This window comes from Lolium perenne, chromosome 1 (assembly GCF_019359855.2).
Source record: "Lolium perenne isolate Kyuss_39 chromosome 1, Kyuss_2.0, whole genome shotgun sequence".
Lineage (NCBI taxonomy): Eukaryota > Viridiplantae > Streptophyta > Magnoliopsida > Poales > Poaceae > Lolium > Lolium perenne.
This window is the reverse complement of record NC_067244.2, coordinates 67562957-67633344: the sequence shown is the minus strand read 5'-3', so window position 1 is coordinate 67633344 and position 70388 is coordinate 67562957. Positions and strand designations below refer to the sequence as shown.

General features: G+C 45.2%; 6 protein-coding genes and 1 long non-coding RNA gene across 10 annotated transcripts in view; 4 read left to right on the top strand and 3 right to left on the bottom strand.

Annotated features, from left to right (window-relative positions):
* Positions 1 to 11577: 11577 nt before the first annotated feature.
* Positions 11578 to 33856, bottom strand: LOC127296056 (signaling peptide TAXIMIN 1-like). Its single transcript, XM_051326087.2, has 2 exons — positions 33664 to 33856; positions 11578 to 12007 (listed from the first exon to the last, which is right to left on the bottom strand). Exons 1-2 carry the CDS (start codon positions 33780 to 33782, stop codon positions 11884 to 11886), a joined length of 243 nt encoding a protein of 80 aa, XP_051182047.1. The 5' UTR covers positions 33783 to 33856; the 3' UTR covers positions 11578 to 11883.
* A 157-nt stretch (positions 33857 to 34013) lies between these two features.
* On the top strand, positions 34014 to 35397 carry LOC139839063 (uncharacterized). The gene is made up of 3 exons (XR_011756786.1): positions 34014 to 34263; positions 34507 to 34581; positions 35152 to 35397. It is a non-coding gene; the product is annotated as an uncharacterized lncRNA (long non-coding RNA).
* An 881-nt stretch (positions 35398 to 36278) lies between these two features.
* On the top strand, positions 36279 to 39087 carry LOC127331984 (uncharacterized). The gene is made up of 9 exons (XM_071829090.1): positions 36279 to 36330; positions 36725 to 37370; positions 37455 to 37562; positions 37635 to 37757; positions 37947 to 38151; positions 38269 to 38458; positions 38546 to 38644; positions 38746 to 38880; positions 38965 to 39087. The coding sequence occupies exons 2-9, from the start codon at positions 36824 to 36826 to the stop codon at positions 39067 to 39069; spliced, it is 1512 nt and encodes a 503-aa protein (XP_071685191.1). The 5' UTR covers positions 36279 to 36330; positions 36725 to 36823; the 3' UTR covers positions 39070 to 39087.
* Positions 39088 to 44296: 5209 nt separating this feature from the next.
* Positions 44297 to 47091, bottom strand: LOC127296047 (nudix hydrolase 15, mitochondrial). The gene is made up of 4 exons (XM_051326078.2): positions 46674 to 47091; positions 46448 to 46590; positions 44921 to 45040; positions 44297 to 44808 (listed from the first exon to the last, which is right to left on the bottom strand). Exons 1-4 carry the CDS (start codon positions 46972 to 46974, stop codon positions 44599 to 44601), a joined length of 774 nt encoding a protein of 257 aa, XP_051182038.1. The 5' UTR covers positions 46975 to 47091; the 3' UTR covers positions 44297 to 44598.
* A 1090-nt stretch (positions 47092 to 48181) lies between these two features.
* LOC127343257 (uncharacterized) lies at positions 48182 to 49217 on the top strand. Its single transcript, XM_051369396.2, has one exon. It carries the CDS (start codon positions 48185 to 48187, stop codon positions 48950 to 48952), a length of 768 nt encoding a protein of 255 aa, XP_051225356.1. The 5' UTR covers positions 48182 to 48184; the 3' UTR covers positions 48953 to 49217.
* A 788-nt stretch (positions 49218 to 50005) lies between these two features.
* LOC127296025 (disease resistance protein RPS2-like) lies at positions 50006 to 55653 on the bottom strand. Of its 4 annotated transcripts, none has more exons than XR_007848222.2 (3): positions 53931 to 55653; positions 50477 to 53458; positions 50006 to 50386 (listed from the first exon to the last, which is right to left on the bottom strand). XR_007848222.2 is itself a non-coding variant. In XM_051326058.2 (3 exons), the coding sequence occupies exon 3, from the start codon at positions 53452 to 53454 to the stop codon at positions 50650 to 50652; it is 2805 nt and encodes a 934-aa protein (XP_051182018.1). In that variant the 5' UTR covers positions 53455 to 53458; positions 53931 to 54051; positions 54994 to 55653; the 3' UTR covers positions 50006 to 50649. The 4 variants fall into 4 exon arrangements, 3 of the variants coding, with proteins under 3 accessions (XP_051182018.1, XP_051182026.1, XP_051182013.1); XM_051326058.2 differs by having other exon boundaries at positions 50006 to 53458; positions 53931 to 54051; positions 54994 to 55653; XM_051326066.2 differs by having other exon boundaries at positions 50006 to 53458; positions 53931 to 54013; positions 54994 to 55653.
* A 13486-nt stretch (positions 55654 to 69139) lies between these two features.
* Positions 69140 to 70388, top strand: part of LOC127296019 (mannosyl-oligosaccharide 1,2-alpha-mannosidase MNS3) — a 4618-nt gene continuing 3369 nt past the window's right edge. The window contains exon 1 of the mRNA XM_051326037.1: positions 69140 to 69405. Within this exon, the coding sequence (XP_051181997.1) occupies positions 69310 to 69405 (96 nt within the window). The 5' untranslated portion in view covers positions 69140 to 69309. The remainder of the gene's footprint in view (positions 69406 to 70388) is intronic.

Sequence of the window (70388 nt, the reverse complement as noted above, 5' to 3'; positions counted from 1 at the left end):
CAAGATTCTCGACATAAAGAGGGGAAACTTAATATTATTAAGATGCATACAACCATATTTCCCTCTCTCATAATAACTTTCAGTAGCATCATTGATGAAATCCACAATATACCCATCACTTAAAACATTCTTATCATGGTTCATATGCATAGAAGTATCATTAAATTTGGCATAAGAAGAGTTATTCTCATTAATAGTAATTGGAGCAAGATTATTATCAAGAATTTGAACATGGTAAACAAGTTGCATACTAAGGGAATTGTTCTTGGTAATCCAATCATGACTATGACAAGTTTCATAAGGATAGTTATAACCTATATCATAGCATTCTTTATAATAATCATCAAAGGTCGGAGGCACAGTGTCATCATAAGAAATAGAATAGTTATCTTTCACAGTTGGTTTATCCGTGTCCATACCATCATTGTTATTAGAAGGAGATGTATCAAGCACATAATGATCAGTAGCAAAAGGATTTTCAAACACCTCTTCCCCAAGCTTAGAGCTTTCTATATCATTATGGGAGGAAGCATGGATAGCACTGACACTATGGCAATTATTATCATCATCATTTTCAGAATTAGTTTCCCAGAGATTTGCAATATCAAAAGTAGTGTGCTCATTCAAATCATGATCTCTAATGTATGTAAAGGGCATAGGAAGATCATCATATTTAGATTCATTATCACAATAATCATTAGGAGCAACATACTTACGGTTACTTAGCGTTATCTCATTCACGCGGGGATACGCCGTTACCTCTTTCTTTTTATTCTCCTTCTTCTTCTTCTTCTTCTTCTTCGTTCCCTTCTTCTTCTTCTTCTTCTTCTTCTTCTCTTCCTTCTCCTCATTTCCTTCTTTAGGAGGAAGAGGCTTGAAGGGTGGCTTGTCCGCATAACCTGATTTACTTTTAGAAACAATAGAAGAAAATTGGGAGGATTCCTCCTTTTCATTAATTAGTTCAAAACACATGGCGGTCCTATCATATTTTGGCAAGGTGTCATCTTCTAAAATATTTTGTATGTAAGTATTTGTATGGCTATTATCAATGCAATAAGAAAAACGCCCATGCAGGACATCATCAATATCAAGATCACTCATATGTAACAAAGAGATTTTTCTCGACAGTTCTTCACACCCCAAAAATAAAGTAAGTTCATCATGCTGATTAGGAGTAATTTCATCATCACAATACAAATTTGCAGCACTCATTGGGTTCAAATTATCATTGGAGGAGCATTGAAAATTAAAATGACCCACTTCATGGCAAACTTCACAAATAAAAGGATAGAGGGCACAAACTTTTTTACCAAGATCATCTAGAGCCCTGAGCCACTTTCTAGTTTTTTCAGTAGTATGATGGATACAATATTCATCTTTGATTTGATTAATTCCACAAGGTCTATGTATTCCACAAAAATTAACATGCTTATAGGAAATAGCATTCTTAGGAGTTTGAGCATGCTTATTGCAATAATTAACAACAATTTCATTCTTCATGCAAGCCTCTTTAAAAGGTTCATGATACTTATCAAAATTCTTTTTAGGCAATTCAAAATGAGAAGCAAAGGCTTTATAAAGATTTACAGCAACTTGAGAGTCAAGACCATAAGTAGCACTCATATTTCGAAATTTATCGGTATCCATAAAAGCTTCAATGCATTCATAATCATAATTTATACCTGACTCTTTACCTTTGTCGTTCTCCCATCCTTCAGCGTTGTCCTCAATCCGATCAAGAAGATCCCACCTAGCTTCAACCTCCTTGCTTGTGAAAGATCCCTCCGAACACGCGTCCAGATAGTCCTTGTGTTGTCCTGAAAGCCTCGCATAAAAATTGTTAACAATAACATTACGGGGGAGCTCATGAATGGGACATTTGAGCATTAGTGACTTCAATCTCCCCCACGCTTGAGAAATACTCTCCCCATCACGAGGATAAAAGTTATAAATATAATTCCTATCAATATGCACTTCATGAGGAGGATAAAATTTAGAATAAAAGAGAGATGCAATTTCCTCCCAACCAAGAGAATGACTATTCTCCAACAATTTATACCAATGCGCCGCTTTACCAGACATCGAAACAGAGAATAGCTTCTTCCTCACTTCATCCATAGAGATACCTGCACACTTGAATAACCCGCATAATTCGTGCAAAAACAGTAAATGATCTCTAGGATGGACAGTTCCATCCCCTTTATAGTGGTTGTCCATAACACGTTCAATAATTTTCATAGGTATTTTATATGGAATACTTTCAGCAGGTGGATTTAAAATATCAGAAGCATCATTAGAGTTATCGCATATGGGAGATAAAGCATTATCAGAGCAAAATATTTCTTCCAAAGCTGAGGAGCAAAAAAGATTATTTTTATATAAACTAGCTTCCCCAAGCTTAGACTTTTCCATAGTATTAGCAGTAATTGCATTCATACTAATAACATCGCTACTAGCATGCAAATAAGGTTCCATAGGTTTTTTAATTTTCGCATCAAACAATTCTAAATCAGGAAAAAGATTAAAAAGCTCACCAATTTTTTTGTTGTTTTCCATTATGCCTAACTAGTGTAAACAAGAAACAAAAAGATGCAATTGCAGAATCTAAAGGAAATAGCTTCGAGTACTTACAACGGCGGAAAATAGCTTGGTAGCCGAGGTCCGGAGTGTGAGTACCTTTTACCTTTCCTCCCCGGCAACGGCGCCAGAAAATAGCTTGATGTCTACGCCCTCCCTCCTTTTCCTGTAGACAGTGTTGGGCCTCCAAGAGCAGAGGTTTGTAGAACAGCAGCAAGTTTTCCCTTAAGTGGATCACCGAAGGTTTATCAAACTCAGGGAGGAAGAGGTCAAAGATATCCCTCTCATGCAACCCTGCAACCACAAAGCAAGAAGTCTCTTGTGTCCCCAACACACCTAATAGGTGCACTAGTTCGGCAAAGAGATAGTGAAATACAGGTGGTATGAATAAGTATGAGCAGTAGCAACGGTGCCAGAAAATAGCTTGCTGGCGTGCAGTTGATGGTGGTAGTATTGCAGCAGTAGTAACGCAGTAAAACAGCAAACAAGCAGCGATAGCAGTATTTAGGAACAAGGCCTAGGGATTACACTTTCACTAGTGGACACTCTCAACATTGATCACATAACAGAATAGATAAATGCATACTCTACACTCTTGTTGGATGATGAACACATTGCGTAGGATTACACGAACCCTCAATGCCGGAGTTAACAAGCTCCACAATTCAATGTTCATATTTAAATAACCTTAGAGTGCATGAAAGATCAATTCGACTAAACCAAGTACTAGCATAGCATGCACACTGTCACCTTCATGCTATGTAGGAGGAATAATACACATCAATACTATCATAGCAATAGTTAACTTCATAATCTACAAGAGATCATAATCATAGCCTACGCCAAGTACTAACACGGATGCACACACTGTCACCATTGCACCGTGCAGGAGGAATAAAACTACTTTAATAACATCACTAGAGTAGCACATAGATGAATAGTGATACAAAACTCATATGAATCTCAATCATGTAAAGCAGCTCATGAGATTATTGTATTGAGGTACATGGGAGAGAGATGAACCACATAGCTACAGCGGAGCCGTCAGCCTCGGGGGTGGATTACTCCCTCCTCATCATGGAGGCAGCGATGGCGGTGAAGATGGCGGTGAAGACGGCGGTGGAGATGGCTCCGGGGGCAATTCCCCGTCCCGGCAGGGTGCCGGAACAGCGACTTCTGTCCCCCGAATTGGACTTTCGCGATGGCGGCGGCTCTGGATGGTTTTCTCTGTTTCCGTCGAACTTGTCGATGTTTTTAGGTCAGGGACGAATATATAGGCGGAGAGGCGGTGCAAGGAGGCGGCTGGGGCCCCCACACCATAGGCTGGCGCGGCCAGGGGGCCACCCGCGCCGCCTTATGGTGTGGGCCCCCTGCTGCCCGCCTCCGACTCTCCTTCGGTGTTCCGGAAGCTTCCGGGAATTCTAAGACTTTCGGTGTTGATTTCGTCCGATTCCGAAAATATTTCCTTCCTAGGATTTCTGAAACCAAAAACAGCAGAAAACAGCAACTGGCCTTTCGGCATCTCGTCAATAGGTTAGTTCCGGAAAACGCATAAATATGACATAAAATGTGAACAAAACATGTCGGTATCATCAATAATGTGGCATGGAACATAAGAAATTATCGATACGTCGGAGACGTATCATTAGGTCATAGGTACATGTGGAAACAAGGATCTCTCCTGCCCTTTTTTACCGCCCACCCTTTCACGCTGCTTCTCTCCCGCCCTTTTTTCCCGCCCACCCTTTCCCGCTCCTTCTCTCCCGCCTTTTTTTCTTGCCCACCCTTTCACGCTGCTTCTCTCCCGCCCTTTTTTCCCGCCCACACTTTCCCGCTCCTTCTCTCCCGCCTTTTTTTTCCCGCCATGATTTCCCGCCAAGTTTTCCCGCCCACCCTTTCCCGCCCATTCCCTCCCGCCAAGTTTTTCCGCCATTTCAGCCCCTTGCCGGCCTATATATAGCCATGTCTTCTCCACTAACAACACCAGCAACATTTCTCCCTTCATCGCTTCTCTCATCCAACAGAACCACAAAATCCTCTGAGCTGAGCTGCCGCTGAGATGGCTCCTCGTCGCCGTAGCAACACGGGCTTCATCGGCGTTCGCCTGCGGCCTGCGGGACATTTCGCGGCTGAAATCACCGCCGGTGGTACGCGTATGTGGCTCAGCACCTTCTACACGAAGGAGGCTGCTGCCCGCGCATACGATGTTGCGGCTTGGAGGTTTGGCCGGCCACGCCACGAAATGAACTTCCCGGAGGTCAGGTCTCTGACGGAAGCTCAGAGTCTCTCTACTGAGCCGCTACTTCGCTCACAGGGTGAAGCGCGTCGGTACAGGTCTGGCCAGCGGCGGATTAATACCACCGAGGCGGACGAGCAGTTCATGGCACAGTGGCGCAGAGACCATCCCGGAGCCGTCGAGGCAGAGCGCGCATTCTGGAAGGAGAAGCAGACGTACAGGAGGGAGAGGAGGGCGGGAAAGCGGTAGAGGAGGGCCGAATATGAAGCAGAGTACGCCAAAGGAGAGGCGTCGACATGGGGGGAGAATGATGAACGGTGGTTGTGGAACCTCTCAAGTACCGCTTCAGAGGACACCCCCAGCGAGGACGAAGATTTCGACTTCTGATTAATATGTGTGTGTGTCGAGTCCGTGTGTCTAGCGGGTCATGTGTCGACCCAGTGTTAAGTGCTTTGTTCGTGTGTGGGTGTAGTTCTTTAAATGTTTTGGTTTGTGTGTGGGTCTAGTTCTTTGGTTCCTGTGTGGGTGTAGTTCTTTAAGTGTTTCGGTTAGTGTGTGGGTCTAGTTCTTTAAGCGCTTTGGTACGTGTGTGGGTCTAGTTATTTAAGTGTTTTGTATCGTGTATGTGTCTTAAGTTATTAAATGTATCACTTTTGTGCATGCCATGTGTACACACACAAGTTTTGGGGCCATTCACCCCATCCGATGCTCGATTTCTGACGAAACCCTAGTTCTGTAGACCGCGCCGTCTACCCCTTTGATTGCATCCCATCGGGGGTCCTCCGGTGGGCGTATGCCTCCATTTGAGCTTGGTTAGGTCATAGGTACATGTGGTAACAAGAATCGTCCCATATGATCTCAAGGTTCTTTCCGGTTCAGCTCCGAGGGAATTCCCCCCTATACATCCAGAATCTGCCTAAGTGTAGAACCCCATGTCCGAGAAGCCGGACACACCTGGGGGGTAGCATTGGATATAAAACCATCTCAAATCACTCTCCGATCCTCGATTTCTGAGAAAACCCTAGACCGGGGTCCCGGCGGGGGATCTATACCGCCCTTATACATATATATAGGTTTCCCGCAAAGGGGTTCGCCAAAATAGCAGTGAGAAAGAAATAAACAAAAAAATGATTGGGATTAATAAATATATGGGTAATAATTATCTCTTTGATGCAAAAAAAATGAAAAAACAAAAAAATGTGCATCTTTGGCTGTGCCGACGGCCGCCGTTGTGCCGTGGGTCACCGTCAAGACAGCGAAGGGACCAATGATCGATCAGCTGTCTGACGGCCGCCGTTGCGCCGTGGGCTACCGTCGGCACAGTGCAGACGGTGTCGTGACAGTTTAACGGCTGGGCCCGCCTGTCAGAGCGTGTACCGACGGTCGCAGATGTGCCGACGGTGACCTTCGGGCTCCACCTAGCTGTGCCGACGGCCGCGGTTGCGCCGAGGGTGACTGTCGGTGTACCGTGCGTTGTGCCGACGGCCATGCTGTGCCGACGGTGAGCTCCGTCGCCGGTAGCTGGAGGCCTCTGTGCCGACGGCCCCGACATTTGGCCGTCGGCACATAGTCTGGCCGTCGGCACACGTCGGTTCTCCCGTAGTGAGCTGTCGCTGTCGCCAAATTAAACCGCCGAACTTCCGCACACACAGGTTGATAATTAGCTAGGTAGAGACAACAAGAAATGGGACACGGCCAAGAAGATGAGTGTGCCAACGCACAATCGTACAGAGCAGGAGGAAGCTACGTACGTACGTACTCCCCATGCATGCACATGCATGTCCGGTCTGCAACCACCAACTGAGAACGAAAAATCTTGCTCGTCAACATCGGTCATGGACTCATGGCCTTATCGAATCAAATCGACGCCATCACGGCATGCTAGACCCCTACGCAACTCGTCAATCCCAATCCCATAATGGAATTCGCAGCTCCAAGTTGATTCACATAGGAGATCGAGATAGAGAAGCCAAGTTGTACACTGGCATCTCTCGCGGAGCACGTGCATGTGCTACAAGTTTGGAGTTTCCAGTTAATTTTGCAGACTCCACGGCGCCGGCGGCTTCCGCCCGTCGTTGATTCCCCCGTGAGGAAAACGGGAGCGATCACCGTTCTCCGCCCCTGCCTCCGCAGCTGAGGAGGCCGCGGCGGCAGCAGCGTGGCAGGAGCAGCAGTGCGACACCGTTGCGGCGTTCGACGCCTCGACGGGACAAGAGGCGCGACGGCGCCGGTACCGGGAGAAGATGGAGCAGCGATGGGCTGACGAGCGCCGGCGCCAGCGCGATGAGCGGCAGGCGCTGTTCCGTGAACGGCGTGACTCGATCGAGCGCCGGCGGCGTGAGTCGATCGAGCTCCAGCAGCAGGCGACGGCGGAGGAGCGTCGACGGCGGGAGGCGGCGCTACGGCGCTATGGGGAGGCGGGCGGAGCAAGCATGGCGGCCGACGCGTTTGCGGCGGCGATGATGGAGGCGCCAACAGATGTGGAGGAGGAGGCGCCAATGGAGGAGGAGGAGGCCGAGGCGGAGGAGACCGAGGTGGAGGACGACGACGACGACGACGAGTTCGACTGGTCCGACGACGACGCCCCGCACCCGGACGAGACGGCCGATCAGCAACGCGCCCTCGTCGAGTCCTTCGAGTCGGAGAAGAAGCTCCGTGACGACGCCCGTGCCCTCGAAGAGGCGCATATTCGTCGCGCCATCGAGCTCTCCCTCCGAGCGGCGCGCAGCGAGGGACGGCGGAGGACGCGCGGCGGAGCGGCACCGTCTGGCCACCGCCGAACGCAAGGAGAGGAGGCGCGCGCAGGAGGACCTGCGGCGTAGGGGAGGCGACGACGGGGCGGGGCCGTCGAACGCGCCGCCGGGCGGTCAGTAGTCTAGGTTTAGATGAAATCTAGCCGTTTTCATTCAAACTTTGTAATATATAATCAAAATTGAATGAAAACCTTTATTTTCGTGCACAAATATTCATTTGGGGGCGGCGTTTGGGGGACGCGGCTGGGGAGCGACGTCCCCCAAACGCGGCACGAACAAAACACGTCTCCCAAACGCTCGATCCGGCGCGGTTTGGGGGACGGTTTGGGGGACGCGACTGGAGATGCTCTTAGGCGTTGGTAGAGTACGTACTTACAGAAAACAGCTCGATCGGACCTACAGAACAGGCTAGACAGGCAGGAGTCCACAGTGAATTACTGTTAGTTCTGAGACCCTCCATGTTCATGATTCGTACCAATCTGCGTGATCGTGCACATATGGCACAACAATGTCAGTCAATAATGCATTATATGGAGGTCCAATTAAGATGTGATTATTATGATTTCCGGGAAGGATAACGTTCTCTTTCTTTTTAGCTGAATCTATTCGAGTTTCTGTGCAGAGGCGACATGAAAACCAGAAACTAATTAAAGCAGCAGGACATACGATAGAAGCTGTCTGAGTAAACTAGTCCTCTGCAAAAGTAGTGACAAGTGCATCAACATATATAAGAGTCAAAAGCATCAGATAGACAAATCATTTTGAGCTGCATGCACACTGCTCCACAAGTACAGCTCACGCAGATTTAACCGATCGATCTGATAGACACTGATCGACAAGTACTACGATCTTATGGTGGCGGCTAGGATGGCCTTGGCCTTTAGCTAAAGCCGCCTCGAAATCTGACAGAAAAGAAAGCTATGGAAAGGCACACGTGTATCCAACGGAAAGTTACAACGCCCATCTGGAGTACAGCAAATGGGGGAAACGAATAATTTATGAGCTGTGCATGTGGTTGGGTGGCTTGCATAGTTGCATTCTTAATTTTTCCAAAGGCCATTCAAGAAAAGCAGAGATGAGTTCATGGATTGGTTAGATCCTTGGAGGGACGTCATCATAGTGGAAATAATATAGGTAGTAACAGCACACACATCAATAAATTTTGATGACATGACATGTCAATAAGACTAGTCATAGTGGGAAGTAACACATGTTACTACTCTATGTTACTATCTTCATAGTGGTTAGTAACATCAAAGTAGTATCATATATGTCTTCATTAATTAGCTTATAGACTCATTGTATCTTGGGAAGTGTGATGTTACAGTAACTAGCTATGTTACTCCATCCTTCTCTCTCCTCATTAACTCACTGCCACATAAGCAAATTTGCTGAGTTGGACACTTAGTTACTACTGAAGTTACTCCCACTATGAGTAGTCTAAATAAAGAAAGAAAATGAGATGGTAACTAGCTATATTAAAATCACATCACACATTTCAAAACAGGATGAGTCTACAACTTAATAAATATAAATTTGCATGATACTATACATAAGTTACTACCCACTATGAAGCTAGTAACCAGACACTGCAATATGTGTTACTACTCTACATTATTCCCCACTAGGCAAAATCGACTACTCGAATCATCTGGTGGCGTGAGGAACCGGATCAGAACATTGGCAAAAGAGGAAAGAGGAAAAGGCGTCCAAGCATGAAATCATTAAGAATCTCTGAATGCACGGGTTATTGCCTGAAATATGACTAGCATCCACGCACTTTCACAGTCGTTGCTGACTTGCTAAATGTAAGGCTCCCCTCACAGATTCGCATGCAATTTCTCAATATCTGGTGAATATCTGGATACAAATTCGCACAACGTCTCGCTGGCTGAGAAGCGCGTGATCACGAACGGAGGAAGAGAGAAAGGGAATAAACGTAATCTGGAATGTTCAACGATGCCATCTTCCGACTGGCTTGCTAGCATTAGTAGCGGTTGGGCTGCCCAGGCTTCAGAGATGGGCTGTGGCCTTTGGCAGCGAGATGGGCCTCCCGAATATGCCGCCTTTCTTCTATCCTCCTCCTGATTTTGAGTGACTCTGTCAGAGGGAGCGTGACACTAAACACAGGTACTCCATAACCATCAAATGTACGTACTATATGTTGGTCCTCAAACATCTCAAAAAAAAAAAATTTTGGTCCTCAAACCGTGACAGTGCGGAACGTAAGTTTCTCACCACTCTACCACAGTTTAATGTTTCAGTTAGTCGGGCTGCTAAATTTGAACCCCCAAAAGGAAACACACCTTACCCTGTCAACAGAAAATACAACATGATCTACTCTTTCCAGAAGAGTAGATCGAGCAATAAAGAAATGAAAATCAACCCGTCGTAGTATCTCTACTCACCTGTAGGCATTTGTATTTTGCATTGTTGTGTACTCAGCTCAGAGTTTTTGAAGAAATTACTGCAAAATCCAAAAGCAGTGCTAGACGTGAACCGCAAGAAGAATGCAAGCGAGATGGTGGTCTGGCTAGACATGGCCTCGTTACGGGGCTTTCACGGCCTTGTAAACTAGTTCCGTCTGACTTCGAGCTAACCAGCCCAGTTACCCACTGTACTAGGCCTTCTCATCATCTAACGATTTGGCGGCCCACAATTCTAAAATGAGCTGTTGAAATGGTACTAATTTAGTGTTTTTTATGTTCTTGGTAGTTGTTTGTTACGGATTCGAATCTACTTCAACTATAGTTCAAAAAAGATCTACTTCAACTATCAGTGGAATAGGTTGCCCTAGCTTTTATTTCAAAAAACAAAAGGTTCATCCTAGCAACTAGTATGGAGGATCAATAGGAGCTATCTTCACCCTAATACCCATAGTTTAGTGACCATGGTTAATAGAGGACATTTCATTGTTGATTGTTGTTGAAGTGTAAATGTAGATTGACTGAACATTTTCATCAATATGGACTTCTAGTTACGTTACCTAGTGCATGAAGCTTGATATGATATTAATTAGAAGCTAAGGTCTTGCATTCAAGTTTTGATTTTGCAATTTATTGAAAATTGTTATGGACTCCCCACATATATAGACATCTTGAGTCATGTATTTGAGTCTATTCTGTGTCATACATGAGAGGGGTGTTGAACGTATATGCTGTTTGCTTTTAGTAAGTTTGGCCTTTTGATTGTGTTGGCTAGTACAAGTTTGACAATTGCTTGATGTTTATGAGAGGGGATATTCCGCAACTAGTTGCGCCCGCACCCCATTTTTGTTGTGACACTTCCAAGTTTCCAAAAAATGCAAACTAAAATTCTAGACATACATTGTGTTGTGTCTTGTGCATCTGTCAAGTTTCATCCAAAAATATGTCAAAATGTGGCCTACACAAAAAGAACAAATGATCTGTAAATAATACGTGACACTATTTACGTACGTCTTCTCTTTTTTACACAGGTCACATTTTGACATATTTTTGGATGAAACTTTATAGATGCACAAGACACAACACAATGTATGTCTAGAATTTTAGTTTGCATTTTTTGGAAACTTAGAAGTGTCACAACAAAAAATGGGGTGCGGGCGCAACTAGTTGCAAATGAGAGTTTCCCGATGTTTATTTTCAAATATAGCTTGTGCCTAGATATTCACATTGCCGCCTTGACCAAATCAACTCCAAAATAGGTGGTATTATGAATCCAAAATGTTACATCATTCCTCTAACATGGCCATCAACAACCTACTGGGACCATAAACACTGTAACAAAATTGCGCATCAATTTCAAAATTGCAAAAAGTAATCTTTTGATTAAAAATGGGGTTGTAAAATACCGTTTGAAAGAAAAAAAGGGCGACCAAGATAGTTAACTTAAAAAAGCTAAGATCGAACTACACCCTCCTATATAAAAATAATATATCTGATGCATATACAGCAAAATTAATTTGTTTTGCCAGAAATTCATTTAGCTGCAAGAGGAATCAACTAACGCTTTAAATAAATCAACATGGTATATCACCAAACAGATTGGAAGCAAATTGAACTAGAAAATACATAAGCCACCCTACTATCATGTAAACTAAGCAAACCTGGATTTTCTATGGTGCACAGTATCGTGCATGTATCAACCGCAGGCTGGAGCTACAAGATTCATGCGGCACTTGTTTCACAAAGTATGGTCATTTCTCAGATAAACTTCACGAATTTCCGTGCATGATATACGGTGGATCTCTACACGGTAGATACCATAAACGGTAGAAATTCATTTATCGGTAGTAGTACGGTAACACGAATGAGACGAGACAGTCTAGTGGAAAAGCTAGCAGGGTATCTTGGAGGTGAACCAGACCATCACATGAAACGGCGCCTTGATGAGCTCCACCGCCGCCTCCAGCACTAGCGTCACGCACAGGCAGCACGGGCAGATGCAGGAGATCGGCAGCCTAGATCACAACGTCAGATTGTAAATTTTATACAGGTTGACCGGTAAGAAGAACTCTATCGAATCATGTCAAAACTTATTTACAGACCACGGAAAATCTATTTTTCGGTTCTGTTTAAGCTCGCACAAAATAAATCCCGCAAACTGATCCTGTAACAGGATCCCGCAAACTAAATCTGTGCTCCAAACGGAACCGATTCAGATTTACTCATACAGTTTGCTGTCCGCTCAACGCAAGCCCAAATAGAACTGAAAAACAGGTTACACAATTCATCATTTTGCACAGTCAAAATAAATATGCTAGAAACATGGGCTAATATTTATAGATGCTTTAAACATCACATCACATAATAATCATTCAAATTACAATATTCTTCAAATCAAATTACAACAATAGTTCAAATCAAATAATTTAACAAATAAAGAAAGGTTCCGGGTAATAATTGCTCATCTCACACATACATAAATAGGAAATGAATGAATAAAGGAGGGGGATCATTTTTGGCCATGTAGTTGCCCGTGCTGCTCGATGAGATCAAGATTGAGTTGGGTACGCATGGTCGAATCTTAAATTTGATGATACGTCTCAAGCAATGCTTGAATGCGACCGAGATTCCTTTGTGGTTTCACTCGGCTACCAATATTGTCATAGGAGAACTCCAAGCTTAACCCTTTCTCATCATCGATGATCACATTGTGAAGCAGCATGTCGTGATGTTGTTGAGTTTTCTTCTCCCAAAAATGAATGGGACCATGAACAGTGGCAAACCGAGCGTGCAAAACACGATAATCTTTTTCAACATGCTTTCAACACTCTTCTTAGGTCTTAGCAAATTCAGCTTATTTATTTGTTTTGGGGTTTGGATGGTCTTCACAAATGTTTCCCAAGATAGATAGATAGTACCCCATTGTGTACTCGTGCACATCGACTTTGTAGTTGCAAACCGGAGCATCTCCACTAGCTAGTCTAGCAAATAGATGGGGTCTATAGAACACATTGATGTCATTGAGTGATTTCGAAAATCCAAAAAGATGCCAAATCCGGAAGTCCTCCGATGCCACTGCCTCAAGCACTTGGTTTCGTGAGATGAAAATATGGCCGACCATCAATCCGGGACAATTGTTCATATTGGCCCTATCCCTGAGCTCCTTCACGGAAATGATGAGAATCATATGCTCGGCGGGATTGTCTTTGAGCAAATCATCGTTATCCGAATCATCGGAAGAAGACGAGTCTTGCAAAAAAAAACTCCACGCTCAATGTTGAACTCATCTACAACAATCCTATATCAAAACAGAATCAACTTCATTAGATCTAACTTGAAAAACAAGCCGAACAAGATCTTACCGCGGTGGAGTCCATGCAGTCGATTCAGGTGGCTTCTGTGGCGGCAACGGAAGATGCGGAAGAAATAGCTCTGGCGAGGCCAATTCCAACCGCCTAGGTTGAGGGCGCTGCTGAATTAGACATCCGCGGCGCATCCATGGCGGCCGCCATCTCGAAGATTCCCCCCGCCGAAGATTACCCGGTCAGCCCGTGAGATTTCACCTACTGGCGGAGTGGTGTGGCGCGGGGCACTCGGCGGCGGTCGGGCATGGCCAGAGGCGGACGAAAATAATGGCAGGAGGCAGCGGCTATGGGCAGCGGAAGATAGAAGCGCCGAAGCTCGGGCGGAGTGGGAAAATTTAAGTGCGCTAACTACTTCCGAGCGGATAGGGATTGCACTAGGTTTGGCTGCGCAGCCCGCATATGTAGAGGTCGGGCACCCCTAAGGCCAGATTTGGCACTAATGTGTTGTGGAAATTAGTGGGGATAATACTCTAGAATATTGGGTGAAACCTGTTGAAAATATAAGCAAATATCCATATGAAATAATCCGTACAAGTAATTGATAAATCATGACTACGAAAACAACAAACAAACTAATCGTGCAGACTAGTAAGATAGATGAACAGATCACATCTAAACAAGATAAACCAATCGCATCTACGATAGAAACTAGAAGAAGGAACTCTAACAGAAACTGAAAGAGAAACGACAAGATCACATACTTCGCAGCAGCGTCGTTGTCGCCCATGTTGAGGTTGTCGAAGAAGTCGCTGAGGTCCGGGAAGAAGTTGTCGGTGTGGAGGAACTCGTCGTCCGATGACGACGTCGTGATGCCGATGAGTCGCGCCTGAGCGCTCCCCAAAAACCTGATTGCCCCTCACCCGTACAGGTTCACGAGAGGCAGGGTTCCGGAGGCCTACTGTCCCGGCTGTCGGTGCACGCCGACGGACGGGATGAGGAAGACGAAGGCGGCGGCGCAATGAACTGGAAACAGGTAGTCGCATGTGCGTCTCATTCAGACTAGGGTTGGCGTCCGCGCTTATATAGTGCGGTTCGGGAAGGTCGTGGGACGCAGCCCACGTCCGAGTCGGCACAGCCACGATCCAGAAAAACCGGAAGGCAAAACGGCTGAGTAACGCGTCCGTTAATGACTCGAAATTGATTACACAATTAATTTCCCAAACAGCAAAAAGATAAGCTCGGCTCGGCGAGATTCCCGCAACCCGCGGCGCGGCGCGGCGAGGCGAGGCGTGACGAGGCAAGGCGAGGCGGGCGGCGGAGGAGGAGGAGTGCGCGAGGGCTCTCTCTCTTCTCACTCACTTACTAGGACTAGAACAGCCCACCTTATATACCACTCCAACTCTCTCCCAACTAGCAATGTGGGACTAAACTTTAGCTCCCACTAGTGCTGCCACTGATTATTGGAATGGGCCATGTGAGTTTCAGAATTTGATAATGGGCCATGGGCCAAAGGCCAAATGCCCAAAATTCCAGCAATCCCCCACAAACTCTCATTGACACATCTCATCAGTAAGTTTCCAGAACATTGTTTCATATACCGGTATGTCGTGGAGACTGTTAAGTTGAACTTCCACTTAAAGCTTCATATTACACTAGATTGCAACTTGGATAGTGGACTATGCCTTGAACTACAAGTTTTCTGCGCACTAGCTTCATACAAAGCCTAGACCGATACTAGGCTGCCGCGAGGCTTCCTCGCGGTTTGGAGCTTATACGTCATACTCCAGGGCCTTTCATGAGTTTACTAGAGAGGACCCAACTCTCATAGATTGCGACGTTTAACAATCAGACTCATATAGGTGTGTTCTTCAAAAGATGTTCTGCAGGACAACATCTCTGCTAAAATAAGCCACTTAGAACACATTAAGATAATTATCAACCTGCCATGCAGATTAGGAGAGTATTGCATCTTACGGAGTGGTAAAATTGCTATAGGGATATATACTCTTCTCCCAACTGACCAACAGCTTGTCTCCCAGTTCTAATTCACGGGATCTCCGATCACATAGAGTGGGTTACCACCGTGGGCAGCTCATAGTGTGGGTCTCATACTCATCTCCCTCGATGCATTTTCTATCACATTTCGTGATAGTCCCTTTGTGAAGGGGTCTGCCAGGTTTCTAGACGTATGGATATAATCCAACGCTATAACTCCGGAGTTTCTCATTTTCCTGACAGTTTTCAATCTCCTCTTCACATGCCTTGATGACTTCATATTATCCTTAGAACTGTTTACTTTGACGATCACAGTTTGATTATCACAGTTCATAGGAATAGCGGGTATTGGTTTCTCAACCACAGGTAAGTCCATCAAGTGCTCACGAAGCCACTCTGCTTCAACAGTGGCTGTGTCTAATGCGGTGAGTTCTGCTTCCATAGTTGACCTCGTAATGATGGTCTGCTTGCAAGACTTCCAGGAAACAGCGCCACCTCCAAGTGTAAACAAATAACCACTTGTGGCCTTAGTCTCATCAGCATCAGATATCCAATTTGCATCACTATAACCCTCAAGTACCCTTGGATACCCAGTATAGTGAATGCCATAACTCGCAGTGCCTTTCAAATAGCGCAAAACTCTCTCAAGAGCATGCCAATGAATATCTCCAGGTCTAGACACAAAACGGCTGAGTTTACTTACAGCAAAGGAGATGTCAGGCCTCGTGGCGCTGGCTAAATACATAAGCGAGCCAATGATCTGCGAATATCACAGTTGATCTCTAGCAATTCTTTTATTCTTACGAATTATCACACTAGGATCATAAGGCGTTGGAGAAGATTTGCAGTCGCTATACCCGAAGCGACTCAGGATCTTTTCCACATACTGGGACTGAAGCAATGTAATCCCACCATCGTCATCCTTCAGCAGCTTGATGTTTAAGATCACATCAGCTACTCCCAAGTCCTTCATCTCAAAACAACGAGATAGGAACTCCTTGACCTCCTTAATCACAGTAAGGTTGGTCCCAAATATCAATATGTCATCAACATAGAGACAAAGAATAACTCCCTCGCCCCCACCATGGCGATAGTATACACATTTGTCAGCTTCGTTTACAACAAAGCCTTCAGCGGTTAAAGTTCTCTCAAACTTCTCATGCCACTGCTTAGGTGCTTGCTTAAGCCCATACAAAGACTTCAGTAATTTACACACCTTTCCTTCTTGACCATCTACTACAAATCCATCAGGCTGCTCCATATAAATTTCCTCTTCAAGCTCTCCATTTAGGAAAGCAGTCTTAACATCCATTTGATGAACGAGAAGACCATGTGAGGCAGCCAAGGAAAGTAGTACTCGAATAGTGGTCAGTCGAGCTACAGGTGAGTATGTATCAAAGAAGTCTTCGCCTTCTTTCTGAGTATAACCCTTGGCCACAAGTCGTGCCTTGTACTTTTCAATAGTACCATCGGGCCTAAGCTTTTTCTTGAACACCCACTTGCATCCTACAGGTTTGCACCCATAAGGACGATCAGTAACCTCCCAAGTTCCATTGGCTAAGATGGAATCCATCTCGCTACGGACAGCTTCCTTCCAGTAGTCAGCATCCTGAGATGCATAGGCTTCTGAAATAGAAGTGGGAGTATCATCCACGAGGTACACAATGAAATCATGTCCAAAGGACTTTACAGTCCTCTGTCTCTTGCTCCTTCTGGGAGCTTCATTGTCATCCTCCACAGGATTATCAAAGTGTTCTAAAGCCATGGTAGGTTCAGGAAATGATTCCTGAGTAGATGAACTGGGCATCTCCTGAATTGATGAGCTAGCCGTTTCTTTCATAGGAAAGATGTCCTCAAAGAAAGTCGCATCATTCGACTCCATAATTGTACCAACATGCATGTCGGATACCTCAGATTTTACTATCAAAAATCTGTAGCCAATTGACAAGGTATCAACTTGTCAATGCCTATGGATTGTAGGCTAGGGTTTAGTTGGAAGTAGAGGGTAAGTAGATCTCGAAGGTTTCAGCCGAAAAGTACTCGACGATTATGAAAACTAGGGTTTGTAGACAATGATTCGATTTTTTCTTCGTCCCTCGACTCCCCCTTTATATAGGAGGTGGAGCCGAGGGATTCGTGCTATACAAGTTACAGAGTCCGGGACGGTTTCTAACTCATCCCGCCAGATTACAAATAACACTTCCTATTACAACTCTTAACTTTCCTTAATATAGCTTGGGCTCCCGGATCTTCTTATTCTTCGGGTAGTGGGCCTCCAGTAAACCCCGGGTACCATCTTCGGCAGGCCCATTTGGGATGCCTATGTCAGTAGCCCCCGAGATTTTGCTTGAATCGTAGAATCAGGGAAAATCTCCACTGTTTATTTTTATTCGAAAGCTTTAACTTTTTTTTATATTTCCTCACATAAAATTCTATATTGTACAGGGATAATGGTAGTTGGGGCTAGTTCATCTGACGGATCAGGTACTAGTTAACTGCTCTAGTGGCAATCCGCAAAAACCTACTTCAAAATCACGTCCCTGGACATGATCTCGGGATACTGGTGTAAACTTCGACAGGTGCCGCTTAAGGTCTTACCATTCTGTCGAGTCCCAGTCAAATTTATCGGGTACCAAACGCGTCCGTTAGGATTTTTCTTCGTATCTGTTGATACGGATAAAAGTAGCAGAGCGCAGTCTTCGGCGATGCCACGCCCAGCAGAACGGATCTGGGGTCTTACCTTCGCAAATTTGCGGCATTCAGAAATCGATCGCAACTTTGGCGTTCTGAGAATATATTGTCGAGTGCTTTTCCGGCTGTTGGAATGGCACATTTTATCGAGTCAAATATGATTTATATTGCTCTCCCGATGGGAGTATATGTAGAGTTAGTTATAACTCGAAATATACTCTCTTGCTTTTCTATTTTTCCTTTGTCAATTTCATCGGGCACGCGAACAGCGTTCCCGATGGGAGTAGCCCCCGAGGCTACAACCAAGAACTTGTGCTTGGTTGTAGGCTCGACATTTTAGTCCACCTTGTCGCTATATTGTCATTATTTCCCAATATGATCTCTCTCTTCTTTTTTTATCTCTCGGGTGCGCGAACAGCGCTCCCGATGGGAGTAGCCCCCGAGGCTACAACCAAGGACTTGTGCTTGGTTGTAGGCTCCCGCAATTTCTATATTGCCATACTCGAAATTTTACTTTTTATCGAAGTAGCCCCCGAGCGTTTGGGCAAAAACTTGTATTTGATCAAAGGCTCCCGAAGTATTTAATAATTCCTCCTGTCGCCAATCTTCTTTTATTTTTCTTGTCGACATGCTTCCCTTAAACAAAATTGCTTCATCTCTGTTAGTAGTCTTAATTTTTCTGCCTTGTGGGTCCATTGTTTCCACCATGTTGACACGTCGTGCAAGTGGGGGACACACGTCCTCCGCTTTTTCTGGCGCACGTACGGTAACGCCTATCTCAGTAAAAATACCTTTTTACCCTTGTATCTAGAAGATCTTTTTTCACCACACGATTTCTTCATCCAACGGCGCACTGCTTCACCCGATTCTTATATAAACCTTTCTTCAACCTCCGTTCGCTCCCTTGCTTGCGCCGCTCATCTGTTCCTCTTCGCAAAAGCTTCCTCTGCGCCCAACTCTCTCTGATCTTCCGCACTCACGAGCATTGCTCTGCCCATTGCCGTTGATGCCACCACGCACGCGACTCACTCGCCACAGTACTCCGGAATCCAAGATGGCCGCCGAGGATCTTGAGTGGGAGAGATCTAAAATCTCCAACCAGGACACCAACATGCTGAAGAGGCTTGGCCTCATGAAGAAGGAAGACGCCATCCGCTTTCCCAGCGAAGAAAGCTACCCCAAGCCTCCCATGGAGTACCGGGTTAGTTTCGTTGATCACCTCATCCGCGGCCTTTCGGCCCCAATTCATGATTTCCTCCGCGGCCTTCTTTTTGTTTACGGGATTCAACTGCACCAGTTGACCCCCAATTCCATCCTCCACATTTCCATTTTCATCACACTCTGCGAATGCTTCCTCGGAATCCCTCCTAATTGGGCTCTGTGGAAACGCATTTTCTGCCTCCGCCGCAATGGCTCCCACAACGTCACCTATAACATAGGCGGCGTTGTTATCTGTGTCCGAACTGATGTCGATTATTTCGACGTCAAATTTCCTGATTCTGTCCAAGGATGGCGCAAAAAGTGGCTCTACATTCACGAAGAAAGCGCCAACTCTGTTGAACACAACATAATTCCTTTCGATGGAAGTGCTAGAATTCAGCGTCGCCGCTCCTGGGATGCCGAAGCTTCCGAAGAAGAGAAAAAGGCGACAGAGGCACTCATGTCTCGTATTCATCAGCTTCAAAACACTCGAGGCAAAGAGCTGTCTGGTGTTCAAATCACTGCCTACTTCCTTAGGATTAGAGTGCAGCCTCTTCAGGCTCGCAAAAATCCCCTTTGGACATATTCTGGTGAAAACGACGCCAACAGAATCTCCAGTGATCTTTCTGCAAAAGACTTGGAGAAGTTGATTCGAAGAGTTTCTCGCTTGGGTAAGGACCCTATTCCTTCCTCTTGTCGCGTGGAACCATACAGCTCCACCAATCCACTCCCCGAGGTATTTTGTCTTCTCGAGTTTCTGTCTTGTTCCGCACTTTCTCTGCATCTCATTGTATTGGTATCTCTTTAATTTTCCTTTTGTCATTATTTTTTACAGAACCATCCTACTATGACTTCCCTTCCTCCTCTTCCTGAGGATGGAGAAGTCGAAGAACAGGCTATCGTTGCCGAAGATACTCAAGGTTCTTCTATTCCCGAAAGTGAAGTCGCGGGTTCTCACAAATCTGCGGCTTCCGTGAAAAGAAATTGAGTCTGAAGCCAGTGAGTCGACGCAATCCCTTCCTCCTGCTGTTTCTCCAAGGAACAAAAGGAAAAGGAATGATGCCGAGGATTCTGGCACCTCTAAGGCTGAAGAAGTTGTTCCTTCTCATCCGAAGGCAGCTTATGATCCTTATATTGAATCCCTCGTCAGCTCGTAAGTCGTCTTTATTTCTCCCTATTTTTGTACTCGAAATATTTATCTTGCCTTGCTTTTTATGCTGCCGATTTTTTGATCAACAGTGATGACGAGGAAGAAGTACCAACTACTGACGTGGCTCCTCGGACAAGCACGTCACGTACTGTACTTGCCTCAGACACGCTAGTTGAAGGAGAAGAAACCTCGCCTCCTCAACAAAACGTCGTCACCACAACTCCACCAGCAAGCCCCCTTGCTCCTTCACCAAAAAGGTCAAGGGTTGAAAAGATTGTTGAACCTGCCCCTCAGTTGGGCAGTTCGTCGACTCTGCTCTTAGATGATGTAAGCTTGTCGACATCTATATTTTCCTTATTTTGTTTTTTTACGCCTTCACTCTCTTTTTCATGCCGATGTTTCTCTTGCTGTGTTCGTCTTGAATAGCCCATGATGAAAGAGCTTCTCCGCATCGGATCCCAATTTATTGGGTACCGTGAATATGCTAACAGAGCCGAAGGTAACGACTTTTATACTTGCCGTTTTTCCTTGACTTTTTGCTCCTGTTGCTTGTCGCGATTTTTGATCTTTCTTCTCTCTTTTTTTCATATCTCGACAGAGAAACTTGCAGAGGCCAACGAACGTGCCGACGCACTTGCTCAAAAACTTGAGCAAAGTGAAGCGGCTCGCAAGAAAGCCGAACTCGCTGCTAGCGAAGCCAAGGCCGAAGCTGATGAAGCCAAGGCGAAAGCTGCTGGTGTCGAGGATCTGCAGAAAAAACTTGAGGATGCTACATCTGCCTTAGCCGAGCACAAAGCTGCGCAAGCTTCTCGTGAACAAGGGATCCTCAAGCGCCTGAAAACCCAAAGTCGCCGCACTTTCAGTAATATTGCTGACCCCTTCTATTTTTATGAGAATCATTGTTTCTTGTTGCTTGACCAACGCTTTGTTTCCTTGACAGCCCAAACAAACCAAGACTTTGATCTGACAAATCCTGTCGATGACCCTCTCCTTGACGCACTTTCTTATCTGGAGCTTCATGGGTCCGAGATTCGTGAGGGTGTGTCAAATGCTAATGCGGTATTGTCGGCATTGTTCCCCTACTTCTTCCCGAAGAAAGAGGAGCCCGCGACTTTCCTTAACCTTGCCAAGATGTTCAATTCACCGGAAGACCTTGGACTGAAGATGCGCCAAGAAAATATGAAGGTTGCCGTTGAAAACACTGTCGCTTTGGTTGCTGACAGTCAACAGTCTATTGACTGGATGAAAGTTGGCGACACCGAGCAGATAGAGCAATCAAGGTGGAAGTCGCTGATTAAGGCAGCCAAGCCCAATACAAAGAAGATCTTGGCCTATCTCGGGATTAAACCAGCGTCGACTCCTAGCTCATCAAGGCCGGAGGTCTAGTTGCATGCCTTTGTTTTTCTTTCTATGTTTCTTTTGCTCTTGTCGCCAAAGTAGTCATTTGGCGACACGTACTTCCTTAGCTCTTCTGTAATGCCTTTGTAATTATTCCGAGAAATTAATGAAAAACTCTATCTTTGCTTGCTGTTTGATGTTGTCTTGTTTAAATTTCAGTTGATATTTGATAACTATACTCCATCTTCCGCTCCTCCCAATATTTCGCCTTCTTCTTCTCGCTCGAGGAGAGCTTTTGCTGATACTGCACATGTCGACGATACCTTGTTGCAAGAACTGGATGAACTTCGACAGCAACTTCAGTATGCGAAGAAGCAAACACTTGTGATGATGGAGCAATCTCGTAAGTCATCTGAAGCCGAAAAAATTGCTCTTCAGCAAGCTCGCGAGGCCGTGGCTGCTAAGGAAATTGCTGCTTCCGAGGCTGAAAAGGCAACTACTCGAGAAAATTTCATGCTCGAATTAATGAATGAGGCCAGTGCAGATATGTCGGGTATGCTTGTTTCATCCTCCGATATCTTTCATTTTCATGCTATGTCTCTTAAAGGTTTCCACTTCGTTGTTTTGATAGGTTCCTTTACTGATGTCGCCGCCGAGGAAGAGAGGGTAAATGCTAGGACAAACCTCCTTGTTAACCTTTCCCCTGGACCATGGTTCTTTGTTTTGGGCTACCCCGCAGAGGACCCGCCAAATTGTCAGATTTCAAGATCGCACCTCTCAAACTCGCGATTTCCTTGACTTCTGTACCAAGACCTTGTCCATGGTTTACAACTCCATGTTTCCTCGGAACGTCCAACCAAAAACTCTTCCTGAATTGATGGAAAGATTCAAGGATGCTCGCAGTATCCATGATTTTGTCAAAGCTCAACTGGTAGCTGGCGCCAGATTTGCTCTTATCATGCTCCAGATCTGCCACTCAAATCTTGACCTTACCCAAGTTGTCGCGAAAGTTCATCAGAAGGTAAAACGCCGAAGAGTTGGTATTGACCGAATTAACACGAAGGTTTCGCCTGTAGCCGAAGAAATGATTGAAGACCTTCTTCGGATGGACGCCGACTTTTTTGCCGATGGTCACTATGCTGATTTTCTTGGCGCTGCTCCTGAAGAAAACAGAGTTACCCTTGATGACATACTGAATCAAGACTAGTTATTTTCCTCCTGTAGATAATTCTTCTTTGTAACCCATGACTGTGATTATATTGTGAAGCAATCATTATATTTGTATGTTTGTCTAGCCCCCGAGTATTTCGGTGACTCTTTACTGTATTTGTATATTGCGAGGTTTTGAACCAAGGCATTTATGTATTTATGGCGAATATGAGCCCCCGAGCTTCTTTATTGAGTATTATTTTGTATTTTTACTGACTCACGAGGTATTTTAATACCAAGGCAAGGTTTTTTCTTTTTTGATGAACTGTATTGAAATTCGTCGGAGCGAAGACTTTGAATATGTCGATAAAGAGAAAGGTATATTGACACTATCTTTATTATATTGCAGCACCGCGAGCCCGCCTCATTAAAAACCTTTCCCGGCCCCACTCGGTGCCCCGAAAAAGGAAAAGAGTGCGTCTGAAAACTCGCGGGCGTTTCAGTACATTGAAGTTTTACAAGGACTATATTTCGACTCTAGGCATAGAACCGCCTGAGTTGCGCCACGTTCCAGGGGTTTGGCTCCTCCACCCCTGTCTTCTTGTCCTTTATCCTGTATGCTCCTCCTCCGATTACTTCCGTGACAATGTAAGGGCCAAGCCACGGTGACTCGAGTTTTTCATGACTTTTTTGCGTGAGCCGAAGAACTAAGTCTCCCACCTGGAAAGATCTTGGCCGCAAACGTCGACTGTGGTAATTCTTCAAGTCCTGTTGTTATTTGGTTACCTGAGACAGTACTTCATCTCGAGCTTCATCAAGTGCGTCGACATCATCTTCTAGCGCTTTTCTCGACACTTCTTCGTCGTATTCGACGACGCGTGGAGAGTTGTGCTCTATCTCGATTGGTAATACTGCTTCTGCTCCATGAACCAAGAAAAACGGAGTTTCTTGTGTTGCTGTGTTTGGTGTTGTTCGGATGCTCCACAACACACTTGGTAGTTCTTCTGGCCAGGTATGTCGAGCTTTCTCCAGTGGTCCTAACAAGCGTTTCTTGATGCCATTGCAGATGATGCCATTGGCTTTCTCGACTTGCCCATTGGTTTGAGGATGTGCAACTGACGCAAAGTGCAACTTGATACCCACCTCTTCGCAATAATCTTTGAATTCACGGGATGTGAAGTTACTGCCGTTGTCTGTGACGATGCTGTGGGGCACTCCAAATCTGAAGACGAGGCCTTTTATGAATTTTACTGCGGATGCTCCGTCTGGTGAATTTATCGGCTTCGCCTCTATCCACTTTGTAAATTTGTCGACAGCTACTAGCATATACTCCTTTCCTCCTGGCCAGGATTTGTGTAACTTGCCCACCATATCAAGTCCCCATTGAGCAAAGGGCCATGACAATGGTATTGGTGCTAGCTCTGCTGCTGGAGAGTGAGGTTTTGCGGCAAACCTTTGACACGCGTCGCAAGTTCTTACTATGTCCTTGGCGTCCTCGATTGCTGTCAACCAGTAGAATCCTGCCCGAAAAACCTTGGCTGCAATAGCTCGACTACTTGCGTGGTGGCCACATATTCCTTCGTGTACGTCCTTCAGAATTATTCTTCCTTCTTCGGGTGTAACACACCTTTGCAAGACGCCTGAAATACTTCGCTTATACAATTCTCCTTTGACCACCGTGAAAGCTTTGGAGCGTCGAATTATTCGTCTTGCCTCAACTGGATCGTCGGGTATTTCTTTCCTGAGGATGTATGATATGTACGGCTGCATCCACGGTATCTGTATCACCATGACCAGGTCTTGATCTTCTTCTTCCTCTTGCTTTTCCTTGGTAGCCCCCGAGGGTTTCTTCTCCTTCTTTTTTGATTTTGTCTACTTGGTGGATCTCTCTGTTATCTCTTCCCAGAATACACCTGGCGGGACTGCAAGGCATTGCGACCCGATGTTTGCAAGAACGTCGGCTTCGTCGTTGCTCAATCTACTAATATGATTTACTTCGCATCCATCGAACAATTTCTCGAGCTCGTTGTATACCTCCTTGTATGCCATCATGCTATCATTGACTGCGTCACATTGGTTCATAACTTGCTGAGCCACCAACTGTGAGTCGCCAAAGATTTTTAGTCGAGTTGCACCGCAGGCTTTCGCCATCTTCATCCCGTGTATGAGAGCCTCATATTCTGCTTCATTGTTGGATGCGTTAGGGAACGTCATCCGAAGGATGTACTTCAACTTGTCGCCTTCAGGTGATATGAGTACGACTCCTGCGCCAGCTCCTTCTAGTCTTTTGGACCCGTCAAAATTCATGGTCCAGGTTCTCGACAAGTCTGGAGGTCCTGTGTTTTGCAACTCCATCCACTCTGCGATGAAGTCCGGCAGTACTTGCGACTTAATTGCTTTCCTTTTTTCATACGTGATGTCCCGAGGGGAAAGTTCTATTCCCCAAAGGGAGACACGACCCGTAGCTTCTGGATTGTTCAGTATATTTGACAAGGGAGCTTCATTGACCACTATGATCGGGTGTGCCGAAAAATAGTGGCGCAATTTTCGTGCTGTTGTGAACACTCCATATGCTATCTTTTGGTACTGAGGGTACCTTTGTTTTGAAGGTGATAAAACTTCGCTGATGAAGTATACTGGCCTCTGCACGCCATGGAGTTTTCCTTCTTCTTCCCTTTCGACAACTAGCACCGTGCTCACCACTTGGGGCGTGGCTGCGATATACAGCAGGAGGGGTTCCCGTTCTTTTGGCGCCACCAAAATTGGTGGTGTCGAGATTGTGCGCTTCAAATCCTCGAAAGCTCTGTCGGCTTCTTCGTTCCACTGGAATTTATCTCCTTGCTTTATCAGAGCGTAGAATGGTAACGCTTTTTCTCCCAGCCTAGCGACGAATCTGCTCAAAGCTGCGACTCGCCCCGTTAGCTGTTGTATCTCCTTCAACTTTGTTGGCTTCCTCATTGTTACGATAGCTTGTATTTTGTCGGGATTTGCTTCAATCCCTCTTGCTGAGACTAGAAACCCCAGAAGTTCTCCTGGGGACGCCAAAGGAACACTTCGTCGGGTTCAGCTTCAGCGAGAATTTGTCGAGGTTGTCAAAAGTTTCTTTGAGATCCTCGATCAGTGTTGTCCCCTTTTGACGTTAGGACGACATCGTCGTTGTGTACTTGCACGTTTTTTCCGATCTGTGTCGCCAAACACTTCGCATCATTCTCGATATGTTGCTCCCGCATTTTTAGACCGAAGGGCATTGTTCTGTAGCAAAACACGCCGTAAGGTGTAATAAACGCGGTCTTTACTTCATCTTCTTCTTTCAATCTGATCTGGTTATAACCAGAATATGCATCCAGGAAGGAAAGACGTTCACATCCAGCCGTGGAGTCGATAATTTGATCGATCCTCGGGAGGGGAAAGTGATCCTTTGGACAATGTTTATTGAGACACGTAAAGTCGACGCACATGCGAAGGACCTTAGTGTTTTTCTTCGGCACCAGCACTGGGTTTGCTACCCATGTGGCTTCTGTGAATATCTCTTTGATAAAACCAGCTTCTCGTAGTCGATTGATTTCTGACAGCATGGCCTTGCGGTTTGGTTCCGAAAAACGCCGCAAAGGTTGTTTGATTGGTCTCGCTACTGGATCCAAGTTTAGGTGGTGCTCGGCAAGTTCCCTGGGTACTCCTGGCATGTCAGCTGGACACCATGCGACGATTTTCCAGTTCTCACGGAGGAACTCGACGAGCGCGCTTTCCTATGCGATATCCATGTCGTTTGCGATAGATGTCGTCTTTTTCGGGTCTGCCGGGTGAATCTGCACTTCTTTTGAATTTTTCTCGGTACTGAAAGTTGATTCTTTGTTTGGCCTTCCAACGTCTGGCAGTACGTCGTAATCAGTCATGCTTTTTGACGCTAAGTACTCAGCTTGCATCCCGAAAGTTTCTGACAGCCGGTGAAAATCCTTGTCGCACTTATCGGCTAAGGCAAAGCTTCCTTTGACTGTGATTGGTCCCTTTGGTCCGGGCATCCTCCACAACAGGTATGTATAGTGTGGCACCGCCATAAATCTAGCATATGCTGGTCGTCCCAACAGAGCGTGGTATTGCGACGGAAAATCCACGACTTCAAATTCGAGCCTCTCGATTCTATAATTTTCTCGGGTCCCAAATTGAACGTCGAGATTGATCTTCCCCAAAGGATAACTTGGTTTCTCCGGTGTGATGCCGTGGAACCTTGTGTCTGTTGGTTTCAAGTTTGCTAGGGATATGTTCATCTTCCTCAATGTATCTGCATACATAAGGTTTAAGCTGCTGCCGCCGTCTATGAACACTCGAGAGACATCAAATCCCGCGATAACTGCTGGCAGGATAAGTGCTGACTGCCCTGGTCGAGGAACTTGCTGCGGATGATCTGCTATTGTGAAGCCGATATCTTGTCCTGACCAATTAAGGTACTCAACTGTTGGTGGAGGCATTTTTTCTGCCATAAACACCTGTCGTGAGATTACTTTCTGAGCTCTATTGGACGGCCTTCCTTTCTGAATCATCGACACTGCTCCGTTGGAGTTAGGATCAACATAAGGTGGTGGTGGAGGTGCTGCCGCTATTCTGAGCTGATGCCGATTGTCCTCTGTAATCGCGGGAGGAGGCGGCAAGTGAATCTCGCTTCTGGGTTCTCGAGGATTTCTCTGTGCTGCCCGCGCGTTAGCGTTCTCTGCATACCGCAACATTGCCTGAAAATTTCGACAGTCTTTCTGCAAGTGCCCTGACTGTCTTTTACCGTTGCTGTCGAGGAAAAAGTGCATCTGGCACGGTCCATTCATCATCTCTTCAGGGGATACGAAAGGCCTTGGGAACCTAGGCCCGCTATTTTGCCTATTGCGTGAATCATCCCTATTATCACCTCGCTGTTCATTGCTTCTCTGGTAATCATCTCTGTTGCTTCCTCCTGTATTTGTCCAAAAACCTGCCGAAATTTGTCTGGAGCGTCATAGTTCTGCACGCCGAGGAAATCTTCGCCTCGGTTGATAGTTTCGACCACGGTCCTCCTCTCGGCGACTGTGCCGTTTGTTATGGACAGCGTCTTCTCCATCTGCCCATTTATTTGCTATCTCCATTAACGCGGATACTGTCTTTGGATTGGTCCTTCCCAAGTCCTCGACAAAATCTCCACGCCTGACTCCTGCGACAAACGCATCTATTGCTCTCTCATCAGATATATTTTCTGCCGAGTTTTTGATGATATTCCACCTTTGGATGTACTTTCTCATTGGCTCATCCGGCTTTTGTCGACATGCTCTCAACTCTTCTAACGACGCGGGTTTTTTGCACGTGGATCTGAAGTTCTTGACGAACACGTCCTCGAAACTTTCCCAGCTGTCGATGGATCCTGGAGTGAGTTTCTTTATCCAAGATCGTGCGGCTCCACTCAAATGCACCTCGATGCTTTGCATAGCTGTTGCCCTGGTTCCTCCTGTCAGCTTCACCGTCTCCAGATAGTCGACTAGCCAATCCTCTGGATCTTGGAGGCCGTCGAACTTCTTGATATTATCGGGTAACTTGAATCCTGAGGGGACTCGAGTTTTTCGGACTCTCCTCGTGAAGCATGGTAAGCCGCACATATCCTCGTCGTTAAGTTCTGGAGATTGCCGATGATCCCTTCCGCTTTGCCTCGCTCTGTCGACCCTTGCTTGTGCTGCTGTGTCCCTTGCTCCACTTGGTCCTTCAGGTGCTGCCGCTGTTGCTGCTGCAGGTCGTGGACTATTTTGCCTTGCCGCTCCTTCGGGAGGCGTTGATACAAACGCTGTCCCCATAGCTCCAACTCCTGCTACCGCCATATTGTACAGTGTTTCCCTTGGATCACCTGGAGGTGGTTTAGATGCAAGGATAAAAGCATGTGTCGCCATATACCCAGCCTCTGGTGTCATAGGGATGATGTTTCCTCTTGTATCTATCGACATGAAGGACATGTCGAGGTTTTGGACCAAGTGCTCTCTTTCTGCTTCGGGTATGTGTTGCAGCCTTGATCTTGCTCTGTTCCGCGCCTCCCTGTGGCTATCACCCGTAGTTCTAGATTGTCGACTTAGATCTGCCCTTCTCCTGCTGGATGCAGAAGCTGCCTCCTTTCTCCTGTTCAACTCAGCTGTCTGTTTTTCCAATTCCCTGGCAGCTCGTGCGAGCCTATATTGATATGCTTGTAATTCCTCTGGTGTGGCCGTGGTATCCATTGGTTCTGTACCGTTCATAGCTCTCGCGGCTCTGTCCCACGCTGCTTGTGAAAGTTGAACTCTATCTCGCGGCTCTGGCCCGACGTATTTGTTGCCCAGGCCTTGTCGCAGATTGGAGGGATCGACGTATGGATTTCCCAGATCGTCGAAAGCCTCAGATGTTTCCTCTTGATCTTCAATGGCATAAATCTGATGATACTTTGTACTCAGATCTATGTTGGGTTTGGTGACATCATCGTTGAGATTGATGAAGACCTTGCCCACTGTGATAGATTTGTCGATGAAGTCATAGCTGTCGACATCGCTGGAGCCATCGCTTATATATGAGTCCGTAGATGACTCAAACGACATGTCGCTGAAGATCTTGGCGAGTTTCTCTCTTGCTCTGGTGCTGACGTAGCGTGTCGCCGAAGTTTCTTCTTCTCCTGACTCGGTTGACGATGCATAGCTTGAAAAATCAGAATCGACCGCCGACGATCCCGACGAAATCGGAATTTCGACACGATACGATCCCTCCTTCTCGACGCGAAAGTGAAACCTTCCGAACGTCATCTCCATGGGCTCCGTCAGATACGCATATGCATCCAAACGGGAGGGTGGGTGAGGAACAAAATCGACAAGACCAGCAGCGATCTGTTTACCTCGATCCATTGTGTTGCTTGCGGTTGACGATGTCGAAGATCTTGAGCGTGCCATCGAGATCAGATCCTTACGCCTCTAGTTCCCACAGACGGCGCCAATTGACAAGGTATCAACTTGTCAATGCCTATGGATTGTAGGCTAGGGTTTAGTTGGAAGTAGAGGGTAAGTAGATCTCGAAGGTTTCAGCCGAAAAGTACTCGACGATTATGAAAACTAGGGTTTGTAGACAATGATTCGATTTTTTCTTCGTCCCTCGACTCCCCCTTTATATAGGAGGTGGAGCCGAGGGATTCGTGCTATACAAGTTACAGAGTCCGGGACGGTTTCTAACTCATCCCGCCAGATTACAAATAACACTTCCTATTACAACTCTTAACTTTCCTTAATATAGCTTGGGCTCCCGGATCTTCTTATTCTTCGGGTAGTGGGCCTCCAGTAAACCCCGGGTACCATCTTCGGCAGGCCCATTTGGGATGCCTATGTCACCAATGCTATGAAATGCATATCCCAGAAGAACACAATCCACGGTTTTTGGTCCAAGCTTGCGCTTCTTGGGTATTGGCACATTTACTTTCGCCATACAGCCCCAAGTTCGTAGGTAAGAGAGTTTCAACCTTTTCCTTTCCCATTCCTCAAACGGGGTAATGGTTTTGTTCTTTGTGGGGACACGGTTTAGGACATGACATGCAGTCAATATCGCCTCCCCCCACCATGCCTTGGATAGACCCGATGTATCTAACATGGCATTAACCAAATCAGTTAGAGTACGGTTCTTTCTTTCGGCCACCCCATCTGACTGAGGTGAGTAGGGAGGCGTCCTCTCATGGATAATACCATGTTCCGCACAAAAAGAATCAAACTCGTTGGAAAAAATACTCTCCACCACGATCAGACCTTAGCCGCTTGATCTTTCGATCAAGTTGGTTTTCTGCTTCAGCTTTAAAGATTTTGAAGTAATTGAGAGCTTCATCTTTAGATTTCAGGAGGTACACATAACAATATCGAGTAGAGTCATCAATTAAAGTCATGAAGTATCTTTTTCCTCCTTTTGTCAATTCGCCATTCATTTCACAAAGATCCGAATGTATAAGCTCCAGCGGTGCCAAGTCTCTTGCCTCCGCAGTCTTGTGAGACTTACGTGGTTGTTTTGCTTGCACACATACTTGGCACTTGGATTTCTTGACAATAGAAAATTTTGGAATTATATTCATATTCGCTAGCCGCGTCATGCACCCAAAATTAATATGACAAAGTCGTGAATGCCAAATATCGGACTCACTATCATTGCAAACATGATTAATAATTTGAGTACATATGTCTGACAGAGATAAGCGGAACAAGCCTCCGCACACATAACCCTTTCCAACAAATTGTCCACACTTGGAAATTACAACTTTATTGGACTCAAAGACCAACTTAAAACCATCTCGACATAAAAGCGATCCGCTAATGAGATTCTTATTAATGGAGGGAACGTGCTGCACATTCTTCAGCTGGATGGTCTTTCCCGAAGTAAACTTCAGATCCACCGTACCAACACCACGAACAGAAGCACGTGAGCCGTTTCCCATCAGCACGGAGGAAGTCCTTGCAACCTGATAAGAAGAAAACATAGACACATCAGAACATACATGTGTATTGGCTCCGGTGTCTATCCACCAATCAGGAGAATTACATACTGAAAGGACAGTAGGAGAAATACCGTACCCAACGTCCTTCATCTCAGTATCAACGCCAATAACAACATTTGCGGACTTGCCGCTGTTCCCACGCCGATCATGGCGTTCTGGGCAATCAGGAGCCCAATGTCCAGGAGCGCCACAAACATGGCAGTTCCCTTTCTTCTTATAAGGAGTCTTCCTCTTGAAGTTGGTTGAGTTTGAGGCTTTGTTCTTCTCGTCAAACTTGCCTTTTCCATTGTTCTTATTCTTAGACTTGTGGGATTGGAAGTTTTTCTTCTGTACCACATTGGCACTAGAACCTCCCTCAAAACTACGAGCGCGTGTGTCCTTTGCTCTCGCCTTCTCTTCCACATGAAGCGAGCCAATGAGATCCGAAACGGAAAACTCTTGTCTCTTATGTTTCAGAGAAGTAGCAAAGTTCCTCCATGAAGGAGGAAGCTTGGCAATAATGCCACCGGCCACAAATTTGTCCGGTAAGGTACACTTAAACTGCTCGAGTTCTTTGGCAAGGGACTGAATCTCATGAGCCTGCTCAACCACGGAGCGCTCATCAGTCATCCTGTAGTCATAGTATTGCTCCATGACATACAATTCAGTGCCAGCGTCCGAGACCCCAAACTTGGCCTCGAGCGCATCCCACGCATCTTTGCCATGGTCGAAAGCCATGTACGGGTCAACAATGTTGTCCCCAAGAATGCTGAACAAGGCCGCCTTAAACATGGCGTCGACCTTCTCAAACTTTTCCTGTTCCTCTGCAGAGAGAGGCCCCTCAGGTCTTGCATCTGTGGCGCTAAAACAGCCTAGGTTTGTAAACCATAGAACTGCCTTTGTGCGCCACCTCTTGTAATGCATACCATCAAAGAGGGGAGGTCGAGTAGCGGCAGCAACGCTGCTTGAATTGATTTGCCTATTATCAGGTTTTTGGATTGTTGAAAATATAAGCAAATATCCATATGAAATAATCCGTACAAGTAATTGATAAATCATGACTACGAAAACAACAAACAAACTAATCGTGCAGACTAGTAAGATAGATGAACAGATCACATCTAAACAAGATAAACCGATCGCATCTACGATAGAAACTAGAAGAAGGAACTCTAACAGAAACTGAAAGAGAAACGACAAGATCACATATTTCGCAGCAGCGTCGTTGTCGCCCATGTTGAGGTTGTCGAAGAAGTCGCTGAGGTCCGGGAAGAAGTTGTCGGTGTGGAGGAACTCGTCGTCCGATGACGACGTCGTGATGCCAGTAGTCGCGCCTGAGCGCTCCCCAAAAACCTGATTGCCCCTCACCCGTACAGGTTCACGAGAGGCAGGGTTCCGGAGGCCTACTGTCCCGGCTGTCGGTGCACGCCGACGGACGGGATGAGGAAGACGAAGGCGGCGGCGCAATGAACTGGAAACAGGTAGTCGCATGTGCGTCTCATTCAGACTAGGGTTGGCGTCCGCGCTTATATAGTGCGGTTCGGGAAGGTCGTGGGACGCAGCCCACGTCCGAGTCGGCACAGCCACGATCCAGAAAAACCGGAAGGCAAAACGGCTGAGTAACGCGTCCGTTAATGACTCGAAATTGATTACACAATTAATTTCCCAAACAGCAAAAAGATAAGCTCGGCTCGGCGAGATTCCCGCAACCCGCGGCGTGGCGCGGCGCGGCGAGGCGTGACGAGGCGAGGCAGGCGGCGGAGGAGGAGGAGTGCGCGAGGGCTCTCTCTCTTCTCACTCACTTACTAGGACTAGAACAGCCCACCTTATATACCACTCCAACTCTCTCCCAACTAGCAATGTGGGACTAAACTTTAGCTCCCACTAGTGCTGCCACTGATTATTGGAATGGGCCATGTGAGTTTCAGAATTTGATAATGGGCCATGGGCCAAAGGCCAAATGCCCAAAATTCCAGCAAAACCTCTGCCGTCACCTAATCCCCATAAAATTCCATCCTCAATTCACTAGGTAGGGTAAAGTATTGGGGTTTGAGAAAAATACACTAAAATTTAGGAAAAAGTGAGAATAAAAAGATATTAAACTCGCTCATCCTCTTGCACCAAACATGCATTTAGAATAATTAGGAGATTTGAAATTTGGTGGGGATTATCCCAGTAATCTCAGTAAAACTCTAGTGACACGGCCTAAAAGAAATCCAAGTCGCTCGCGTTCATAGGATCTGCGCCGATTAACGAAAACTGAAAACGACCGATTTATTTACAATTTCGATACGTTCACGGGATCTGCTAGAATTTGATCTGTGGATGTAGAGTAGATACGGGAACATGTAAGGTGTGAGAAAGAGAGGGTACCCGATGATCCAGATGACGGCCCCGGCGATGGAGATGAGGACGGCGACCAGGGCGAACGGCAGTCCGAGCAGCCACCCGAGCGGCCGGCAATCGCCGTCGCCGCAACAGCAGCAGCACATTGCCGATCTGTTATGGAATGTACTTTCGTGCTTTGTTGCGGTGAATTCTTGGGATAGGGTCACTAAAAAACTGATTTTATTAGAGTGGTCTCGGTGCGTATCGTGTCTGCTGTACGTATCGTAATGGTACGGTGGGAGTTGCCGTTTCCCAGACAATTTGCTTGATTGACATTACAGGGAGCACAAACTTTCAAAGAAGGAAAATGATTCTATTCCCCCGGGGGACGCGCGCGTCGCAACCTCCTGATGGAGCGTCGTCCGATGGACTTCCATCGTCGGGCTGATATTGCGCCACGTCACCCACGCGCGGACAGGGCGTTACTCCTATCCCGCATTTGCTGCATCCCACCCACCACCTGGTCGAGACGGCGTGGGGGCTCGTGGGTTTCGTGGTGGAGAGGTTGGCGACGGCGGAGCGAATCCGCGCGCCGCCGACGGTTCCTGCCACCGGAGAAGACGACGCGCTCCTCCGCTTCCTCCGGTGAGTTGGCTAGCTCTTCCTCGTCTAGAACTTCCTCCTCTCCTGCTCTTCCCCCAACCCTAGGACTTTTTTCCGCTGCCTAGAACTCCGCGGTGGCGTTGCAAATCCGCGCACCGCCGATGATTTGCTTTGATGTGCGCCTCCAGTGTTGCTTCCCGCGCGATTAAAACACGCTGCCTTCATTTTCGTCCAAGTAATTGTTTGGTACCCGTTGAATCCTCACTTTTCCCCTTCATTTTCTAGGTGTTCTTCAAGGGAATCTTCGCCGGCATTCGATTCGAGTCGTTCCGAGGAATTTCTGCCTGTGCAATCATGGCTGTAAGTTCGAACTCGTTCTCGTGTGGATTTTATACTATGATTTGTAGGCGTTTGTCATGTTGATTTTGTACCCTGCGAGCTACCCCTGTGTATTTCTAGGGCTGTAAGTTCGAGCTCGTTCTCGTGTGGATTTTGTACTAGGATTTGTAGGCGTTTGTCATGTTGATTTTGTACCCTGCGAGCTACCCCTGTGTATTTCTAGGGGTGATATACGTTTCTTTTTTGCTATCCTGTGTGCTTGCTATTGCTGCATAGGTTCATAAATTTAGCTATATTCTAATTATATTGCAAATCCTTTATTTTTTTGCTACATTCTCTGTGATAATTGCTATCCAGCTTGCATGCAAATGTTCATGATTGCTACATTCTCTGTGATAATTGCTACGCTGGTGATGATTTTCTTGTATGCTTGTGCTTCATTTGTGTCTTTTGCTTTTATTTAGTTTGCTACATAGGCCATTGTGTTTATAAGTTTTGTTTACCATCTATGTACATTATGTACATGAATTGCTGCGTTATCATTTTAAATGTTTTTCTTTTGATTTTTTTTGTGTTCTTCATTTTTAACAGGAAGATGGGATTGGTCATTGGGTTTCCAAGGATCGTTTTGCTGCAAAGCGTCTGCATGCTCTTGCTGCAGAGCTCGATGATCCGAAGAGACGTATTATTGAAGAGCAGAGTGCATTTAGAGCATTGTTGAATGTATCTCCATTCAACATTCCTAATGCTCTAATAGACTTTGTTGCCTCTCATACTAGCCCTGGTTTGCGGGAGTTCAAGTTCCACAAGAAGAGGATAGTTTTCACAAAAGATATGGTGAGGAAAGTTTTGGAATTCGATGCGGCGACAGACTTGTTGTTCAGAAGAAAGGTGAGCATCCTCAGCTGCGGCAGATATACATAGAAGAAGGACAATCAAGGCCTTTCATCCAGCATGCCGTTAAATTGCTCAAGGCTTGTGATGTTACGGATGACCTCACCATTATCAGAACATGGGATCTTATATGTTTGGCTACGGTTATTGCCCCTGGTAGCGCAAATCTGATTAGCCTTGACTATTTGGACTGTATGTTGGACCCTCGGAGGACTCACGAGTTTGCATGGGATGAACACTTGCTTGAGTTAGCAATGCAGGAGGTTACAAAAATCAATAGCAAGACAAACAGAGGTAGTGGTACCAGGAAATGCTAAGAAAAATGAGTTTTGGATCACTGGACCGTTCGCCCTTCTAGCTGTACGTTGTTGAACTTACCCCATGCTCTGTTTTGTTTTTTGCTTTTTTGCTATTTTTCATGTTTTAATCTTCGCTACTGTAACTGAATTTGTTTATGCTTCCATCCTTTCTTTGACAGGTTGTCTACATGGATCACCTTGATTTTCCACCAAATCAACATGTCATTAACTACTCAATTCCTAGAGTATGTTTTGTGACCAGTAGTGATTTCAAGTTTGTTGTCCAAAATGATGCTGATAGGAAGATCCTGAATAATAAGACTGTTTTTGGAAGGCGTCCGGTGAGTTACTCATAGCACCGCTTGGTTTTTTTGTAGTTTTTTCTATAAGATCCTTATTTTCTTCTCTTTTTTTGTTGTGTAGTTTCTTGAACTGTCAAACACTCCTTATGGAGTTGCTGCTTTTTCCAACCGTGATCATGTTGAGGAGCCTGTTGAGCAGCCTGTTGAAGAATCAAGTGAACCCATCTGCCTCGCTCAATGAATGGCTTGTGTTTCCTACTAGTCAGGATCTTGAGGTATAGTACGTTGTTTTCAGCCTTTTTCCTCTATTATTTTTCATGTAATTGCTGCATTTTTTATATTGTCTTGCTACTTTACATTTAACAATGTTGCTACTATAGTTACTGTTATGTGCTACCATGGTATCATCTGAAAACCTCCAGCTTCATTAGCATTTATGTAGCAAACCAATACTCTTTGCTAACATGTTATATATTTTTTGCTACTTTATTTTAACAATGTTGCTACTACAGTTAATGGTATGTGCTACCATGTTTTCATCTCAAAATCCCCAGTTTTTATAATGAATGCAACAATTGCTCTTTTATACTGCTTCATTAGTATTTTATTAGCTGTATCACCTCCATTTTATTGCTCTTCCTGATGTATGTGCTATGTATCTGTCGACAGGTTCCAGCTGCTTACAAGCATCTGTATGAGAAACACAGGTCTATTTATGGTCGTGATCTTGACACCACTCTCAAGAATTTTGGTGTTGGTTTGAAGCAAATGCATTCGCAGCGCATGGCAGCTTTGCTTATTGACATAGATGCAGCAAAGAAAGAAAGTGATGGTCCTAGTGTGCATTTCCCAAACAGAGGTGGAGTTGAAGATGAAAATATGGACGGTGCTGACAGACATGATGATGAAGGTACTTCCAATCATGATGATGAAGAAATCCCGGCAGCTGATTCTGAAGAAACAGACAACGACGAGTTTGTTGTCGAAGCAAGGGCTGCTGTCATGGACTCACGCACACTCGTCGTGGATATGCCGCAATCTGCTGTTCTGTTGGATTCTTCTACTGGTGGAGATGTTGCTGGTGAACAGGTTTCTGTTGACAGCCCTGTGATGTCACCTACAAACCCACCATTTGCTCGTATACCGGAGGGTATATCTGCAGAAGCTTGGAATAGAGCCCCTGACCCTCCATCAATGGAGCTATTCTCTCAGGATCCAGATGGAGTTGTTGTGTCTGAAGATCAAATCACTATTCATGCAGAAGAAATTACTCCGCCTGCTGATGTTCCTTCTGTAGTGAAGCTTGACGACACATGTAAGCTTTGACGACACATTTGCTTTATTTATGTGTTGTAATTGTAGTTTTTTGATCGTCTAACTATCTGTTCTTTTTTACTAGCTTCTGAGCAGCCTAAAGTTATGGAGGGTACAACACCACCCATACCATCCAGGGATGCTGAAGATCACTTGGGCGAGAACGTGTCACCGCAACATCCTACAAACACAGGTCATTTTTGCCTAAGCAAGTTTTTTTCATCTTTCATTGTTCATGTTTACTAAGTTTTGAAAGTTTTTGCAGATGTTTCAGTTATTAAGAGAGCTAAACTTTTTGCTGCCGATGGCAAACTAAGTCTGATTGCTGGTATTCCTTTAAATGTGGGCTCAACTGTTGTTGTGGCTGAAAGAAGCCCTTCTCCTTCTGGTATTCCTTGAGCTTAAAATGTTCATTTGCTGCATTTTCATTTTTTTGTTGCTACATTATGTATACTGTTTTGGCTACTTTACATAATAATTGTTGCTACATTCCTTCTTTTTGTTTAAATGTTTATTTTTAGTACTCACTTGCTTTTCACAGCATAAAATGGTTTTTGTCTGTGTTTTTCTGCTTCAGATGTTGTTGCAGATGTTGTCACAAAAGATGCTAGTACTGGTGCTAAAACTGTTGAAAAGAAAACTAGGTACAAGAGGGCTGCCAAGGGTGAACTCTCTCCTCCGAAGCTGAAGAAGATTAAGGTCTCTCAAGATGTTGTGCGTAAGTACGACAAATATGTTTCACATGGACGGAAATTCAAGAGGAAGAAGAAGAATGAAGTGGCGTGAGTCCTCCGTGTCATTTTTGTTTATTTTTTGCTGCATGGGTTTTGTGTTTCATCTTACCCTTTTTCCTTCATTCTTTGGAAATAAAAGTGTTTGTTGGTTTTCCATTGCTGCAGCAAAGAGTTTCTGAAGATTGGTCGATTCTTTTGCTCGTACAAGTCCTTCATTGGAGCTCTTCGTCCACGCCAATATTTGAGCAATGTAGTGATGGCAGTTTGGACAGAGAAGTTCAATCATGCAGCAAAAGCAAGTGCTGAGAAGAATCCCCGAAATCACAAGAGATATGCTTTCTCTCCGTACTTTGCGGTGAGTAATTTATTGCATTTTTCTCTTCCAAGCTTGTCCAATGTTATCACTTGTTTCATCATCTTTTATTGTTTTCCAAACATACAGGAAAAGCTTGCTGTAGAAACCTCTACTTTTGACCCTGCCTCTGTCATGAAAGAGTTCAAAATTGCATGTAGCAAATTCAAAATTCTGAAAGATGACATGGTGAGTTTTTCGTGTGTGTTCTTGTTTCTGTGAGCAATTTCAAGGTTTCTCATGCATGTATATCTTCTTCATTCTTAAATTATCTCTCTGTTTGTATGTAGCTTTACCTGCCCATTGTACAAGCCGATCACTGGATTGTATGCTGCATCAACTTGCTGTGCAAGCAATTTCACATTTTTGATTCAATGATGCCAGAGAATGGTGTGAGCAGCTTAGCAAAAGCAGCAAACAACTTGGTAGCAATTTCCACCTTTTTTTCTTAATGTTTTGCTTCAACTATTTTTGTCCTTACTATCCCATGCTGTTTGTTTTTTCCAAAGTTCTCCAACTTCGTCCGGACTGCAAACGAGTCCAAAGTTTCATGGGTTGACTTTGGGAAATTCAAGGAAACCACACCTGACCATCCACAGCAAGACACTTTGTAAGTTTGCTTCACTGTTTTTTGACAATTAAATGATACAGTCATAATGTTTCTCTGCTTCTTTCCTCTTTTTACTTTGTTTTTCACCATTTTTTTTGGTTGATGCAGTATGATCGTGGATTCTACAGCATTCTTTACATGGAGCACTTCAATGGGAAAGTCATGCCAAATTTCGAGAATGATGTAGTTCCAGATTTTCGAAGGTTGCTCGCAGCAAGCCTAATCGACAACAGGGATAACCAGAGTGATGATGTCGACGTGATAATGAACGAGGATTTGCAGCAGGGATAGTTTAGCTTTTTGTTCAAAACACATGGTGTTGCTGCCTTTTGTAACTGTAACCATGTACTGGAACATGGAGTAGAACTAGGCTTCTGGTGATGGTTCTATATGTTGGACCTGTTAGTTGAATGATCAGTTCTTTTTATGTTTTTCTCAGTACAATCTACCAGATATAAGTTTAATGTTGGCTCTGGAATATGGATGATGTTTTGAGTTTAAGTATGACAAGTATTCTCATGTTTTATGGTCTTTTCCAAGATCATTCTCTTTTTACTTGCTACATAAGTTGATTTTGTTTGTCAGTAAATACATAACCCACTTTGCTACCATGCTCATATATTTTTGTCATGTCAATTTTACCTTGGTACATGCACTTCCGTCATTTTTAAGTGTTGCTTCACACAAAGAGTTTATCTCCCGACAATGTAATAAAAAAGTTTTGCTTCAAACCAAATGTTTACTAACATTTTATTTTTCAACATGCATGCTTTTAAAGCAATGAGGTTGAGCTTTTCCATTTTCTACTATGATGCAAACACGATGATACAATAAAATGCTTCAATGCTTCAACCATCAAGAAGTTGTCAATTCAAATGATCCCTTTTGTGTCCCCAGTATGACAAATATAGTATGTTCCTGACTGGAATTAATTTGTTGCTGCAAACTCATATCTATTATGCTGTTTTCACAAGCTAAAAGTGCTGCATCTGCATCTGTTTGTTGCTGCAATTTTTGTCCAGTATCATTTTACACTATCCAGGTTACAAAATAAATATAAGACAGCCTGGGGTAGAAAATCAACAATGTAGCATCTGTAGCATTTTATCAACATTTGTAACTTTGTATACTATAATTGTAAGCATCTGTAACATATCTCAACATTTTTCAGAATTAAATGTATAATTCCTCGCTGAAGCAATCTATAACGTCAAATCTGCTCCCGCTTGCATTGCATCTTCTCTAGCCAAAGCAATTTTCATGTACTTGCAATCCTTCTGAGATATGTGATCTTCATCACCACAGAATGGACACTTCTTCTTCCTGTACTTCCTCTTTGGTTTTGGCTCTTTTGGTGTTTTAGGTTCACTTTGCTTCTTCCTTCTCTTCTCATTTGCCTCATCCCGCAGCTCGACCAATGTCTTCCTCCGCTTTTCGTTATCTTTGGGCGACCTTTTGGCTTCGTACGTGGAGGATTCTTCACCGGTGACTTGCGGTACCATCTACCGTTGTTGTTTGTTGCCGTGGAGCTTCAGGTTTTTGCTGTCTCTCGGTCCTCACTCTGTCTATCTATGCCGATAACCTTCTCCTTCCTGCTGCACTTGACCTTTGCTTTCAGCATTGTAGCAACAACTTTGCTTGCTTCACAACAATGCGGGATACAAAGAACATATGTATCATCATCAAAGCATGCGTCGATGCCAACTGGTTCATCTTTCGCATGCTGAGTTGTACTTGAGTGTGTTACTTGTTGGGACACCAAATCTGATTGTATTTGTCCCAGGTTCAGGGCATGTGTTGTTGCTGCCGCAGACCACCTTTCAAGCATATATCTTCCTGGTATTTGCTGCACATTGAGGTGCACCATCACCCTAATGATATGTGGGCATATTAAACCACACATCTCAAACATGTTGCATCCACATGTGTACAATCCTTCTTCGTGGTTAATCGCAACCCGATAAGTTTTCACATCAAGGTCTTGATTTGGAACAAGATCAAAACATAAGCCTTCTGCCTCTACATGGATAGGGTAAAATCTTGTTGAACTCTGAACCATTTTTTGGAACCTGTCGAAGACTTCCCTTGTGTAAAATTTCAATGCCTGTTCTTCAATGTCAGAATCGCATTTTGTTTTTGTCACAAATGTAATTAGTAAATGCTCCAAGTAATAATAAAACAATGCTACATATTCATTGGGGGACAATGTATAATTGTTGTGTAGCATGGAAGAGTCTCACCTGCCCCAAAGCTTTGTCAAGTTGCCGTCTCCATTGTGAAGCCCGCATTGTCTTCACGATCCAACATCAAATTCTGGCACAACTCATACTGCTGCACGAAATTCCACACGGAGTCACTAGGGCGAACCAATGTCTTGAAGTATGAGTTAAGGCCTTCCGATCTTCCAGTTGTGCTTGTGAATGGGAAAAAACTTTTCCTGAAGTAAACTGGTGCCCATGTCTTTCTGCTCTTCCACATATTATTGAGGTGGTTGTTCTCTGCCATGTCGAAGCTTCGCAGCATATGCTGCCAGAGAATTCAAACTCCTCAATAGTATCGGCCCATATATGCATGAGTAAAATGCATCCGCAAATGGATGGCCTTCTCCCAAATTTGGACCAAGCTTTTTCCTTGCTAGGTGCAAGACATGGTAGCAAAGCAGATTCTGTGTAATCGAATTTGGAAATACCTTGTCAATTGCGTAGCCATAGCCTGGTCCTGGTCTGTCATTATATGATCCGTGCATCTGATTCATTGCGAGCATCCACCTTTCAAATACCCACTTAAATGTTTCTGTTGTTTCATCCGGTAGCAAAGCACAACCTAGAACAATCGTATGTGTGTGGTTATTTATTCCCACGATTGGAGCAAAAGGAAGATTATACTTGTTGGTGCAAAAGGTTGTGTCGAAGAAAACACAGTCCTTGTACTTGGGGTATAGTGCTCTGGTCCTTCCATCCACCCGAATAATCCTCTCGACATTGTTTGAATCAACTTGTGTGTCATAAAAGAAATTTGGACTTTCTGCTTTCCTGCGTTCAAAGTACTCAATCACCATGCTCATATCACGCTGTGATACTTCCTCTCGCAGCATTGTCCTTATGTTAGACACATCTCTCTTCACGTAGCCTAGCGTCCTTGGGTCGCCACCATGCACACTTCCTAGACAACCCATTATCTGAGCGGTTGTAATGTTTTGATTATGTAGCGTCTGTAGGAATTGGAAATCTTCTTCTGGGACTTTCCTATGTGATCTGTAGTAGCGTCGCCTCCCGCTAGCTTCACCATTGGGTGGGTGTGATCTTCTTTAAAAACAAGTGATGTGCACCAATGGCCATTCCGCTTCCCAACAACCATATGTGCTTTACAATCACATCGAAGCAAAATATTACGCTGCTTTGATTCGTTCACGTCCATCTCGTAACCAGCTTGTTTGCTTCTTGACTTTTGCTCACCAATGTTGCTCATATCAACGAAGCTTCTTTTACTTTTGCAAAGCAGCTTCTTTGCTTCTCGCAGCAGCATTCTTACATTCAGCTGCTGGTTTACCAAGATGCACACACTCAAACACTCGCTCGATTGTGTCCTTTGGCACTCCTCGTGCCGTGCTATACTTGGTGTTTCCAATGCGTGTGCCGAAACCAAGCTTCCACGCATAGTCATTGTATACTTGTTTTGCTACTTCAAGGTCATCGAACATCATCCCAACAAATGGAACCACAAAGCTGTGAACAAATTTCTTCACCATCTTCTTCAAAGAACATTGGAAGCACCTGCACTTGCTGTACTATTTGGTCCAGAACAAATTTTGCCGCATCATTCCCATCTTGATCAGCACCATCATAACCTTCTGCTTATTGCGCTGGCTTGTTGAGGTCAAAACCTTGAAGGATGTCTTAACAAACCCCTGTCGACATAACATGAATTGTTGTTATAGTCTTGTAGCTAGAAGCAACTTTTTCTGTAGCAATATGCAGTCCAAAATCCGTAGACTACCTCTGCAGACTTTTGTTACTGTTGAACTTTTTTTTGAGAAGTATAAATGACCAACTATATATGATGAAGAATATGTGCAGCACTATATTTGTAGCAATAATTTTATATGCAGCATCATTGCTGCATGAGCACAAATATTTCTTAATACAAAGGCCAATTCCATCACGTGTAGCAATTTTCATCACCTGGCTACACGGTTACTAGGTCTACAAGTTTTTTTGCAGCATAGAAGCAAACTGCAGCAGCAGAACTCGTGGAGATTCAGAGAGAAGAACTCACCGATGCAGCTGGTTGGTCATCTTCGGGGTTCTGGTTGAAAAACACCGGAGGGTTGTTGAATCTTCCATGGATGGGTTGCTGCAACGGCTCTCCTGCTCTGGCGTTCGCCGTATCTGCCGCAGCTCGCCGGCGAGGACCCTGGTTAGATCCAGAGCTTGAAGCAACAATTGGCGGTGGGACTAGGTGGTTCTTATGGCCTGGAGGAGGGTACAGCACGGATCGGAGCAGATGCGCCATGGATCACGCGGCGGAGGTTGCTGCAGGGGCTTGTCTCCGGCGGTTGCCGCGCGGCCGTCGCCAGTGCCGGAGAGCTTGGCGCCCGAGAGGAGAGGTTGGCGACGGGGGAAGCTGATTTAGCTGTTTTGCTGCAATTCGCAAGTTTTTGCTGCCCGGCAGCAAAAGCGGGACAATGTCTTAATTCCGACCAGATCGTACGGTGGAGGTTGTTCCATCCAACGGCTGGCGACCCGGGGGCTGGGAAATCAGATCCCCCGGGGGACGCCCAGCAGTTTCCTTCAAAGAAAGGGCTGAATAAAGGTTGTATCACTAGAAATTATTGGGTTGAACTGCAAAAACTATGAAGTTTGATAAATATAAAATAATTATACAACATACAAATTATATTATTAAGAAGTATGACATCTGAAGTTTCTAACAATACTCCATCATTTCCAATGAATAAGACCTTTTTTTGTAAAAAGTCAAGCTAACTAAGTTTGACCAAACTTTAAACAAACTACCAATAAATAGTATATTATATACTAGATATTACATGAAAACATATTTTATGATGTATCTAACCATATTAGTTTTTAATTTTGCATGTTAATTATATCTTCTAAAAACTTAATCAAACTTAACATAGTTTAACTTTAAAAAAAAACGTCTTGTTTATTGAAGCAGAGGTAGTATATGTTTTGTAATGTATATATCTTGTATTACGTTGGTCAAATTGATGAACTGAAGATACACATAAGATTTATACAACTGGGAATGGAGGGAGTAGTTCAACTGCAGCATAAGCTGCTCCATATTTACAATGGCCTTAATGTCCAAGCTTCAAATAAATGGCCACAAAGAACATTCTTTAACAGAACGCAAGCGTTCTCAACTCAAATAATGAGATCACCAAATGTTCCAGGATATTAGTTTTTATGCTATGGCCTATACACGACATGCACTTTACATCTCTACAGAAACACACTAACTATTCAGTTTAATACTCCTGGTACCATTATAGAATGATGGTGTCAGTTCATTAGTGCTTGCTGCTTAGAGGAGCACTTTTGGGTCTCGGAAGTTCAGCGAACGATGGTTGCCTCTGCAAAACTACTGCTGCTGCACGGGTCAAAATGTGTGCAGTTAGGCCCCAGATGACATATTTTTTGCCCTCTGTCTCGTAGTCAAAAAACTGGACCGGGATAGTCATTCCCATCCAATTCCTTTCCCGTGTTGTCCGGTTATCATCCTACAGATTTCGATAGAAGTGAGAATACAACAATGCAAATGTCCTTGTTGAAATGAATAGGAACTGATTGAAGAATTTCAATGATAGGTAAATATACAAATCTCAGTAGTACCTTCAGGAACATCTCCAGAGGGGCATCAAAGATGTCTTCCACTTCATCTTTATTCAAGACAGGATTGAATAAAGATCTATCCGAGAGAATGCCAATTACAGGAGTAACATCAAGACCATTCTGTAAAACAAAGACTAAAGCATGAGCCATAGCCAATTTGCAGTTCTATTAAAAGAGTGTGCATGTTCTAATTGTTTCAATCTATGATGACATTTTAGTGGGAAATTTCCCTCTTCCAAAGGTTCCAAAAGGTGAAGTCGAGCATTAGACCAACAAAGCTGCCATCGTTTCAATTTTTTTAGAAAAAAACTTGGTTTCACTCAAAAGCTGCCAAGGGAAGTCAAAGGTTATAATAGCAGGCAACTTCCTCCTGCAGCTAGTGAACTTAACTAATTGGCTTAACTGAAGTGAACAAGCAGTAGTTTTAGGGTTAGCTGAAGTGAGCAAGCAGTAATTTTAGGGCATGTTATGTCATGTCACAAGTCATAACAATCTTGGGCAACTCTAGATGGACTTAGGTGTACTCACGCATTTGAATCATCAATTTGAGTATGTTCTTTAACAAATTAACCAGGAACCGAAGCACAAAACTATGCAAGAAATTTGAAATGGGTAATAGCTGAAACGAGTTACTCCAAGAATAACGTCGAACATGCATGCATACTATTCTCATGAATTGATTATATGTATGATTTATACAACATACGCCTTTGGTTGACCAGTGTCAGAAGACATTTGCAATATATGCACCAGAAGATACTGAACAGGTTTAGAGTAAAAATACTGAAAGGGGGAAACATGAAATGAATTTACAAGTATATTATTCCATGTATGTTTCTCGAGTTGTTGTCTCTAAATGCACCAAACTCCAGCATCCACCTGTGCTTGTCATACTGGCTTTTAAGAGACAGACTAATAATATTTACTTGGTATGTACAAAGGGACACATGACCCGGTCAAAAAAAAGGGACACATGATGTTTGCAGATATAGTAAGAAATATCATGACCTCTGTTATCAACTCACTCACCGGATCAAGTAACCAATCAACATACCATGATTAATTCTAAGAATCTAGAACATCTATCAAACGAATATTGGGACTGTCCCAGCACAAGACTATAGGGGATGTCAGCTAAAAAAAAAAAGACTACAGGGGATGTCTATTCATAGGTTGCTTGAAAATTTTCAGGTCTCAGCCAATTTTCCTAGCTTTTGGATTAACATCCAACCATTCTTGTCTCGAGTCACTTCACATATAAACTGCAGACCATAAAATGCAGTAACATTATAATAAAATTGCCCACTCGTAGCTTTTTAATGAAATTGAAGTATACGTAAACCATTCTGTCCCACCTCTGTTCATATAAGAACTCCGGACCCAAGAAAATGGAGAAACATTACACTTCAAAATTGCACACTTTGGAGAGCATACTTTTTGAGAACTAACTAATGTGCAAGTTTAGGTGACCTAGATTTACGAACATTTAGGCAACTGGAAATAAGCAAAAGCGTCAGACTAGTTTACCTTGGACAAGAAGGGCTCAAGAACTGTGACCACAGATACAAGAGCCGGGTCCAGCCCAATCTCCTCCTCTGCCTCCCGTAGAGCCGTGGTCTTCACATCCGCATCCCCATCCTCCACCTTCCCTCCCGGCAACGACACCTCCCCTAGAATTTTTGCTAAGAAATGAAATCACTCCAGTGACAGAATCGATCGACATGGAACCTATGAAACTGGCGTTGTACTGTACCTGAGTGGGAGTTGAGGGAGGAGGCGCGCTTGGTGAGGAGGACGCGGGTGTCGCCGCGGGGATCCTGGAAGATGCAGACCAGCACGGCGGCGAAGCCCTTGGATGCGGTCGCGCGGGCGGGGCTAGCGGCGGCAGGGGCGCCCACGGAGGAGAGCTCGCCGGAAGAGGAGGAGGAGGAGGCGAGGAGGTGGCGCGTGAGGTGGGCAAGGCGTCGAGTCGGCGATGGGGAGTGGCCGGCGGCCATGGCAGTGTAATTGGGGGTGAATAGGCGGGAGAGGAGAGGCCTGGCGGCACCGGCCATGCGTTGATAACGTGGCGCCGGCGACGGTACCGAGGCCGTGCGGTTTGGAGGGAGTGGTCGCCGTCGATGTTGCCAGCCAGAAGATCGGCACTCGCAACTACCAATGACCCGATCGCGTGAAGGATAACGACAGGCTTGGCTTGCTGTCAGTTCGTCACTACCAATTCGACAGGCTTCCCAGCTGACCCATTTTTTCTAAGCGAATTGTAATATTCAAACAACCAATTTCGAGTTACTCCTGCCACTAATTTTTTGGAAACAAAAATTACGAAAAAATACTCAGTTATTTAGCAGAAAACCCAGATAAAAATCAAACAACAACAACACCACGAGGCCAACCTCCACACCAACAAGCACTCACACCCTATTAAAACAACGAACATATGACACCTGGAGCAACACGCCGCAAAATACTCACTCATCGTACGATTCAAAGAGGGTTCATCATTCAAGCATCTGCCAAAGCTTTTCTTGCTACACCCCGCTTCCTTCTTCTGTCCCTGATAGTCTACAGACTTCTCTACCTTTTTGATTATGTCTTTAAAGCAACTCTAGCAGATCCCACATCAAACCAGCATCCGTATAATAACCGCCACTTTGCGGGCTTAGAGGCATAAAAATGGCCAGTTCAGATACTGCATCGTGCCCGCATTCGAACCCATCCCCACCCTCACGTTGGCGCGAAGAAGATTTCAGCTCCTCTCCTTCGCGCTTCTGCACTCCCGCCGCCGATCTCGTCGCCCCCACTCTCTCTGCCTCAGCACGGCGAGCTAGCACCATGATGGATGCACCCAACCCGCCGGTAGTCGCTGACCAGTTCGCTCCGCGTGAATCAACCCCGCCCACCGCGCGAACAAGCCACAAAGCTCTTTAGCAAAAAAGAACCTTAGAGCTATGCGTGAACACTCCTCCACAAGGCTTCCCCGCTAGATCGCATGCAATATCTTTGCCATATTTAGAGCTGCCGTCTCTAAAGCTTTTTAGCAAAAAGAGCCTCGGAGCTATGTGTGAAACTCCCCCAATTAACTCCAAACAAAATAGAGAAAATTGGAAACGAAAAAATGTGGCGCTTCTTCAACCCCGAGACGTGGCGCAACCGCTGACGAGCCTACTATTCTTGTCAAACGCGTTCGCCCCGGCGGTCAACTCCGTATCTCAAGAAGAAGAACCCCGTCCGTCCCCTCCGCGCTTCCACACTCCCCACACCACCATGCAACCGGCCCCTTCAAAAGCTCTGCCCTCCACGCACACGCACGCAACCGCCTATAGACCTCACGCGTCCGGCACCATGCCGTCGTCCTCCTCCTCCTCCTCCTCGTCTTCTGCCGCGCCCCCCGGCCGCGCCATGCCCGCGGACGCCACGGCCGGCGGCTGCCTCCCCGCCGACCAGTCCTGCTTCGCGCTCACGGCGGCGGGGCCGCCCTACCCGTCGCGCCGCGCCGCGCGCGCCGCCTGCTGCACCACCACCTCCTACATCGTCGTCCTCAGCATTAGCTTCGGCTCCCTCCTCGCCATCCTGCTCGTCCTCTGCGTCATCCGGTGGTACCTCGTGCACCGCTCCGCGCGCCGGCACGAGGCCGCGGCCGCGGCGGACGACGCGGCGGCGCCCAAGAAACGGCCCGCGGGCCTCGACGCGGACGCCATCGCCGCGCTGCCGGAGTTCCTGTACCAGAACGAAGACGGCGAGGAGGAGGCGGAGTGCGCGGTGTGCCTGGCCGTGATGGTGGAAGGGGAGGACGCGCGGCGGCTGCCCAGGTGCATGCACGTCTTCCACCGGGGCTGCGTCGACGTCTGGCTCAGGGAGCACTCCACGTGCCCGGTATGCCGAGCTGAGGTGGTCGTCAGGCCGGCCGCAGAGGAGCAAGCCGGGAAGGAGCATGTGGGCAGCACGTCACGGGCTGTTGCGTCACCGACGCCGGCGCCGCCACCGCAGGAGCGGGTGCTGGACGGCGGGGAGAGGGACCTGGAGGCGCAGTAGTATGTGCTCGGGCCGGTAGGTACTTATTTTACGTTTATCTTCTCATGATATATAGCAGGCTAGTAAAATGTTGTTCTTTGCGTTTTCTTTAGGGCTTGTTCGTCGTAGCTCTAGCATGTAGTAGATCGTGAATTAGGGAGGGAAGGGAAGGTGAATTAGTATTTGGATGGTTGTTACTGGACGAATGACTCTTGTAAGTGATGTAGCATTGTGTATGAGAATAAAACTACAAAGACAATGCCAAAATGGATCTTTAGAATACTCACTCATTCGCTTTAAACGCATGCATTGGTTGTGTGTTCGAAAATAGAAGACATTTTCGAAATGATTTGCGTTCAAACTTCTCTACTCTTTGAACACTATCATTGATAAAACAAATACTGATATTTCTCATTTAATTTGGTTTCATGATTAATATTATGGTTTGGTTAACTTTGTATTGCGGAAATTTAAGCAACAATTTTTGATTATAAAGTACAAATTCTAGAAAATCAACGAAAGTGGAGGACAAAGCATTTCATAATACAAATACCAGCTTGATTAATATATAAATACATGTGTTGCTGAACCAAGACGATCTTGAGTTACACAATATATATTCCATAAAAAGTAACACAATTTCTTTCGACAGATAATACAATTCAAATTACAGGAGAGGGATGAGTATGGCCTTAGCGCTTTGGTGAAAACACAACTACACAACTGAACATGCAAGCCTTGAGTTTGATGCGCGCCTCTAGCGTTGTCCAGAAAACATGGTGCAAAATAGAAAAGATATATCAGAACATCCAATCATGTAGTCTGGAAACAGATTTTTGTATGCACCCACTTGAAAATTTTAATCGGTACCCATAATGAATTTCTCATTTAATTTGGTTTCATGATTAATACTATGGTTTGCTTAACTTTGTATATTCATTTTAAAACAGATATCATAATGTAACCCCCTCCGAAGATGGTGTAACCCAAAGCTCACCTGATCTGTAGCACTCACTCTCAGACATGACAAATGATCCTCATCTTTAAAAAGGCGTACAACAACACTCGTTCTCAAACAGGTTGAAGTGGTTAATCACGAGCAAACAACTGAATTCATACAGGGTTTTTTCGATAAAGAAAAATATATTAATATTGTGAAGATATCAATTACACCCAGCCTGCTCTATTGGCAATACAGATGCCCACATGCAAAAAAAAGAAGCTGCGACCAAACACCACCAAGACAACACCAGAAATCCATCATCTTGAAAAGCGACGTCTCCAAGAAGGGAACAGTGCACAAGCGCCGCCATCGCCCTGATCAACGATCATAGGTTTTCACCCGGAGAAAATCCGCACTCACAAAACAATGCTTTTAACAAGATCATTGCCACGCACAACCAATTAAGACCAGACCTTGGGTTTTCACCCTACAAGTTTAGACACTGAGTTCCTCTTGAGAGGGAACACCACAATCAATAAACCATACACAACTGGGCCTGAGAGGGAATCACAACCCAACGCCGGAACTAAGCTGCAACTAACCTTTAGGAAATGCCTGCGGTCCGCTTCTAGGAACGAGTCAGAATGCCGGCAAGATAGAAGAGAGCCCAGAAATTGGTCAGGATCTCCCCGCCATCTGCGAGTTTCTCAACGAACCTTCTCACAATGTTATATTTCGCGACATACAGTTTCAGCAGTCTTGTTCCTTCTTCTACCTACATAATTAATGCATTGCCAACATCTACGAAATTTCCTCGAAAACTTGCAGGCAATTCTCTGAAGAATGGGAAGAGAGTAGATTCCACGCTACTATCCTCCCAGCATAGTTGTTCCCACCAGTCTTGTCTTCCGAGTATCAGTGACAGACGCTCTTCTGTCAGTAATCTGGATGGCAATTTCAGTAGCATAGGACACTTGTACACAAGTAACCGCTGAAAACACGGGAAAGAAAGTGTGCCACCACATATGTTCTGCAGGTTCCCAAGCTGGCTTAGTCCAAGTAACTTGAGACGAGGAAATGAATGTGCGGCAGTTGACGTGTTTGCTTCTTCATCATCAGCCACCAACTCCAACATTGAACCACAGTCAATCAGATATATCTCTTTTAGGCAGGGCAGCTCCTTGATCCACGTAAGTGTCTTGATGCTGTGGCAGCCATACATCACTAGAAAACGAAGTGTGGGAAGGCAAACATGAGGCACCACACCTTTCCATACAATGCTTTCCAATTTTGGGAGATGAACCAATATAAGATCGTCAAGGCTTTGAAAGTTCCAATCTGAAGCCACAATGGTTTCACCAATCAGCAACTCCTCCAGGCTTTTCATTCCACGAAACATCAACTTCTCAAGTTGATGTGCCCTCATTATGCCAATAAGCGATGGTGAAATATGGAGAAATTGCAAGCCTTCAACTCCTTGTACATTAAGGAATTTCAAGGAGTTATTAGAAAAATTGAGTAGCCTGTGAAGCGACTCAGAATCATCCACCGTGAACCCAAGAGATTGTAACCATACCAAACTCTCCAGCTCCTCAATGTATGCCTGTGTTCTGTCCACTGAGAAAAGACCACTGTTGTATAAATCGAGTACCCTCAACTTACTTAGTGAAGATATGGTCCCATCTGGGATAGTTTTCAGCCGACGCGTATGCCCTAAGTATAGGTACCTCAAACTTTTCAATAGTTGAAGCTCCATTCGGATCGCTCGGATTGGGGTGTGTGAAAGATCAAGGTGTTGCAAGTTCAATAATGCTCCAACATCTGATGGAAGTTCTTGAATATTGGTTTGGCTTAGATCCAAGTAGGTGAGAGACGGAGCAGTTCTGAAAAAGCCAGTAGGAACACTTCCAATAATCTTGCTTCTTGGAACCGAGAGAGTCAATAGGCAACTGCAACTGCAAGAATCGGGGATATTAATAGGATTCATGCCCGTGAGCGAAATCCTCTGGGCAGTGCTCCACTCTTCTGGTTCCATAGGTTCTCCACAGAGGCGCACTTGCCACTTATTGTTATGTCTATCACCCTGTTGCATTTGTACAATCCAAAGAGCTAGACCTCGGATTATATCGTGCATCCTCACATAATTTTCCCCTCGAGGATGTTCTTCTAACAGGCAGGCTCTTTTTAAACATCCAACAACGGAGTGACCTCTCAAATAGTTGTTTCTGATGTCATCATCTTCATCGAGAAATCCATGTCCTATCCATAAATTTATTGCATACGGAACGTAACTATAATGATCATATCCAGCCAAGACAAAGAAAAGAAAACAGTGTTTTGTCCTCTCATCTGGCAGGTTTTCATAGCTAATATACAGCAAAGAAAATAGGTTACTTTCTGCATCTGGAACTTTGTGGAACTGAGACCGTCGAAGCAGTATCATAGCATGCTTCCACTCATGTTCACTTTCTTTTGATGCCATAGCCTGACCAACTATCTTAAGAGCTAGCGGAAGGCCTCCACACATATTCACAATACTCTTGGCATAAACTCTGATTTGTGCACTGCTGTTGGTTACTCTATTGCATCCTGCGTTCGCATCAAAGAGATTCCAAGCTTCCTCAAACTCCAGCCTTTGTAACATAATCAGCTGACCATGCACTTGCATTCTGTGACATAGATGCTGTAAGCGTGTGGTGATTACTATCATCTGCCTATTTTGAGGGCCAATCAGCCTGCCACCTTGCGGTATGCCGATCTGCACTAGGTCCAATGTTTGCCAAAGGTCATCTATCAACAACAGAAACTTCCTTTCTTTCAAGAAGTTATAAAGGGATGAAGATCTAAATGTTGTGCTTTCATCCTTTCCTATCACCAAGCCAAGTTGGGATGCAACATTTTGCCGAACCGTATCAAGATCTTGCTGCTGACCGACTTCCACATAAATGATGTAATCGAATTCATGTGTTTCTGCAGCACAGCTGAATATGTTATTTAATTGCTTAAGGAGAGTAGTCTTGCCAGCCCCTCCCATGCCACATATCCCAATGAAGCTCGTGGTGCCTTGTTTGATGCAAGCAACAATCTCTTTCATGTACCTGTTTTGCCCCATGATGTTAGGTGGCAGAGGCAGCTCTCTGCCAACTGGTGGGAGCAAACTGAAGATACTATCATTCTTGGGAGTACTCTCCTTGAATTCGTCAGCATCAGCCTTCTTCTTGGTGGCAGCACTGCTAATTCTGTAGTTGAAGAAACAATTCCAGGAGCAACCAAAGATATGTGTGCTCCTTCCATCGTACGTATTCTTGATTCTGTATGATTCATCTTCAACTAACTTAGCACTGTCGTCTATCCACCTTGTTGCTTGCACCCTCGGTTTCTTGCCCTCGAGTTCACCCAATTTAATTTTCTCCTTCACAAGATCTATATTTTCCTTCAAATCATCAGCAGCTTTTGCTAGTTTGCGAACTTTGCTTTCAGGCTTGAGACAGTAACCAAAGTGCTTCTTAATTGGCTTCCATAACTCGCGTACGAAGAGGTCAACAACTGGGGACATTATCCCAGATGGAAACGGAGCCATATAGCTGGAAAGAGGAAATGAAGGTATATTTCAAGTCAGTAACTAGACGATACTCAGTAGGTCTCTCGGAAAGTACGATTAAAACAAATTCAACAACTTTGCACAACTAAGTATTTTTCTCGACAGAATTGGCTTTACTTTCAGGTTTGAATTTTTTTAAAGGGGTAAAGAAATACAAAAAAGGAACATTAGCCTCTTTAGCTCTCAGGAGCTTAGAGTGTGGCATGTATGCAGAGTTACAACTATCTCATTGTGAACCATAACTTCCATGTCTTCTGTCAAAGCGAGCAAGAACTTTAAAAAAAAGTGTTCATATGCAGAAAATAAGGGTATTTCGGCCAACTCCAAAGTATGATCTGATATATAAAAAATAAATTTCTTACAAACCTTTGCATTATAAACTGAAGTAAAGACAACAAGACAGTTCTCATAAATGAACGAGCTTCTTGGATCAGAGAGTGGAGATTGACCAGTACCTAGGAGACTTGCAGTAGAAGCTGATCGGAGGAGGCAGGAGCAGACGTAGGTTTAATAGCCTTCTGCTGTTCTTTACCTAGAACTGGAAGGGCAGAGAAGAGTTGACAACTACAAGTCTTGCTGCAAAAAGTAGAGTGGAAGTTCACAGACAGATGCGAAAATTCCAAACTAAAGTCTGTGGTGTCCACCTCATTGGGACTAAAGTATTTGTGCCGTAGGTGTTCAAGTCAGCACAAGGAAACATTCTTACCTCGCTGTGAATAATTATTTCAAATTTCCAACTTGTCCTTATAAATAGAATACTAGTACATGTGCAGTTGCTGGACCACTAATTGACTACTAAATCTGCACCTCCACCTCATTGTACAGCAAGCTAAGCATGTGCAATTGCGTGGCTAAGTTTATTAATGTAAGCCACAACTCAATGGTTATAAATTATATAAATTCAGTATTCTCTTATAGCCTTGATGGGCAGAATTCCATTGGGACGGAATAGAATTGTTGTTCTTACAAAAACCACTGGTTTAACATATACTTCATCAATTTGAAAGTACAGATCTATTTCGTTGAGTTTCATAGAACTGCATGTATTTTAACTACTGCAGCTACGAATGTAGGAACCTTTTGTACTGTGAAACCCCATATAAAGTTGAACCATTACACACCTACGCCCAATCATAATGAATTTGGACACCCAGCCCACGAACCAGCAGAATATAATCTGTACCTTCAGCCAGTTCTAATATCTGTTGCTCTTGTTTATTTTCAGGATCGTTGGTAAACGATGATTATAGTTGCTGTAGCAGAAAAGGTGCATCTGTTTGATGAATATCATATTTTGGTAATCACAAAACGAAACCCAAAATCTTATCACACAAGTAATGTCCACCTGAGTACTACCTTCTTGCCATCTACTATACTACAACTCAACCAAATAATGGCCCTAGAAGAACGAGGGGAGCAAACTTACCAGAATAGCATATCTGCACTACAGCGAAAAGACATACATAACTTGAATGCGGTATTGAACGCGGCCAACTTTTCACCAAAAAGTGTGCAAACCTGCTTTGAAGCGAGGAACTGAAATCTTGTATTTGTCAGGATCAGGTAGTCGCACACTAGATCCTTGTGCAGTGAAGCAGTTTGTCAAATTAAAGAAGACAGTATGAGCGAGGCCAGAGCTTCGGACTGCACGTATATTCACTGCAAGGTTTATTGTGTTGCAAGGAGGCACTGCCTAATAATCGACTGAACCAGAACAGGCAAAATTTGGAGTTAAACACAAGATTGCGATATGTACTTACTCCCTTCCAGCACATGGGCAATCTATCGAACAGGTGACCGACTGCTCTGTGTAATGCCGTAATGTGGAAAGAAGGAAGAATCGATCTGAGGGAGTCGAAGACGTCGGACTTCTCCTCGGGGACGATGACGGTGACACCGTGGATGCTGCCGCTGGGACGCCACGCCAGGCGATGCGCTCTGACAGCCTCGCCACGTTGCCCGCCGCGTCCTGGCCGGGCCAAGAAGCATGCCATGCCGGTATGCGGTACAAGTGGGGGAAGGACAGGAAAGAATGGTGCCTACGGGAAGCTCGCCGGCGACGAAGACGGCCCGCCGGCCTAGGGCGCGACAGCATCCCTCGCGTTCGTGCCGTTGGCGCCAATCCATCAACGGAGGTTCGCGCCCGTGTCTTGTGGACACAGGTGTTGGACTGGATCAGCCAGGGCGCTGCCGTTTTATACCGTAAAACTAATACGGTAAAACTAATTTCATAAAGTTTGATTAAATATTTTAAAAAATATCAATATCTTTTTAAAAACCTACAATATTAGAATCATCATAAAGTATATTTTTATTAGCATAGAGGTTGATATTTTGTTCATGTTTTTTGGCTAAACTTTTTTACAAAGTTTAATTTTGACTAAACCTAAAACCCAAATCAAATGAAAACGGAGGAGGTATTTGGCACTTCATCAGCGCTTTAAAATGCTCGTGCTACAATTTGCTTATCCAAATTTAATGTGTATTTATGACAATTTTCTTGTTCTACTTTGTACGTTGACAATCCGAAGAATCTAGATCTATCCATGGTTGATAAGTTTAAGCAAGGTTCAACTTCGTCACGGAGATTTTGAGACTAGCTTAACTCCCTAGTTCCCAAGACAATCTATTTCTTACATAAATGTTCCGACATCTTTTTAATCCAAGTGTGGACTTCTCGATTGCCCCATCAGCAATGTTTCCTAGATTCAAATTGGAGACCTATAGGCAGCATCAAGTTCCACTCATGGCGCACCGCAGAAGAGTGCAGCAGGAAGTTGACGTTGATTTTCCTCAATGCTATTTTTATTGTATAAGGATTGTCCTGTAAAGATTGGTTGTATATAACTTTTGGCCACTTCAATAAATAGTATCATGCATACATACTGGACACAAAACTGCCATACCTACTAGAATAGTAAATACTAAGGCACTATCTAGATGTATACACTGAGGCTTGAAATTAGACATTGACATTCCAATGGGCCAGAAATATCGAATTGATGGGTTCTAAATACACAAACATAAACCCAAGTATTGGCATTCACCAAGCCTTTGATTGTCTACACTCAATTGAAGTGAAAATCGATCGATTTGTCATGTCTACCAACCGAATATCCATCGGCGATGGTTCACACCCTCCATAAGAAGAGGTGACATATGTGTAAGGGTATTTCACCCTTATCCATTATTTTGGTAACGATGACACCGTGCTAAAGTATTTGGCCTAATATGTTTATAAGTACAATCTCAGGTATTAGGCAATGAGGCGTAAATGGTGTATCAAAGGAACAAGAAGGCTAAAGGTGACCCCCCATTTCAACAACAATCAAAAAGGGGTTACTGGAGAAATCCGGTCACCTGCCCGGTCCAACCGGGCCAGCAACCGGCGAGTCCGGCGTGGTGGCCGGTCAACCGGGCGGCAACCGGGCTCCGAAGGAGGAGCCAGAAGATCCGGTTTGCGCCGGTCAACCGGGCTCTCGACCGGCAGGTCCGGTGCTCCGTCCGGTCCACCGGGCGGCAACCGGGCGCCAACCGGCCGCCAACCGGAGGAGCTCCAGGACCAGCCAAAAGGCGTCCGGTCACTGGTCCGGTCAGACCGGCCTCTCCGCCGGGCTGTCCGGTCTGTGGCCCGGTCAGAACGGGTTCGTCGAGGAAAAGCTGAGGTGGCAAGTGGAAACGGCCATATTTCGAAGAACACTATAAATAGCCCTTCTCCTACCTCTAGACAGTTAGGCACAACACTACAAACTGTTCTTGAGCTCTCTCTCTCTCATACTCCATTGCTAGAAACACCAAAAGCCTCAGATCTCCCTCCTCCTCCACCCAAACTCAAATCCCTCCGGGGAATCATTAGAGGAGGACCCGATCTACCGTTCTACCAAGCCAAATCTCATTCCCCCTTGTATTCATTGAGAAGCTTGCTTCCTAGGGTTCCTTGGAAACCCTAGGTAGGCAAGAGGAGTCCGGAAGCATCCGGGCTGTGGATTTGCTCCGGGCAAGATTGTGAAGGTTTGGAGGCTACCTCAAAGTCTACCACAAGTGAGTGAGCTATTCCTTCGTGGGATAGGCTCCGGAGAATAGGGTGAGCCTTCGTGGCGCGGGGAATCCTTCGTGGGACCTCCACTCCTCCAAACGTGACGTACCTTGTTGCAAAGCAAGGGAACACGGGAATACATCCTCGTCTCCGCGTGCTATCGGTTATCTCTAACCGAACTCCTTACTTGTGATTTAACTGCCTGTGAGAGCCTTCGTGCTCGAGATAGTTGTATCCTCATATAGGTTGTTTCACCTAGTTTGCATTAGGCTCATCTTTATATTCCGCAAAGCCTAATATTGCAAAGAAAGAATTAAAATTTGTAGAAACCTATTCACCCCCCCTCTAGGTTTACCATCTCTATACTTACAATTGGTATCAGAGCCTGGACTCTTATTAAGGGCTTCACCGCCTTAAGAGTGAGATGGATAAACTCTTCGAGGGTCTAGATGAAGACTCTAACCTTTCGGTTAAAGAGATGAAGTCTAGATTCTTGGCATATGAGGCCGAGAAGAAGAAAAAGGAGGATGAGCTACAAAACCAAATGGCAGAAATGACTGCCATGCTTAAGAACCTAACTGCGGGTGGAACTTCTAGTGGGGCTTCGGTCTCTAAGGAGTCCTACCATGATGTTAACCATAACTATCCTAGAAACACTTCACCCATGCCTCATATAAACCATAGTGGGACTGTTCCCCATTACGATGGAACTCACTTTCCACATTGGAAATCTGCTATGGAATCTCATATTCGCAGCTGCAGTGTGGAGCTTTGGGAGCTCATTGTTCATGGACATCGGGAGCCACAAGATCCCACTCGGTTGACCTCCACCGAGTTCTACAACCGTCAACTCAATGCATCCGCACGTGACAAGATTAGAAGTGGCATCAACCGCAAGCTTCTTGATCAAGTCGATGACATTGTCTCCGCTAAAGAGTTGTGGGATCGGATCGTAGTACTACAAGAGGGAACCGATTTGATCCAATCAGCTCTCTATGAGACCGCAAAGCAAGAGGCCTACCAATTCATGATTCGAGATGGAGAATCCATATTTGATGCCTATGCTAGGCTTGGTGCTCTGAAAGTAAGGGTCAAGGGACTTGGTGTTGAGAAGTACAATGACGGATTTGAGATGAACGAAGCCTTCATAAAATCCAAGGTCATTGCTATGATTGCCGTCAAACAAGAAGACACCAACCTTGGACTCAACTTGCAAATCATGACCAAGAGTGCCGATCTCAACTCCGATGATCTAGTCTCCTATGTGGCCGCCAATGAAAGCATGGCCAAAGCCGGAAAGAGGCTCAAGGCAATGAACCGTGTTGATGAAGCCTCACACAATCATGAAGCATCACACAACCTTGCTCTCAAAGCTAGAGCCGACCATGAAAGCAAAGAAGACTATGAGATTGAAGAAGATGAAGAGATGACTTCAACTAGTGACATTGCTACCGACTTTGCTTTCTTTGCCAAAAAATACAAGGCAAAGTTCCCAATGCTCCTCAATGACAAGAAGAAGAAGAGAACTTGCTACAATTGTGATGAAGATAACCACTTTGCAAATGAGTGCCCTTATGAGAAAAGGGTAGACAAGCCAAAGTTCATCAAAGGGGTCAAGCCAAGATTGAAGCCGAACCCAATCAACGATCGGTACAAGAAGAACAAGGGAAGAGCTTTTGTTGGGGCCGAGTACTTGTCCGATGAAGAAGAGGAAGATGAGGAGAAGGAGGCCGGAGTGGCCGGTTTAGCATACTCTAAGCCCGGGTCACTCTTCACATATGACTACTCCAAAGATTACTCCACGGAGAATGATGTTGGCTCTTCCTTCATGGCAAGAACAACTCAAGATGATGACTCCGATGACTCTCCCTCCTCTCCAATCATTGGCTCTTGTCTTATGGCAAGGGAAACCAAGGTAATGGAACCTCCACCTTCCCTATCTAGTGTTCTTGATGATGAAAACGAAGATCAAGAAGAATTAACTATGCTTAAGGAACTCTATGATGTTAGATGCACCCTTCGTGGTGAAGCTCTTGTCAAGTTTGATTTCTTGATGGACTCACTCAAAGAAAAGGATGAGTCCATTGAGGAATTAGAATATCAATTGAATGAGAAGGAACGGAGATTCAATCTCCTAAGACAAGAGCTAAAAACCGAAAGGTGCATATCTCAAGGCCTTAAGCAACAAATTGAAACCTATGAACTTGATAAAGTTAAGGACCTAGAAACTATTGATAGGGCTCAATTATTGACCCAAGCGCTCAATGCTTCAAAGGAGGAGCTTGAAGTTGCTCATGCTTCTCTCACTAGGGATCTTGACCACCTTGAAAGAGCTAACAAGCTTGTCAAGGATGAGCTCAAGAAACTTGGAGAGAATCATGATCTACTTCAAGAATCCTACAAAAAGGCTCTTGGATCAATGAAGGATCCCATTGATGTTGAAAAGCTTGCTTGTACCTCCATTTCCTTTACTAGTGAGCATGCTAAACTTGTTGAGGAACATGTTCGTTTACAAGAGGAACTTTCTTTACATGTTGAGACCAATGCATATCTTGAGTCCTTGGTGACCAAATATGGTCTTGACTATCATCCTAATGAATCTTCTTGTGAGCAAGCATCTATTCTTGAGGAAAATGTTAGGCTAACAAAGGAACTTGCAAAGTTCACCACCGCCAAGAACAAGATGGGATTGGATGACCTCTTGAGTAAGCAAAGGTCAAACAATCAAAAGTATGGACTTGGATATACTCCCAAGTCTCACAAGAAGAACAACTACAAGAAGGAGAAACCCGCTCAAGATAAGAGCAAGAAGGTCACTAACAATGGCAAAGCCTCAAAGGGCAAAGCCGCTAGTGGTGCCCACACGGGACCAAACGATCACTATGCATTATTTGTTGATTATTATGGTGATGTCTATGCTAACTATGTTGGCCCTCCTAATGGCTATGCTTATAGAGAGTACTCAATTTGGGTACCAAAAGATATTGTTGCCATTGCAAAGGAACCCATTAATCGATGGGTTCCTAAATCCTCTACTTGATCTTGTAGGGGTATTCCTCCGGTGGTCCAAAATGGGTGTTTGATAGTGGATGCACCAATCATATGACCGGAGGAAAAGGTGTGCTTGATCAATTCATTGAAGATATCCACAAGAAGTCAAGCATTACCTTTGGTGACAACTCAAAGGGAAAGGTACTTGGGTATGGCAAGGTAGCAATCTCTAAGGACTTGTGCCTTGAGACGGTTATGCTTGTTGAACACCTTGGCTATAACTTACTTTCTATATATCATCTTGCCGATGCCGGGTACAATTCATATTTCACTAAATATTATGTGCAAGTCTTTAGGAGTGACAATCTCAAATTGGTCCTTGTTGGATTTGTGGAGAACAACCTTTATGTGGTTGACCTCTCGAAAGAGAGCCCCTCCTTTTCCACATGTCTAATGGCGGCCAAGCATGACGAAGGATGGTTGTGGCATCGCCGCCTTGGTCATGTTAACATGAGAAATCTTAAACAACTCCTAAAGGGTGAGCATATTGTGGGACTAACCGGTGTTTCCTTTGAGAAAGATCGTGTTTGTAGTGCATGTGTAGCCGGAAAGCAACTCAAGAAGAAGCATCCCATCAAGAGTATTGTTACCACATCTAGGCCTTTGGAGCTCCTTCATTTGGACCTCTTTGGGCCATCACACTATGATACTCTTGGTGGAAGCAAGTATGGACTTGTCATTGTTGATGATTACTCAAGATACTCTTGGGTCTTTCTCCTTAAGTCTAAGGACGAGACCCATAGAGAGTTCATCACCTTCGCCAAGAAAGCTCAACGTATGTATGAATCCGAGATCAAGGCAATTAGGACCGACAATGGCACCGAGTTCAAGAACTACACTATGCAAGAGTTTGTGGATGATGAGGGCATCAAGCATGAGTTTTCGGCGCCATACACCCCTCAACAAAACGGTGTTGTTGAAAGGAAGAACCGGACTATCATTGAGATGGCAAGAACCATGTTGAGTGAATTCAACTCACCCCACAACTTTTGGGGAGAAGCCATCTCTACGCCGTCCACTACTCCAACCGGCTCTTCCTCCGTCCCCTCCACAACAAAACCCCATACGAGCTCCTTACCGGTAACAAGCCTAATGTCATGTATATTCGTGTCTTTGGATGCAAATGCCTTGTTAAGAACAACAAAGGAAAGCTCGGTAAATTTGAAACTAGAACCATAGAGGGTATATTTGTTGGATATGCGGAGAACTCTCACGCCTATAGATACTACAACCGGTCCTCCGGGACTATTGAAGTATCTTGTGACGTGGTGTTCTTGGAGGATAATGGCTCCCAAGTGGAGCAAGTTGTTCCATGTGTTGCAGGTAATGATGTTGATCCATCTAGTGCCATCAAGCATATGGGCATTGGACACATCCGGCCCATGGAGGTTCATAATGATGATCAAGATGATGGAGTAGATGTCTCAAGCACGCCACAAGTAGAGCCTAGCTCAACTCAAGCCGAACCATCAAGAGCAACTCAAGAACCATCCTCCACTCAAGATGAGTCTCAATCCGAAGAACAAGTAGAAGATCCTCATTCCATGGAGCAAGATCATGATGACGATCAAGAAACATCCTCAACTCATGATCAAGCTCAAGTGGTCCCTCATGATCAAGTACTTGCAAGAGATGAATTCATTGATCATGAAGGAACCATTCGGAAGATCAAGGCCGCTACAAGGGCAAGTGACATGAAAGTGGATCAAGTCCTTGGTAGCATCTCAAGAGGAGTGGTAACTCGTAGACACCATGCATTACTTATCACTTATTGTCAACATCATGCTTTTGTGTCTAGTTTTGAACCACTTAAGGTACATGAAGCATTGGTTGATCCGGATTGGGTAATTGCCATGCAAGAAGAATTGGAGTGTTTCACTCGTAATGAAGTATGGTCTCTAGTTGAGAGACCCAAGGATCATCACATCAATGTCATTGGGACCAAATGGGTATTCAAGAACAAGCAAGATGAGAATGGCATTGTTATACGAAACAAAGCAAGGTTAGTGGCGCAAGGGTTTGCCCAAATAGAAGGTATGGATTTTGAGGATACCTTTGCGCCGGTAGCCCGTCTTGAAGCTATTCGTCTTTTGCTTGCATTTGCATCTTTCCACAATTTCAAATTATACCAAATGGATGTGAAAAGTGCATTTTTGAATGGTCCCCTAAAAGAAACCGCATATGTGGCTCAACCCCCGGGTTTCGAAGACCCATGCCGAGCCCAACCACGTGTATTTACTCCATAAGGCACTCTATGGTCTCAAGCAAGCTCCACGTGCTTGGTATGAGTTCCTTAGGGATTTCTTACTACATGATGGGTTTTGCATGGGTACGGTCGATTCCACCCTTTTCACCAAGCGGGTTAAAGGGGTGGCCTCTTTATATGTCAAATATATGTTGATGATATTATTTTTGGTGGAACTAACCCCAATCATAACAAAGCTTTTGAGCTATTGATGACTAGGAAATTTGAGATGTCCATGATGGGAGAGTTGAAGTTCTTTCTAGGCTTCCAAGTGAGGCAACTTGCAAAAGGCACCTTCATCTCTCAAGAAAAATATGTGAAGGACATGCTCAAGAAATTCAACATGACCAATGCAAGTCCAATGAAGACACCCATGCCCGTAAAGGGGCAACTTGGTTCATGTGACGGTGAGAAGGATGTGGACATAAAGGTATACCGCTCCATGATAGGATCCTTACTCTACCTTTGTGCCTCTAGGCCGGATATCATGCTAAGTGTAGGGATGTGTGCTCGTTTTCAATCCGCTCCCAAGGAGAGCCATTTAGTGGCGGTCAAACGGATACTAAGATACCTTGTTCTCACTCCTACTCTCGGGCTATGGTATCCAAAGGGGTCAACCTTTGAACTCATTGGCTATTCGGATTCCGATTGGGCCGGTGATAAGGTTGATCGGAAGTCTACCTCCGGGGCTTGCCAATTTATTGGCCGGTCATTGGTGAGTTGGTCATCCAAGAAACAAAACTCCACCGCCCTATCCACCGCCGAAGCCGAATACATATCCGGCATCTTGTTGCACTCAATTGTTATGGATGAAGCAAACCTTGAAAGACTATGGTGTGTCTCTTGGTACGGTGCCTCTTCTTTGTGACAATGAAAGTGCAATAAAGATCGCCAACAACCCGGTTCAACATTGTCGCACCAAACATATTGACATTCACCATCACTTCCTACGTGATCATGTTGCCAATAAGGATATTGATCTCACTCATGTGGGAACAACCTACCAATTGGCGGATATTTTCACTAAGCCTTTGGATGAAGCCCGCTTTGTTAACTTGAGAGGAGAACTTGGTATTCTTGATCCTAAAAACTTGGATTGATTAACTTCTTGCACTATATTCTTGCATTTATCTTGCTATCTAGCTTAGAGGCATAGCACATGTGGGGATAGTCATCTTACCATGTCTTGGTATGATGCATACCTATGTGTGCAACATAAATAGACCCAATGTCATTATATGGACCCAAGCATGTCTCTTCGAGGTCTCATGACATTTGCGCTTTCACATAGGGGGAGTAATCCCCCGCCCCTCATTGAGCCTTCATTACAACTTGATTTGACTATATAAGGCCAAATGATCTTATTGCAAAAACTATTTCAAAATGCTCTTATGATTCTTGATATACTTCGAATCATGCCCATTGTTGCTATTCACACCTTGTTTGGATTTTCTCTCCAATGGGTATGCCTAGAGAACTTTGTGTTTCCAACCCCATGTCTATGCTCATCTCATCATCATCTATCTATCTATATGTACATGTCATCATTTGAGCACTTACACACACTTACACACAGCATAGGGGCAAAAACGAGGCAAAATTAGACAATTCTGGGCTGGCCGGTCGCTGGCCCGATCGGACCGGGTTCCTGACCGGATGGTCCGGTGGACCGGGCGGCAACCGGGGTCTGCGCCGGGTCAGCCGGTCTCCAGCCCGGTCTGACCGGAGATCTGACCGGTCGCGCGGCCCACTATATATTGGGAAGAGATACCCTTTGGGGTCATCTTCCCCATTGTTCCCCAATCCCCAACCTCCATGGCCGGCGCCCTCAACACCTCCACCAAGATCTAGGCACTTCCCACCACAAGAACTTCCCCAAACTTCACCACACCATAGATCGGGGCCATTGGAACATCTCCACCGAAGGATTTGGTCCCTCTCCAACTAGCTTGGGAATTTTTGGAGTTCTTGGTTTTCAAGCCCTACCTTGTGTTCTTCTTGTTCCCTTGATCAAGGAGGACAATGTCTTCGGGTAATGTACTCTCCTTTCCTCCCTAAGTTCTAGTCCTCCTCACACATTGCAAGTTCTTGCCAAAATTTGAGGAAATCTTAGGGTTAGGTTTAGGGTTTGCAAGTCCTCATGCCTTTAGAGTGTCTCTCAACACAAAGCACATTCTCCACTCTATTGCTATAGCATGTACTCAAGTTTTTTTTCGAGTTTTTGCATGAATTTGTGGTAGAAATCTGGGCACAACATCACAAATCGACAGACCCGGTTTCCAGCCCGGTCGACCGGCCGCTCAACCGGCCGGCCCGGCGTTTGGCCGGTCAACCGGTCGCAAACCGGATCGTCCGGTCTGCTGTCCGGTTTGACCGGCCTGTGCGCCGGGTTGCCCAGTTTTCGCACTATTTCATCACTACACTTGGGTATATGCTATGCTTTTTGGATTCCCTCTTATTGATGACATGTACACTTACCCCACTGCTATCCTTGCTATATTTTCTCATTCACAGGAAGTTGGAGTGGTGAGCCACCACGTGGCCAAGTTGCCAAGCGAGGTAGGACGGCTGATCCTCCCCGTCGTTCTAGTAGCCGTGCACCTCCCCAAGCTCAGCAAGGTACTGACACTGGCAGCTCAGCTCGGGGCAGAACCAAGTCTGTTGCTACCAAGCGCAAGGATAAGAATGTTGTCCAAGAGGATGATGAGGTAGTACCAACCATCAATGTTGGGGCTGCAAACCGTCTTGAGTGGCAGGAATGGAGGACACTGAATCCGTATCGCTTTGAGAAGCCAACTTACACTCGTTCGGACAAGGCATTCTGGACCAACACACAAGCAGCTCTCTGGGAGGGTTACTATGATTCTCATGAGTTTATGAAGCATGGTAATATTGTATCACCCAAGGCTATCAATCCCGAAGAACTTGCCTTGCATGAAGCCACCAAGTATCGGTTTGTGGTTCAAACCTTGAGGAGTCTGGGATTGTATGACCTTGTGTGCCTCAAGCCTGATGATACTCAAGATGATCCTACCTTTTGTCCCCTCCTTGTCCGTCAGTTTCACTGCACTGTCTTCTTCCATGATGATGAAGCCCGCACCCTCACTTGGATGACCGGCAAGACAAAGTACTCATGCTCCTACTCTCAGTTCCGTGCAGCCATGGGTTGTGGTGATGACAGTGATCCAGGGTACAAGATTCATTCACGGTCCAGGCTTACTAGGGGTGACATCTCTTTTACGCTATCCCTGCAAACCCTACGCCTGGACCTCCCACCATCTCTGGGATGTACTACTCCTATTTGGTACTTGCCAAGCTGTTCCGGGAAAACCTCATCAGCAAGTCTGGAGACCACAGTGAAGTCCGGAACTATCACCTCAACTTGATGTACTATTGTCATCCTGACAGGGTGAGGAAGATTGATGGCTGTGACCTTATCTACTGTGAACTGAAAAGGGCAATTATGGACCGCATGACTCCCAACTACGCCCAATATGTTCAGCGGCTCATCAACTACATTGTTCCTGCTCCTCGGAACGTTGTTGGTGAGAAAGTCATCATGGATACATTCAAGTTCCCCATTCAGGAGGCCACTCGTGAAGACGTTCCCTCCATGATGCCCACCGCTGAGCGCCGCTCCAAGGCACACCATGATCATGATGCTAGCTCCAGTCACTCTCGGCGCTCCCAGCATGGGGCTGCTCGTTTCTTCACATGCCTGTTCCAAATGTGCAAGAGAACCCATGATGTTGCCCATCAGACCCATACCATGACCCAAGAGACACGGAGGCGCCAGAATGAATTCATGGCCTCAAGGAACCACCCTGTTCCTCCTCCTGGCCCTGAGATGGAGCCTGTGATAGCACCTCAGTGGGAGATGCCTCTTCTTACCGATGAGATGCTCCAGAACTTTGACTTCTCAGTGTACGCTCATGGTGCTCTCCCTAGGCCTGCTCGTGCTCCTCCTGCTGACTATGCTGATGATGATGGGCGTGATGATGATGCGGGAAATGATGATGCCGGTGATGATGATGCCCGTGATGATGATGCACGCGAGAGCTCCTCCTCGCTTGGTTTTGGTCACTACTGATGGGTGCGATAGCATCTCTCCTCTTTTTCTTCGCCTTTTTGGTGTTCCGATGCCAAAGGGGGAGAAGAGAGTAGAGTCTAGACCACGGGGTTCTTTGATCGCCACAAGCCATGGGAGTTGCTTTATTTGGATTTTATATGGCTTGTGCTAGTTCACTTTGAGTTTTTCCAAGAACCATTTGCTATTCGTGTATGGATATGTATGGATGACTATTATGTGTGCTACTCCATGTTAGGATGATTATGCTATGCTTATATATCTTGATATGCACATCTCCATACCATGCTTGTTTCCTAAAGATATTGGGGGAGCTACTCATGATTCTCAAATGGTGCACTTTGCATTCAAACGCAAATTCTCCAAGTGCACACATTATGGGGGAGCTTTCGTAATATCTTATATGGAATCAAGGTTTAGAGCTTATCATAATATCTATTTGTGACTCTAGCTCGGTTTGTCATCGTATACCAAAAAGGGGGAGATTGTAAGGGTATTTCACCCTTATCCATTATTTTGGTAACGATGACACCGTGCTAAAGTATTTGGCCTAATATGTTTATAAGTACAATCTCAGGTATTAGGCAATGAGGCGTAAATGGTGTATCAAAGGAACAAGAAGGCTAAAGGTGACCCCCCATTTCAACAACAATCAAAAAGGGGTTACTGGAGAAATCCGGTCACCTGCCCGGTCCAACCGGGCCAGCAACCGGCGAGTCCGGCGTGGTGGCCGGTCAACCGGGCGGCAACCGGGCTCCGAAGGAGGAGCCAGAAGATCCGGTTTGCGCCCGGTCAACCGGGCTCTCGACCGGCAGGTCCGGTGCTCCGTCCGGTCCACCGGCGGCAGCGGGCGCCAGCCGGCCGCCAACCGGAGGAGCTCCAGGACCAGCCAAAGGCGTCCGGTCCTGGTCCGATCGACCGGCCTCTCCGCCGTGGGCTGTCCGGTCTGCAATGATCGAGACCGGGTTCGTCGAGGAAAAGCTGAGGTGGCAAGTGGAAACGGCCATATTTCGAAGAACACTATAAATAGCCCTTCTCCTACCTCTAGACAGTTAGGCACAACACTACAAACTGTTCTTGAGCTCTCTCTCTCTCATACTCCATTGCTAGAAACACCAAAAGCCTCAGATCTCCCTCCTCCTCCACCCAAACTCAAATCCCTCCGGGGAATCATTAGAGGAGGACCCGATCTACCGTTCTACCAAGCCAAATCTCATTCCCCCTTGTATTCATTGAGAAGCTTGCTTCCTAGGGTTCCTTGGAAACCCTAGGTAGGCAAGAGGAGTCCCAGCATCCGGCCGTGGATTTGCTCCGGGCAAGATTGTGAAGGTTTGGAGGCTACCTCAAAGTCTACCACAAGTGAGTGAGCTATTCCTTCGTGGGATAGGCTCCGGAGAATAGGGTGAGCCTTCGTGGCGCGGGGAATCCTTCGTGGGACCTCCACTCCTCCAAACGTGACGTACCTTGTTGCAAAGCAAGGGAACACGGGAATACATCCTCGTCTCCGCGTGCTATCGGTTATCTCTAACCGAACTCCTTACTTGTGATTTAACTGCCTGTGAGAGCCTTCGTGCTCGAGATAGTTGTATCCTCATATAGGTTGTTTCACCTAGTTTGCATTAGGCTCATCTTTATATTCCGCAAAGCCTAATATTGCAAAGAAAGAATTAAAATTTGTAGAAACCTATTCACCCCCCCTCTAGGTTTACCATCTCTATACTTACAATATGTAGTTGGCCAATCATTTTTTTGAAGGTGTAGTTGGCCAATCATCATTTGTGATTAAATTATAAACACATCCCCCATCAAATGAGGCTAAGTGTAGACATAATTGTTTACCAATATAGCCACCCAAAAACTTTCAAGTTAACCCATCATTGTTTTTTTTTGAACGGGTAACCCATCATTGTTAATTTGAGAAGTTGAAATATAAATACTACATCAATCCATCAAAGGGTATTGGAGATTTGACTAAATTTAGATGTATTCTATTGTGCTCACAAAGTCGCTTCATGGAAATCGACATTTTATGTGGTATGTGTAAAAGATAAAAATTCAGTGCTAGAAAACTTTCCACGAGTCACCCTTTTTACGCAGGATACAAAAATTGTCGTTTTTTCACTAAACTTGACATGCGCACATATTAGTTATACACGAATTTATCTTTGTTCAGAATATTTTGACTTTTTTTTGGCATATATACTCCCAAATCAAAGAATTTCAAGGATTTTAACAGCAACAACAAACCAGGAACCCGAGCTCCCGACCCGATTCCTCCGTACTGTCTTCCCCGTCCCTTCTCCCTCCCAAGGGAAGTCCCACCCGGATCTCGCGCGCGCGCGGCGGAGATAACACTGAGACCCATCCCCACAGAAGCTTCTAGAAGCCGCCCATTCCACCCCCTCATCCGCGCGGATGAGCGGCGCCTCGGCCCCCCTCCCCTACTCGATGCGAGATGTGGACGGCGGCGCCTACAACAACGCCAAGTTCCGCCAGCGATCTCGCCTCAAGGTGCTCACGCGATCCACTCGCCCATTTTCTCTTGAAACAACATTATACGGCGATTCGTAGATTGACTTGCCACGGAACCTAGTCTCCCTTGCGTTTTCTGCGGTGATGATCTCGAAACCAGTGCGCTAAGGCGGCTGGATTCGCTTACTCTATTCGATCCGTCTATTTCCGTTCAGTTATTTGAGCAGCCGAGTGTGCAGCGGGTTTTAGGGGTTCGTGTCCTTGGATCTGTGGATTTACCTATTTGGTTAGCAACTTAGCATGGTCGTCTGCCCTTAGAGTCGTGGGAACAGATTTGGCGTGTTGATTTGGTTGTTTGGATCGCTGTAGCGTCTGGTCCTGAGCTGCTGCCTTTTGTTTCTAGATCTATTTGAGTCTGCTAAGTTAAATGAATCAAGTGCTAGTCGTGTTGCATCAACATTTGTGTGGTGAAGAATTCAAATTGTTTTGATTTTGTCACATTAAACGAAACGGCTTCCACAGGCATCAAAATAGTCGTGACTTACCATTACTAGGGGAGGTAATGCTAGTTAATTGAATGCTACAACCATGTCAGATCATTGCTGGAAGTGTTTATAAATCATGCCAGCCACTGAACTAACAGGGGGGCATAGCTAGGCAAATAATCCTGTGAGGTCAGCTCTATAGCAATGGGGTCATATTAACAACTGAAGAATTATTAGTATAAAATTAGTGAATAATTTCTAAGAATCATGGGTGCTAAGTGACACCAGTGCCATACATGCAGCTCCGTCCCTGCTCTGAACTAGTTTTGTCAAAGCTGCGTTGCCTGAACATGTTTCATGAGATAATTTAGAGCAAAATCCAACTTTTACCCTCTAATTACGACATTCTCAGAGCATTTATCCCTTTTTTAAAACTTCCCGCTTTATACCCTTCAGCTGTCACATTCTGACATCTTTTACTCCATTTTATTACTTTCCCCTAGCTGAAAAGCAAGATCCACTTGTTAGAGCAACCCA

Coding starts and splice junctions, on each gene's coding strand:
- LOC127296056 (XM_051326087.2), bottom strand. CDS start 33,782: ATGTGCTGCTGCTGTTGCGGCGACGGCGATTGCCGGCCGCTCGGGTGG. Junction 12,008..33,663: donor GCCGTCATCTGGATCATCGG/GTACCCTCTCTT, acceptor GTTGTGATCTAG/GCTGCCGATCTCCTGCATCT.
- LOC127331984 (XM_071829090.1), top strand. CDS start 36,824: ATGCATTCGCAGCGCATGGCAGCTTTGCTTATTGACATAGATGCAGCA. Junction 37,371..37,454: donor AGTGAAGCTTGACGACACAT/GTAAGCTTTGAC, acceptor CTTTTTTACTAG/CTTCTGAGCAGCCTAAAGTT. Junction 38,459..38,545: donor CTTTCTCTCCGTACTTTGCG/GTGAGTAATTTA, acceptor CCAAACATACAG/GAAAAGCTTGCTGTAGAAAC.
- LOC127296047 (XM_051326078.2), bottom strand. CDS start 46,974: ATGGCCGGTGCCGCCAGGCCTCTCCTCTCCCGCCTATTCACCCCCAAT. Junction 46,591..46,673: donor CTCCCTCAACTCCCACTCAG/GTACAGTACAAC, acceptor CAAAAATTCTAG/GGGAGGTGTCGTTGCCGGGA. Junction 44,809..44,920: donor CTCTGGAGATGTTCCTGAAG/GTACTACTGAGA, acceptor CGAAATCTGTAG/GATGATAACCGGACAACACG.
- LOC127343257 (XM_051369396.2), top strand. CDS start 48,185: ATGCAACCGGCCCCTTCAAAAGCTCTGCCCTCCACGCACACGCACGCA.
- LOC127296025 (XM_051326058.2), bottom strand. CDS start 53,454: ATGGCTCCGTTTCCATCTGGGATAATGTCCCCAGTTGTTGACCTCTTC.